General features: G+C 41.8%; 2 protein-coding genes across 5 annotated transcripts; both read left to right on the top strand.

Annotated features, from left to right (window-relative positions):
- Positions 1-8,678: 8,678 nt before the first annotated feature.
- Positions 8,679-10,973, top strand: LOC147445334 (uncharacterized). Its single transcript, XM_086526004.1, has 3 exons — positions 8,679-9,779; positions 9,888-10,022; positions 10,412-10,973. The coding sequence occupies exons 1-3, from the start codon at positions 8,869-8,871 to the stop codon at positions 10,521-10,523; spliced, it is 1,158 nt and encodes a 385-aa protein (XP_086382130.1). The 5' UTR covers positions 8,679-8,868; the 3' UTR covers positions 10,524-10,973.
- A 27,097-nt stretch (positions 10,974-38,070) lies between these two features.
- LOC147445333 (meiotically up-regulated protein) lies at positions 38,071-62,646 on the top strand. 4 transcript variants are annotated; one of them, XM_086524882.1, is made up of 7 exons: positions 38,071-38,231; positions 60,365-60,401; positions 60,593-60,678; positions 60,753-60,848; positions 60,997-61,162; positions 61,292-61,350; positions 62,167-62,372. In XM_086524882.1, exons 1-7 carry the CDS (start codon positions 38,199-38,201, stop codon positions 62,236-62,238), a joined length of 549 nt encoding a protein of 182 aa, XP_086381008.1. In that variant the 5' UTR covers positions 38,071-38,198; the 3' UTR covers positions 62,239-62,372. The 4 variants fall into 4 exon arrangements, with proteins under 4 accessions (XP_086381008.1, XP_086381006.1, XP_086381005.1 ...); XM_086524879.1 differs by having other exon boundaries at positions 38,077-38,231; positions 61,292-61,454; positions 62,167-62,646; XM_086524880.1 differs by lacking the exon at positions 61,292-61,350 and having other exon boundaries at positions 62,167-62,646.
- The last annotated feature ends 9,443 nt before the right edge of the window (positions 62,647-72,089 follow it).

Below are 72,089 nucleotides of genomic sequence, written 5' to 3'. Positions count from 1 at the left end.
TGATCTTCTTTGTCTGTACCATCACTTTCATAAGAGGAAGAGGATGAAGAAGATGAAGAAGAGGGTGTCCTCTTTCTCACCTTTTTCTTCTCTTGCTTATTGTCATCCCTCTTTGAATTATGGTGTGGAGAGGTGTGCGATGGTCTTCTCCGTTTAGGAGGTGATGGAGAGCATTTAGCCCGCCATCTTCGTGGAGCCATCTCCGCTGAGGTGGTAGGAGACTCACTTCTTTCTTGTTCCTTTGGTGGGGGCTCTTGAATTCTCCTTTGGGAAGAAGATGCATCATCAAGAAGCAAAATTTTGAGCCCTTCGTATGGATCCTCTTCTTATTCCCGAATCGGAGAGAGGCCTCTTTTGGGAATCTCACAAGGAGGCTTCCTAGGTACTCTCTCGTCATGGTGGGGAGTTTGGAAAATCCCATGAGCACGAAGCTGCCATTGCACTTCACTTTGAAGGGATGGATTGCCTATGTCTTGTTGAAGCCTAGAAACAAGGTAGTTAACAAGCATAGGGGCATCATTAGTAGCCTGATCATTAGCAAAATCAAAGCTATCAACATTAATTTCACTCTCTTTACCATTGTCAACCATTCTAACAACTTTTAGGTGTAAACCTTTTAGGTGTTCTTTGGCACTTCAAGCCCTAGTTGCTACTCCTCTTTACCCCTTTAGAAAAAGCACTAAAGCTAATGTACCCGTGGCTCGAATACCATTAATTGCAAGGAATGGAAGAGAGGGTCATTCAACACCAAAACAATGCCGGCTCCTGTCAAGCTTCTAAATAGCTCAATAGTGGTTAAACCATAGGCAAGCCCCATAGGACTCCACTATTAAGACCATAGCTCTCGACGGTGATGCCCCATTATCTGCACGAAGGCAGGCGCATTGCAAGGCTGAAAAATCCCTATTCTACTTACTCAATTTCAATTAATAATACCAACCATTTATAGCTAGCTTGAGGACCTCCCTTCTTGAGCAACAAAAGAGAAACCTTGTGCTCCGATACCAATGTAACATTTAATGGCCTAGTAACTTGTGTATAGCCGAAATTTGCATGAACATAGTGAGCATTTCATTAGAATAGATTCCTAATGAGCATAACAAGAGTGCTTGGGTGGAGAGAGCAACAAAAAGCATAACACCTAGTTAGATAGCATGAACAATACTTCAAAAGAGAGAGAAATTAAACTATTGACGATAGTTGACGACCATATTTACATGGAGCCGGTCCCCCCTCCAAAAGGCTTTGTATTATAGGTTTCTCCCATCAAGATAGACATTTTACAATACAATTCTTTGTGTTCCTTCAATACTAGCTAGTGCAATGAAGGTGGAAGCTTCAAGCACTAAGCAAAACATTATAAAACACAACATCAATTCCCTCATGGTTTCAGACCCAAGACCTCACACACCTTCGAAGATGGTGAGAGCTAGCGGGGTATGAGAGTAGATTGAGAGGAAGAAGGAGTAGTCTTACGAGAAAGATGTACATCTCCTCACATAATCACTCATATTAGCATATCATAGCTTAGTAATTAGCATGGTAAAGGAGACGAGCATGCATTGAAGCTTGGCTCTTGGTTGGATTTGCATCACAAAGCCAAGAGTTGTTGGTGTAGGCCTCCCTTCTCCCAAGCTTGGAGTAGGTGATAAGCTTTCCATTAAAGCTTGAGAAGGAGAGAGAGAGAGTCTTCTTGCTTCACACATGAACTAGTGTGAGTGTGTATGCAATAATGCCTTGTAAAATTCAGCCCCCTCTCTCTCTTGGTCGACCCCTCTTGCTATTCGCTCTTGCTAGCACCTCATTGGACCTCTCCCAGCTTAGACAATGAAAGTTAAGTAGCATAAGTGATAGTCTTCTGACATGTGTCCCCCTTTCCCCTTTTGTGATAGCTTTAGGTAATTAATTAATGCAACTAAACTCTCATTGGACCCCTTTGTCTCCTAGCCAATAGGAATCAGGCAAGCCATTGGGCCGTTGAATGCTCATTGGACCCCTTGGGAGACTGTCCAATAGTCTTCTAGAGAGTTTAATTCTTATTGGTTCTTTTATTAAGTGTTTTTAAATGAATTAAACTAGATTTACTCTAGCCTAATTTTCATTGGTCCACCTCCATAGCCATATAATAGAAATTGAGTACACCTTGTGGGCATCTGGGCTAGGGAGCTGACGTGTGTCCCTCATTCCCTTTGTGTAAAGGAGGCTTGTGTGTGTGTGTGTGTGTGTGTGTGTGTGTGTTTCTCTCTCATCCCCTACTTGCAAGGCTCGCCCCCTACTTTGTAGGATTTGTGAAGACTTCTTTTCACACACACAAAGCATCCAATTTCCCTAAGCTTAGCCATTGGACATAATCTTTGATTTTTGGAACCTTAGCATTTTGGAAGTCTTAATGGGCTGAACCTTAGGGTCTTTAAAGCCCATTGTTGCACCTTGCTCTTTTGCTGATGGCCCTCCCTTTGGATCCCTATTTTCCCTCCTTTCGATTCCTACTATGGCCGGTCTGCCAGTTTAACCAATATTCTAGCTTTTTCTCCTCGGGCACTTCCCCATAATAAATTATCAGTTTAACATGAGAAAATCATTTAGGAGAATTAGATAGTAGTTATTATGACATTAGACCACAAATAATCAAATAAAAGTGGATTTAGCATGGTTATACACACTCAATTTTATACGATTTTCTTGGCATAATCTCATTTACATTGACTAGGAATGGGTATCATATTGCTAGCTCATTGACTAGGAATGGGCTAGCAATGTGATACATACACATCATTACAATGTATTGCACTCACAACTTAGATCAAAACCGTGATTTTTAGGTATGTACTCACAAGAGGGTAGGTTCATGCACACTTGTTTGTTACCAATTTCCTCTTCTTTTCAATGCACAAAGTCAAAATTTCCCTTAATCATGTATTACTCACATTGCACACACATGACTCTTGATAAAGGTTTAGCATAACCATGATAGTACAATCAAGCCCAAGAATAAAAATTGACTCATTATTTCATTCCCAATTCAAACAAGAATTTGCACGCAATGTAGGTCACACACGCCCACACACCTAATTATGTCATTAATTAAGCACAAAATTGGATCCAAATTAGCAAACATAAAGCAATTGAGAAAGTAAGTTCACTCACTCTTTGATAGCAATCCAAGAATGCCAACATGTGTTCATTTGACACATCATTGAACACACATGTTCGCACCTCCAATTTAGCTCCAAAATTGATCAATTTTGGCCAAAAATCAAACACTCAATCACAAGATTGGGCATCAATTAGCACAAGATAATTGGAAGAGAGTGAAGATTCAATGCCTAATTAGGAAATTAGGCATACAATATACGTAAAATTTATGGTGAACTTAGCAAAAGTAGTCAAGTAGAAATGTAGATGATAGCAAGGAATTAGTAGAAATTCACATGGAATTAGCAAATATTAGCATAAAATTAGTAAAAATGAGTGGAGTATGTGAGGGTAATGTAACTCAAAATTAGTGAGAGTAATCATTGCACACACATACAATTGAAGCCATAATTGAGCTAAACACACTCAAATACAACAACATCATTAATGATAATAAGTAGAAATTAATGATGAATTTACACTTACCATTGCCCCAAAGAATTTACTCTTTATAGAAAAGGACATGTGGCCACCTACAAGCATAGACTCTTAGAAAACCCCTTATTCATGACTAGTACATGGTATTTATGACCCTCCCTTTTTACTCTTATAAGAGTAAATAGTGAAAAAGACTATGATACTCTTGTCTTACATATAAAAATTGGTATGGCTCTTTGAAAATAGAATATATCTAAACCTATGGTGTAGTAGAACTCTCTTGTGTGTTTTCTTAGCATTAGTTTATGCCATTATACCTTGATGGGATTATCCTTATTCCTAACCCCTCAAATAACCCAATAACCCTGAGTACACAATAAGAGAGAACAAAAACTAAAGTAGTCCTCATTAGGTAATCCTCACTAGCAATGTGTGATACACATAAAGTTAAGTTGATTTATGTGAATAGGGAGTAGCTTTTAATTGACATCAAATGGGAATTAAAAATATTGTGCTAAAAATGTTGGTGCTCGATGTATTCATCAAACTCTCTATCCTCTCCTTCCATTACATTTGTATTCCTTGTCCATTCCCTTCCCCACCCCCTTCCCCCCTTTTAGGAAGACTCATATACGAGCCCCCTTACTTATAAGTTTAGAAGGAAAATTTATTGGGGGCCTACCCCTAACTTATATGGTTATCCAAATTTTAAAAAAAAACCTCTATCCTCTGCACTTACATGGTATGATAAGTTTTTCATGACCAATCCCTCAATACCATTGTATTCTTGACTCCATTAGCTTAAGCTATCATCCCCTAAAATGGTGCCAAATTTTGAGGGTTGCAGTATAGGCAAAACCTATAACCCAAGAACAAAAAAATTACCAATCAAAGGAGTAATAACTCAACTAAGGCTTGGAGGTGTCACACAAGGAAGTGTGAGAGATTTTTTGGCTGCTTTTAAAAAGAGGATGCTACACTCAAGTGAATATATAATAGCCGTCACTTGACTATCACTAATCTCACTCTAATCATCAATCAAGAATCACTAACACACATTATGCCCAATAGAGTTTGACTTGCCAATTAGGCTTGAGTGGTCTCACAAGTTACAAAGTTACACTTATCTCACACTGTAGATGCATGAAAAGCACATACTAATTACATTGATGTTGGTCTCTCAAACCATTACATGTCAATAAGATACTTCATTAAAACACACACACACGCACACACACACACACACACACACACACACACACACACACAAGGGAAATAGTGTTCAAAACAAGTTTAGACTCATAAACTACTCACACACAAACACACCAATAGGCACCCACTCTATTTACAAGACCAAGAGTTGACATGCACTTCACTAAAACTTAATCCTTTACCTAATCACTAGTCAAGATGATTAGTGGCTCAAGGGACTAAATCACTTTTAACTAATGTTCTAGTGATTAGTGTGAGGGATTAGTGTACTAGTGCTAACTAATAACTCTCTTGTGGCTTTGATTCCACTTGATAAGTTTAACAAAGTACCGCCCATGATTAGGAGAGCATTAGCATACACAATAAAATAGTGAAAATGAAACTAAGCTTGATTATTAAACTAGATGAAGAGAGTAGAAGAGGGCTCTCTTTATAGCCTTAGCTTCAGCTAAGTATCTCATGGATAGTACAAGTGTGAAGTATACCTCTAGTACACTTCTGATCATGTGAATGAACCTCCAAAAAATCTCCTAGGAAGAGGCGTTGATATAAGCTATTATAATTAAGGGTCCCCTAAGTTTTATCTCTAGTCTTAGCTACGCCTTTGCTTTCAATCTATAAGCTTGTTGTAGCCTAGAATTTTATTTTCATGAGCCAGTTATTAATGCACAATTTCAAATTTAACCCTCTGCGTTATGTTGATCTTAGTATTAATCCAATATCTATTTTGTATTAGTTTTACATTTGGCAATTAAGGTGGCAAGTATCTTACTTTAAATAATTCATTCTTTAAATCTTATTTTTCTTTTAAGTACTATTAAAGCTCAAAATATATTCTTAATCTAGATGTTCCAAACTTGGACTATCCTAGAAAAATTTTCTATTGACTTAGTACTCTTTAGCAAGGCGTATAAGCACACATGTGAGGATGACAGACATGCTTGTAGACATGATACTCAGAGTTATACTTATCATTCTATATTTGAATTTATACCTACAATGTGCTCATATCCAAAAAATATTTCCCCCTTTTTTCTACTTTGTTTTTGTGTGAGTATGTCAATGTTAATCCTCCTTGTACAAATAAACATAAATCAATTTTACGCTAGCTATATCTTACTCTCCTAGCTTTGTTCAACCTCCATAAATAGCACAAGATATTTTAAATAAAATTTCAATATTTTTGCTTCCTAATGATTAAAGAAGCATACGAAAAGCCTTGTGAAGAAGGTGATCACTTATAAGACACTACTAATTGTTTCTATCAATTGACATACATCACACTCATATAAAAAAACAATTTGTCCGATTGAATGGGTCTTGATAGGCTATTATCAAACATTCACAAGATTACTTGATCACATCAGTAGCAGTGTTTTGCAACAAGCCTCAAAATCATAATCAATACTAAAATCGTTGTCAACATTGGTACATTGGTAAGGAACGAAATACAAAATTATTGCCCCTCTAGTAACCCAAATGTTCTTTATCTAGCTTCTATGTTCGCTAGAAGCAAGAGTAATGTTTGTTAAATCCTTTTTTGATTTATTCATCACACATATTTAAAAGGTGAAAGTTTGTTTGTACGTTAGCCTAACTATGATATAGCGGTGGTGTATAAGAGAGATACGACTACCTTGTAAGAACCACATTAACTTATAGACTAGTGGGGAACTCTCTTGAATTTGTATGCCTAGCACATAGGCTCAAGACACTTGTTATTTTTAAATCCTTATTCTAGACAATATTGATTAATAGACTTTTACATTGAGAAGTCTATCAACAAAGGGGAATATTGATGGACATGCTTAGGAAAAGAGGGAATTTACTGTTGTATAATGTAGAGATTAGGTATTTTTGAAATGTTTTATGAATGCCATGGCAATGAAATATGATAGGGGGTTTATTATATGAGCACTTAATCTATCGCATGCGTTCAATGCCCTTTTTTTTTCTCCATTTTTGGGATTTTACCACCAGTTCTGTAAAAAACTAGCCACTTTTGTGGCTTTTTGAGCCTTTTGTGAAAAATTTCTCAATATATCAAGGAATTATGACCAACACTCAATATGAGTTGATAAAAAATAGTACAGAGCTAATTGAAGGTCTAAAGGTGTCTTTAATCCATTGCCATTTTCTACAACTAATTTGTGCGCATGGACAAAATTTTTCTATTTTCTTTTGAAAGTAAATCAAATCATTGTTAAGCAGATCCAAACTTCTTTGAAAAATCCTTCAATAGGTATGTGGTAGCTGTACCAAGCTTTTTTAACCCATATACAGAGACTGCCAACATTTTTGACTTCTCCAAGTTAAGTGTTGAAGTGCAGTTTTACGTAAAATTTACTAATTTTAAAAAAGTAAATTTTTTATTTTTTAGCTTTTCATGTAAATTGTATCTTTAGAAACCTTTTTCATATCTTGAATCGAACCCATAATAAAGAAGTTTCATGAAATTTTGATGTCATATACAAAAGTTATGTTTCATTTACTAGAATCCTGATGTGAGCCATCTTTGTGGCTTCAGCCAGTTTTGTGGCTCATTACAAGTCTAGTGTTAAAGAAATATAAAGTATTCTTTGCTTTTCAATTATGTAGAGTATTTTCATGATTATAAAATTTGAACCACCAATAAATCTATGATTATGTTTAGGAGTGGAAAAGGAATTCTTTCAAAATCAAACCCTTGAATAAAAATTAATATTTTGAAGACTTATATGATGAACTAAGATTTTTTACGTGGCCTAGATAAAAAGTAAAAGTTTGAGGGGAGTTTACACATTTGAGGTGCTATCTGCACCTCAAATGTAGTACATTGAAAATTAAATTCCCATTAGCCCTAGAAGAATCTACAGTACATTGATTGGATGTTTGTCTTGTTGAAAACAAAGTGTGTTGTTGACACAAATTCGAAATACAAAAAGAGACCCAATAAATAAATTTTTTATTTCTCAATAGTTCTCCCATAGTCTCCAATACATTGATTCAATGTTTGTCTTGTTGAAAAACAAGTGTTGCCCTTGGAGAATTCTTTGAATGTAGGAACATAAATAAGTATACTATATACATACCAAGAATATCAAAACTACACTCAAAGGATGTTTTATATAATCAAGCCTTGATTTTGTTGAAATTAATCCACTACCATTGGAACATGAGGATACAAAAGGTAGCCCACAATGAAGATAATGAACATTGCGCAATAAGCGAATACTTGCTCATTTTAAAATATATTGTGCTTTTCTTAAACAAGTCATGGGGAAGGCCATTTGATTGCACTTTTGTTTGAGAAGATCTTACTTTGTCCATACTCTAAAAAAAGTGCTCATAAAGATGGAGAGTGGCTTGACATAGGGGGCACACCAATTGCTTTAGGTTTTGGACTAGCACTGGGAGACCTAATGTTCAATTTTTAGGTTTACGATGATGCAAACCACTCAAAGTGTTGTAGTTCCTTAAATATTATCTTCATAAGAGATCGAGTGTATCCAAACCCATTCTTATAAGTGATTCACATTTAGTGAGGTATCTTTGGGTTGCTGTGCTAATATCATTGCTAAATCTTTGGTTGAGCCATTGAGTAGACATAAATAGGGAGTGATTTGATGCAAGTCGCTATTTGAGGTTTGCTCTACTTGCAAGAGACTTTGAAACTTTTCTTCCATTGGACTCTCCTTATTAAAGCTATCAAATAGCTATAGGCATGGTTTGAGCATCCACACATAGCTTCCAAACCAAGTCATCTTCCATTCAAGACTTCCATTATCAACCATTTGAACATGAGCAACATACCATCTAACTATGGGGACTAATCACCACAAAATCTTCATCATAAGAGCAATCAAAATCCCAATTTGTTTGTTTTGTCGCATTTGAGTATCTTCCATGGAAGGAGACTAGAGTAGGATTACACTGTTCAACTCAAGTGTGTGATATTCGCACAAAGAGTGTGTGCCTATGATATCCTCTGTTTAGGAATGGTGGGGTTCTTTCTTTTTTTTGGTTTGGGGGCCGGGATCACATCGAACAGATGATATAGAGAGTGGCCGATGAATGAGAAGTGGTAAGATGGGGTATAAATGAATGAAAGACTCATATTTGTTTGAAGGGACAATGGAAGGTGGATTTTACTTTAGTACCAGAAGGAGCTTTGGTTTCATCGACAATCCACCATGGGCAGCGAGGAAGGCTGCAGGAGAGGCTGCTGCAAAGGAGTACTACGAAGTGGGGAGGGCAGCTTTGCAGGGAGAAAGCAATGAGGCGTACTTTGTGGTGGATCACTGCCGTGGGCCTGAAAACAAAGCGTGGACGTTGCGGGACGGGGGGAGGAAGGGTGTGTATGCCGGTGGGGATGGAGGTCAGCAGGGCGAAATAGAGCTCGCTGCTATAAGGGAGAGAGATGGGTATGAGTATGGGGAGTGGGTGAGAGCCGTGCAGGGGAGCGCTAGTGCTAGTAGCACCAGCACCAGCACCAGCAGTACGTCTAGCAGCAATGGTACTAGTAGCGAGCTGGCCTGCTCTGCAGATGACTCCCTTCCCACCATCTCCGGCAGCTCATGGCTTGACTTGGAGTCCCCCGATAGCCTATCCGATCTGCAAGACATCGATGACTCCTGGCTCGACTCTCTTCCTCCTCTCCATTATACTACTGCCTGGGCTTCCTCTTCTTCAGCTTCTTCTTCTGTTAGTCTTGCGGCCGGTGGTTCGGGAACACCAGCGCTGCTCGGCGTCCTGTCCTCTGCTCCTCGGGCCTTGCAGCACCTCGCTGATCCCCGCTCAATATCGGCCCTATCTCTTCTGAGAAACCCTAATTATCCATTTGACGGCTTCCAAGATTCCCTATACCCTGCGCCCCCTTTTGACTCCTCCCCTATTTCCCTTGACGTCTCCCCTGCCCATGGCCGAGAGTCCAGCTCTCCCCCATCACCGCAACCCCCTGCTAACGCCCCCTCCACTGCAGCTACAGCGCGTGCCTCTCCTCTGTCGTCTGACCGGTAAGTACGTTATGTATATGTATGCACATACTGTTCTTTTTATAAACTATATCTCTCATAGTCGTTCTCACATAATATCGTAATTCGTTTTCCCCATCCCTGGTGCAGTAAGCGTCTCAAACGCCTGGATCTCAGCGAGCCCAAGTACGTGGTCCTCACCAGCAACTACGAGACCGTGCTCAAGGACGGCTTCAAGTGGCGCAAATACGGTCAGAAGAGTGTTAAAAACAACATCTATCCTAGGTCAATCCTCTTTCATTCTTCTGCGCTCTCTCTCTCTCTCTCTCTCTCTCTCTCTCTCTATATATATATTATATATATATATATATATATATATATATATATATATATATATATATATATATATATATATATATATATATATATATATATATATATATATATATGCCATTTTGGATGATGGTGGGAATTAAACCTTATTCTTCAAGACACCCACCCAATCAAATAGATACCCACTTAATTAAATAGCAGATAAGCATGCACTTACATATGCCAATGGGATTGTACCCTGATAGTGCCCTTCAATGGTTAAGGTGGGCTTCTAGCTCAATAGCTCATGTATTGCACACCTTCTCTTTTGAGCTCAAACCTTTGTTCTGGTTGTTCTCCAGGAGTTATTACAAATGCTCTTATGAGGGCTGCTATGTCCACAAACATGTGGAGCGAGTGGCGCTTGATCCATGCCTCATCTTGACAACGTATAGAGGTAGACACACTCATTAAATCAGTGTGTCTAATTTAGGCGATTCATGACACTACTCCAAGGTTTAGGTGTTAATAATTGTTTTCCATTCTCCTGCATACATTTTCTTTCTCCATTCCCCATTACCATGATCAACTATGTTTATGGCTACTAACATACAACATTTCTTGCTTATGATGAACCAAACCTTCACTAGCCAAGCAACTATCAATCTCTAATCCATCGATCCATTGCTTGGTGCGTTGTCCCATGTAACCCTCATTTTTGAGAAAGAAACTAATTGTACAAATGAACCAAACTTTTACTAGCCAAGCAAGTACTAGAAGCCATCTCTTATTGTTGACAAAGAAAATTGTACAAATGTCGATTGAAATATTTCAATGACAAAAGTATTATTTTGTAGCAGCTTGGCAGACAATAGTCTACTGTAAATTACCACAACTCATATTTTATTTGCTCCTTCTACATAATAGCTTTTCCAAATCAAGAGATTAGTACCAATCTCTTTTGGCTAGTGATGAGATTGAGAGAGAGAGAGAGAGAGAGAGAGAGAGAGAGAGATAGAGAGAGACGATGACGTATTTGTTTGTTTGTGAGTGTTGTCATTGTGTGCATAATTGTGTCTATGCATGTGTACAAGTGTGTGGATAATTTTATCTATGTACGGGTGCAATTGCATGTGTGTGTGTGCGTGTGTGGGGTTGTGTGCCTTCGATATAATTATATTACTTATCCAAAAAGACTATTTCTACATGTTCAAAAGACCAAGACTCCCAACCTCAAGACAATGTGTACAAAACTTCTTTTGTATTTCAAAGTTTTGCACTTCAAAGTAAGAATGGCCGGAAGGTATATTGTTCCAGTTTTTTGTGTATTAAGAGCAAAAATAACAAAAGTAGGTGTCATTAATGGTCTTCATTTTCAAATTTCAATGTTAAACATTAGTTACCCTAAGCATGTTTAAGAAAGGATATAGATCTAAAACTATGAGCTACATCCATGTAAACAAAATAATCAAGCCATTGGTTTTGAATATTCTAACATGTATCACTAAGCCTATCATTAATTGTTATCCATGTTAAACTTAAGAACACTTAAACTAACTACTATACTAAGGAATAGAGCTCTTTTGTGATCTTAAGTGTTAGCTATAAATCCTACTTTATTTATGATATCCATCAAGAGGTAGTGATTCCCTCGTGATGCATGTTGGGGTTCCAACATTTTTATACATTTCTTCTTTTTGGTTGTATAGACCCACAAAAATATATTTCAACAATAAGAAAACTAAACATATCCACCTATCAAAACCCACAACACTCATATTCTTGTCCAAGAAATACATAGTTCTTTTGTCCATATCTTTTTTATAATGCTTTAGGTCAAAGAATACACATGTATGTATGACATTATGTTTGCACGTGTTTTTGTGTGTGGAGACCAATACTGCATGGGTGATGAATATTAAATATATGTGTTCGTGTGTGTGTGTGTGCACGCTCACCCATGTGTGTATAGAGGCAAAGGGCACTACATTGGGAATCCTGAGGCATCAATGAGAAGCAAACACCTACAAACCACACAAATATGATCCATGAGTGACATGCAAAGTGTGCACACACATCGTGGTGATGCAAATTGCAATGGAGAGTCTCCAGTACTGTGGTTCAGAGGAAAGTGTATAGGTCTAAGTCATGGCTGAAAATGTGAGGGAAGCAAGTTGGGATGTGAACAAAAGTCGAGCACTCTAGTATTGTGTGCTTCTCAAACTCTTGAACTTGTAGTGAGCATAATGAACTTGGAGAGAGAGAGAGAGAGAGAGAGAGAGAGAGAGAGAGAGAGAGAGAGAGAGAGAGTAGACAGAGTGAAGTAGAGATATATTGAGAGAAATCAAAAGAGAAAAAGAGAGATGGAGAGAGGAGAGAGAACACGACCCTAAATCTAACAAGAAAACCCTAATTTTTGTCACGAACCCAAATCCATGGCATCTTGAAATTTCCCTTAACCATCGTCATGTTGCAAACCCTAAGGGTTTGCAGCATGACCATAATCATGCCACAAACCCTAAGGGTTTGTGTAGGCATCCATCATGAATTTAGCGCTCCTTGCAACCCATCATGTAAATGTTGAGCATGAATGCAAGCAAGCCCGCCTCCTATATGCCTTTGACACTACTAGCTCTAACGTACTATTTTGCCTTTGCTCACCCCCCTCACCATCCTTCCATTTATCTCCCGTGCCTTGCATCCAATTGCATTGCCTCAACCCTTGCACTAACCTTTAACTTACATTTGTTAGAGTTTTGTTGTAGGCCAGTTTCCACCCACACCCTCACACATAAACATGCATACCTACATCACACTTCATCTCATTTCATTTGCACACCTCGCACACATGCACTCACAAATACACGCACTAGACACCTTCACTTTCATTTTGCACACATTTGTTACAAAGTATCATGTTAAAGTCGCTTTTCCAGAGTCTCCTAGATAACATTAGTTTTGATTGAAAAGGGGTATCACACTTGTATAGGAGCATGGTTACGTGCATACTGAACTAGTGTCTTAGATGTCATGAGATGGGGCATCTTCTGATGGATGCCCTAGAGGGTGACAGAAGAGATAGACTAGTCATACGAGGAGTCATCTCTCATAGCCATCCATAGCAGACCCATTTGAGTTCTACACTATAGCAGAGCCTTGAGGAAAACATGATAGGGATCAAAGGGCTTAACATCACTAGCAATAGTGGGCTCAGCAATAGCATAGTGTTGATTAAACATATAGATCATAGAGATAGAAACAAACATGTAGATAGGTTCAAGCATAACGTATTCAGCTTGTTTACAAATTGATAATGAGCTAGAGGTTGATAGAGGTAGAGTAGCCCCCAAACAGACCTCATAAAGAGAGGTTACTAGATCAAGATCAAGAGGAGGTCCCATAAGAATTGGATGGCGGGATAGAGAATGAGAATCAATAGTCAGCGGCAGTTCAAAACCAATGTGAGTTTCCCCAAGATAGAACAACTCAACAAACATTGGATCTTTTTGAAATTCAATCACACGTGCCCCTTACAGTAGACACTATTGAGGGGGGGTAGGAGAGTGAGTTTTTTCAGTTTGTGGGGGATTTTGACTACACAATAGGTTTTGCATCACCAACAAATGTACCATTATTTGAGATCTTGCCTGTACAATTCTTTGTAGTCAGTCCATGGAGATCTCTTAATGTTTCCTTGAGAAGTGGGCCACTATGTGTTGATATGTATTTCTTGTAGCTATAAAGAACATGCCACATTTTCCTCTACCTAGAGAAGCTCCCATGATCAAATTTAGAGTGTAAGTTTTATCAAAGGACTTCTTTTGGGCCAGAGAGGCTATTTGTGATATCATATAGGAGTAAACAATGGTTGAGGCTAACTACTTTATGGACATCAAAGAGTTTTTTGAGAGTCACTTTAGAAATACCTTGGGGAAGTTAGTTTGGTCAGAAAGATGTGCATCATGGTATTTCCCCTTGGCTTTTGTGGTGGACGATGAGTGGGTCCCTCCTTCCTCTCTTACAGTATGGTTGTGCCATCGATCTGCATCCTATTTTGGGGTACATCTCAAGAAATCTTAGAGTGGATGTCGATGACTTTAGAGGCATGGCCTACAGGTTCCACAATCCCTTGGCTTTTTGTGAGTTGCTACAAAAGATTTTTGTAGTAGATGATTTTTATTAGTCAAATATGTAGCACTAGACTCTGTGGTTTTCACTACATTGCATGAGGTGGATAGAGCTTTGGGTAGAATTGTGTAGACTTAATCACAATCTATATAGCAACATTTCACCATGTGATTAATCTTTGTCCCTATATTTTTTTTGTGGTATGTTGTGGGATATATATTCTCCCCCATGATCTCATTGTATATCTTCCTGGGTTTTCCCCATATATCTTGAATATGGACATATGGTTGATTTTATGTGATTCAAAGGATCAAACTCCCACTTTTATTGTACACACACACACACACACACACACACACACACACACAGACACACACACACACACACACACAAAGGATTGAGAGAAAATTGTGGGTTGATTGAGAGGGACTTTTACTTCAAAAAATGCCCGGAATAGCTTATCAATTCTCTTGAATAGGGTGTGACACATGAGTCACCAGATGCAAGGTGAATAACACCCTTTAATGCTCTCATTAGATGCATTGTAGAGCTAAAAACTCATTGAAGGCTGTAACAAATTCCCTCACACAAAAAAGGCCTTTGTCTCTTCTAAGGGTGGCTCCCACACACACACACATACACACCAATTTAGTAATGCAATTAGTTCCTCTCATTTTATCTAAATGAAGACTCAAATGGTTATTAAATGATGCAAAATTGGGCTCTGTGAAATCGACTTGATGATATCTTTTTGTACACACCAGTTGAAACTAAACATAATAAGTAAATGGAAACTAATTAAAAGGAAAAATTGTGCCAGAAACTAGCTGATTATTATTTATTCTTTTAAATGCACTAGCAATGCTCAAATCAAGCACACATAGACTCAAAAGAATGACCTTGAAAAATGCAATAAACATATGTCAATTAAAGCTTGTAATGACAAGTGAAGTGTAAGCAATTATTGATGTGAGGAAAAGGAAATTGAACTATATACGTGACATGCAATTATACACACATGTAAATGTTCAGTCTCTAATACCTTGTCAACTAGCCAAAAAGGGTATTGGCCCAAAGAATTAATTCAAGTACACGCCCAATGCTTGGTAATCAAGAAATGACTAGAAGCTTCTTAGACTATACATCTACTAGTAATTAGGAAATGCTAGTCATTCTTACATCTTTGATACCAATTGATGTAGAGCTTATCGTGGATAATCTAATGTAGCACTCAATGCTAATACATATATGATGTGATTAACAAGACTAAATAGATGCTACCACTAATAGAGAGAGAGAGAGAGGGGGGGAGGGGGGAGGGGGGAGAGAGATTTGATGCAAAGTAGAATAGTACTACATTATTACACTAATATGTCTTCTTAAGCTTTTTGATGCTCATTACTTGATAGTTTTTGGCTCTTCATATGACATTGCTATTAGTGTTGATATGCACATCGCAAATAGCAAATGTGATACCACGATGTTAATAGTGACACTTTGCTGGGGGTGGTTGCTTGATTAACTGTACCCACTTTTAGTAGTTTCCCCCACCAAAAATGCTTGGAACTAATATTTTTTTGTTGCTCCTACATCATTTTAACTTGGTTGCACTTACTTTTAAGAGGCAAGGATTGGTGGCCACACAATACACATACTTGGAAACACAATCAAAACACTTGATCCTTAATTTTTTAACAACAAAATGGAAATTTTAGTGCTTAAGGACTACTTTAGTTAAGCCCGGCATGCCCTGTCATATCATTGTGACCTTGATGAACAATCACCTATAGCTTCATCTTGGCTTCTTTGTTTGGCATGCCATTTTGCACATGTCAACCAAAGTAATTTGAGTTATTGTTATTTTTTGAGCATGGACCTAATTATGATTCTGTTTTCTTTTGTAGATTCATTGTTTCTAAAAATCAAAATTTTTAACACCAGATATCTCATGATGTAGAACTTATTTTGAAATATCCAATGGTCATTTGATATATTTGTTACAAGAAATGTGACCATGGCAAAAAATATCGATCTTTAATGGTTCATTTTTTAAAGATCTCTAAGCTTAAAAAATAACAAAGGCTACTCCAAAGACCTTGCTAGAGCTTTTTTTAACATCTAATAAATATTATCCATTGTCACTTATTTTGGTTTTCATATATTTTATAACCCGTATTTGCAAGATCCCCATATAAAAAATTTGAGCCAATATTAGCAACAGAAGACTACATTTCTACTACTTTAATTGGTCACTTGTCCAATTCACTTGAGGTCACAAGTGTGCCTCCTTAGTTTTGGCAATGCCCCAAACTTAGGAATTTTCACAATTTTCCATCATCATCCATGATTTTCTCCTACTCTTCTAGTACTAACTAGCTAATCCACCTCATATAAGGAGGCTGCCAGATCATTAACTATCCATGTTATCACCCCATATCACTTGTCACATCATCAAAGTGAACTCTTTGACTATGATACTTTGCATTCCACATCACCTTAATTGCCAAGTTATCCATCACTTAAGTGCCACCTTGCATGCCACTTCACCCTAGCTACCATGTCATCCACCACCTCATGTGCCACTTTGTACATGGTTCTTGCACAGCATGCCACATCACCCGCCACCCCATAAAACACCAAGCATGCCATATCACCACCTTGCCAACTCATCATCCACCTTTTCTACCACCTAATCAATCCATGTCACCAATTTGATATAACATCATCCAAAATGGCAAATGAGAGGATCCACTTCACCACCTCATCTTTCCACCTATTTAATCCACATCATTGTAAGTGGCTCATGTAGACATGTAGTAGTGTTAGTGTGTATACGCTCTTCACCAGGGGCACTTTTCTCCCACTGGGTTTTTCCCCTTGGACATCCGGTGTGAAAGGACACCTTATCTCTTAGGGTTTCATATAAGCTTTGTTGCTCTGAGTTTGTAAACACTATTATTCCAATACAGAGAGAGAGACTACAGAGATCTCGTACACAAGCTCTGTGTCTTCTCCTTCTCCATCTTCTTCCTACTCTGAGTTGCAGTCTTCCTTCTGTTTCCTGTTTCATCATCTTCAACAATTGGTATTAGAGCAAGGTGATTTCCAGAGCCTCTACTTGCGTTTTCGCGTCCGCACGCGCAATCGCAATTTTCAGGCAATTTTCGGAAAATTTGCTCGTGGGAGCATCCTCGACGTTCCGGGAGTATTCTGAGTAGGCGACCTGGGGTTTTACCCCCCTTTCGAAGCCGTTCGAGCCCTCATAATTTTGTTCTGAGCAGCGTAGCAGAAGTTACTTTTCAGAGGCGTTTAGATCAAGAGGGTGTGCTTTTTGACATATTTTCTTCAGGTAAACAGTTCTTTTGGGAAGCAGCTTGTCTTAGCTTTGTGCTGAGATTTTGTGTAGAGTTTTGCTTGCATTGGAGAGGAGATTTGTGAATCTCTTGGAGGTTCTTTTGCTCTCTTATGTGCATCTACAGTATGGCTCAATCTACGGAGAAAGAGATTTTTGGCGCGTTTACATCCGAAGACAAACTGGATGGTACCAACTATTCTCTTTGGTCTTTTATGGCCAAAAATGTTTTGGTTGGTAAAGGATTGTGGGATTATGTATCTGGAGATGAAGTTCGTCCAGGTAGCATTGCACCTGCCATGCCTGGTCGTGGTGCAGCTGTTGGTGCAGGACCCTCACAAGTAACTCCAGAGCAAAAGAGATGGGATACTAAAGATGCACAGGCTATGGCTGTGATTGCCTTAACCATAAAGAGCACAATCACACCACATATCAGATCTTGCAGAACTTCTGAGGATGCTTGGAACACTCTGCAAGCTATGTTTGGAGGAAGAAACACTGCCAGAATAGAGTTTTTGAAGAAACAACTTGACAAAATACAGATGGACGAAGGTGACGATATTGTCGAGCATCTTACAAAAATCAGGGATCTTAAAGAGAAATTGCTTAGCATTGATGAAGTGATTCCAGAGAAGGACTTGGTTTCCAAAACACTCAATTCACTACCACCATCTTATTTGACTTTTCAGACTTCTTTGACTCTGTCTTTGCGAGCTAATCCTGACCCTCTTCATTTTGAAGAGTTAGTGGCTTTGCTATTGCAGGAGGATCAATCACGTAAGAACAAGTCTTTACAGGTGGATGGTATGGATCATGCTCTTGTTGTACAGAACAAAAACAGGGGTAAAGAGAGTGCTCATCACTCCAAGTCTGGTGCAGGACAGTCTTCAGAGAAGTCTAAAGGTGATTCCGACAAGTCCAAGAAGAAAGGTAAATGTCACTACTGCAAGAAACCTGGTCACTACATTAGTGAGTGTAAAAAGCGAATTGCTAAAGAAAAGAAGAAAGAGTCAAGTTTGGTTGTTTCAGCTTCTGGTGATTCTTCTACAGCTAAAGAAGAGTCTGCAAACTTTGTGCAGGATTCTTATGCTTTTGTAGTATGTTCAGATTTTTCTGCTTACAGTGTTGACAAGACACAAATGATTTGGTACTTTGATAGTGGTGCATCTAGGCATATTACTTCAAGGAAGGATTTGTTTTGTTCATTGGATGCAGCTCCAACAGGAAAGAAGGTGACATGTGCAAATAATGCTTCTTATCCAATCAAAGGCGTTGGTAAGATTTTGATTACCATTTCAGATGGTTCAGATTTATGCTTGCCAGATGTCTTATATGTTCCAGGGATCAAGAAGAATTTGTTGTCTGTATCCTCTCTTGCAAAAAATGGTCTTCGGGTCATTTTTGAGGATGACAGATGTGTTGTACGAGATCGAGAGAATGGTTATTCTCTTATCACTACAGGTACACTGGACAATGGACTATTTGTGCTAGATCGTTATGAAAAGCAGATTCAGGTATGTATCGCAGAAACAAAGACTCAGGCCATGCAGGATGCTGAGTTGTGGCATGCTAGATTTGGGCATGTTGGTTATGGCAGTTTGATGACTTTACAACGTCATAATATGGTGCATGATTTGTCTTTATTGGAGATGCCACCAAGACATGTATGTGAAGGTTGCGTTCTTGGAAAGATGCACAGATTTGCATTTTCACAGGATGGTTCAGTTAGAGCGACACGAAAGTTGCAGCTTGTACACAGTGATGTATGTGGTCCTATGAGGACGCCATCTATAGGAAACAGCCTTTATTTTGTGACCTTCATTGATGACTTTTCCAGGTTTTGTTGGGTGTATCCACTCAAAGCAAAGTCAGATGTGTTTGCACTTTTTCAACATCATGTCGCCATGGTTGAAAATGAAACAGGTTGCAAAGTACAGACTCTTCGTACCGATCGAGGAGGTGAATACATGTCAGGTGCATTTAAGGATTTTTTGGGAAAGAAAGGCATTAAACACCAATGCACTATGCCATACACACCACAACAGAATGGTGTTGCAGAAAGGAAGAACAGGTCTTTAATGGAGACGGCTAGATGTATGCTCAAGGCTAAGAGTTTGCCTCATAAGCTATGGATGGAGGCAGTTGCTTGTGCAGCACATGTTTTGAACAGGGTCCTACTCGTGCCTTGAAGACCATTACTGCATATGAAGCTTGATATGACAAAAAACCTTCAGTCAGTTATCTTCGTGTTTTTGGTTGTCTTGCTTATGCTCACATCCCTCAGCAGTTACGTGGGAAGCTTGATGATAAGGCAATCAAATGTATATTTGTGGGGTACAGTAGTGGAAGTAAAGGTTATAGACTTTACAATCCTGCTACAAACAAGATTTTTGAAAGTCGTGATGTAATTTTTGCAGAAACTACTGCTCAACCTATGGTTGCTTTTGATGTACCTCATATGCAGACACATGATGTATTTGAAGGTTTGCTTCCTTCTTTTGTGGAGAATCAAGAATCACAACAGGTTGATAATCTTGATCAATCTTTTGATCAGCATGTGACACCTCATGATGTAGAGGAAATTGTGCGTGAAGAGCAAGAAGTTCTCAGGGAAGAAAGAACCTTGCCTAAATGGGTTCAAAAAACTTTGCAGAATAGCAAGTTGGATGCACCGTTGCCACGAAAAACACGTGCTGGTACTACTTTTGGTAGAGAGCAAGTAGATTTGGCTTGCTTTAGCACTCTTTGTGATGCAGATGAGCCTGATTCATTTGAACAAGCTTTAGAGTGTGTTCAGTGGAAAGATGCTATGCAGCAAGAAATTGATTCTATTCATAAGAATCATACATGGGATCTAGTGGACTTGCCTACAGGTAAAAAGCCTATTGGTACAAAGTGGGTTTTTAAGGTAAAAAGGAAACAAGATGGTACTGTTGACAGGTACAAAGCAAGGCTTGTGGCAAAAGGCTATGCGCAACAGAAAGGCATAGATTATGATGAAACCTTTGCTCCTACTTCTCGTGCGTCCACAGTTAGATCACTAGTTGCAATTGCTACTCATCATGGTTGGAAAGTGCATCAATTGGATATCAAAACTGCTTTTTTGAATGGTGATTTGCAGGAAGAAGTTTATGTAAGTCAACCAAGTGGTTTTTTTGTTAAAGGTCAAGAGAAAAAGGTATGTAGATTGCGTAAAGCTTTGTATAGTCTCAAACAGGCTCCAAGAGCATGGTATGAGAAGATACATACTTATTTGATTGGCCAGGGATTTCAGAATAGTCCAACAGAAAGTACTTTGTATATCAAAAAGAGAGATGGAGTTCAGGGATTGGCCAGGGATTTCAGAATAGTCCAACAGAAAGTACTTTGTATATCAAAAAGAGAGATGGAGTTCTCATTATGCTAACACTTTATGTGGATGATATGCTTCTTACAGGCAATAATGCAAATGAAATTGAAGCGTTTAAAGATGCTTTGAGAAAAACCTTTGAGATGTCTGATCTTGGTTTGCTACATTATTACTTGGGTATTCAGTTTGTGCAATCAGAGGATGGCATATACATGTTGCAGGCAAAATATTTGCATAAAATTTTGGACAAGTTTGGTATGCAAAATTGTAAGCCAATCTCTACACCCGTAGAAACTGGATCAAAGTTGAGCATGCATGATGCTGGAGAAACTTTTGATGTACATACTTATGCAGCAGCGGTTGGTTGCTTGATATATTTGGCAGGCAACACTCGTCCAGACATTCAATTTGGGGTTTCACAAGCAAGCAGATTTATGCACAGCCCAGGTATGCATCATTGGCAGGCTGTGAAGCGTATACTTCGTTACCTTTCAGGTACCCCTAATCTTGCCATGTTCTTTCCAAGGGGGGATATGTATGGAAAGCACAGTTCTATGCAGCTTCTTGGTTACAGCGATTCAGATTGGGCTGGTGATTTTGACACATGACATTCCACAAGTGGCAATTGTTTTTTCTTGGGAAATGCATGTATATCTTGGCTAAGCAAGAAGCAACCCACAGTGGCTACATCAACTTGTGAAGCTGAGTACAGGGCAGCTTTCACGGCAACAGTTGATTATGTATGGATACGCAGGTTATTGGCAGATCTTTGTGAGTGTCAACAGGCACCCACTACCATTTTCACTGACAGTCAGAGTGCTATGGTAGTTGCAAGGAATCCAGTATTTCATGCAAGAACAAAGCACATAGAGGTTCACTACCACTATGTCAGGGAAAGGCTACATGCAGGGGAGATCACACTAACTTACTGTCCTACACAGGATAACATTGCAGATCTATTTACGAAGGCGTTATCACGAGAAAAGTTTGAAGCTTTCCGAAAAGCTTTGGGCTTACTCTCATACACATGATGATCTACTACCTTGTACGGATTCACACTCACTATAGGGGGGATTTGTAGACATGTAGTAGTGTTAGTGTGCATACGCGCTTCACCAGGGGCACTTTTCTCCCACTGGGTTTTTCCCCTTGGACATCCGGTGTGAAAGGACACCTTATCTCTTAGGGTTTCATATAAGCTTTGTTGCTCTGAGTTTGTAAACACTATTATTCCAATACAGAGAGAGAGACTACAGAGATCTCGTACACAAGCTCTGTGTCTTCTCCTTCTCCATCTTCTTCCTACTCTGAGTTGCTGTCTTCCTTCTGTTTCCTGTTTCATCATCTTCAACAGCTCACCATGACATATGTCTATAGCATAGATTTTTGGCACTAACATACTCTATGCTAATAGTCAAGGAAGCCATCAGGGTAGGGCATAGAGATATATTAAGTTTATTAGACCCAACGGTGCTATTCTAACTAAGGCACCACTATAGCGCAAACATGGAATGGGCATGGAATCAACTTAAATAGTCTATGAATACCTACACTCAATCCTTGATCCTACCAACAAATTAATGATTTCTACAATTTGAGCCATGGGTGTAGCAGCTTAAGTGCTAGTTTTCAAAGGCTAAGAGGAGTAGCAACGTCTAAGGTTTTGAATTGCCAAAGAATACACTACGTAAACACACAAATTTTGTTAACATGGCTGACAATAATGAAGAGAACATTGATAACTTTAATTTTGCACATGAAGATGCTAATGATGATGCCCCCATGTTTATCAATTATCTTGTTACTAGGTTGCACCAAGCTATGGGCAACCCTGCTTTGCAAGCCAAAGTTACTCAACAACTTCATGCTTATGGGATTAGGCTTTCCTCTACAAGAGGAGAGAGAGAGCTTAGGAGGCCTCTTGATGAGACCCCCAAAAGAAGACTCTCTCCCATACAAGAGGACGAATCCAAACAGCGAGAAAGTAATGAATCCCTAAGTTCCTCCAAAGATGTGGCTCCACAAAGACGGCGGTCTAGTCGGTCACCAACTCCTCCCAAGAGGAAACAGTCAACCCATAGTCCTTCTCCTCGTCACTCTAAAAGGTAAGAGAGGAAAAAAAGGAAGAAAAGGGCAAGAAAGAGGTCACCCTCTTCTCCTTCTTCTTCACCTTCCTCCTCTTCTGACTAAAGCTATGGCTATTCTCCTAAAGAATACAAGAGGTGAGGACATTGCAAATCTTACCCTGCATGGCAAAGGTCTCAAAAGCTCAAGAAGTTCAAAGAGGGAGGAAAGAGTATCTCTTTTCTGACCTATGATGGCACCTTTGGTGCTATCGACAAAGTATTGGCCTTCATCCAGCAATTTGATGCGGCCTTTGGAGACGAGGGCTTCACAGACTCCTCTAAGTTACACCATGTAGCTATGAACTTCTAGAAATGTGCTTGTCAATGGTGGGATAGCCTTCATGGTGACAAAAAATCCCTAAAGACATGGAAAACTCTACCAGTTTCCATCATGAAGCAATTCCTTGCAAGCGATGCAAAGGACAAAGTGCTTACCGAATGGCAAAGTTTGAAGCTTCTCTCTAAGTGGACAAGTTTTGGGATTTACATTTCAAGATGGGACACCGCTTTCAAGGGACATCAAGCCTCCCTTACTCCCTTTGATTGGGAAGTGAGGCTTCATGTCCAAAGCTATGTCAACAAAGAAGGCTTTTTCATCTCTCCTCTCCAACATGAGGATGCTATCCTAGGGGCACCATGGTTCAACCGCATGGCTGCCAACATGAAGTTCCCTTAAAGGAGAATCTACTTCACCTACACAGGGGAAAGAGCATGTATATAGATGCTAGTGAGTTTGGTCGTACTATACCACTTGTAAATCCTTCTGCTCTTGATAAATCAATGAAAAGCTTAGTTTTTGCGTACATGATTTTTGTCAAAGAGTCCCTAAAAGATCCTAATGTTTCATCAAATGTAAATGGTAGGAATCAAGAAGAGTTAGAATTGTTTAATTTTCTAAAAAGATTCCAAGATGTGTTCATCGATGATATCCCTATGGACTTACCTCCAAAACAAGGGGATGATGACCATCGAATTGAACTCCTACTAGGAAGCTCACCGCCTAACAAGCCTGCTTATCGAGTTTCCCAAGCTCAACAAGAGGAGATCATGAGGCAAGTACAAGAATTGGTAGACAAAAGGATGGTGAGGCCTAGCTCCTCTCCTTTTTGTTCTCAAGTCCTTTTAGTGCAAAAGAAAGATGGTACATGCCGTATGTGTGTGGACCATCAAGCACTAAACCATATCACTATCAAAAACAGATTTCACATGCCTCGGGTAGAAGATGTGTTTGATAAGATACAAGGTTCTACCTACTTCAATAGGATTGACCTTAAAAGTGGCTATCATCAAATAAGGATAGTGGATGAAGATATTTTAAAGACCGCATTTCGTACAACCTTTGGTCTTTATGAATATCTAGTCATGCCATTTGTCTTTACTAATGCACCAGCCACGTTCAATCATTTAATGGAAAAAATCATTAGACCCTTTTCACTGGAGTGTTCTTTGATAATATCATCATCTACTCCAAGTCCTTGGAGGAACACAAGCAACATCTCCAAGTGATTTTTCAAGCATTGAGGGAAAACAAGCTTTTTCTCACTCAAAAGAAAAGCAAATTTTTCCTTCAAGAGATTCAATACTTAGGTCATATTATCTCTCAAGATGGTATCCATATGGATCCATCAAAGTTAGAGGTAATAAAAGCATGGCCTAATCCAAGGAATCTACATGAGCTAAGAAGCTCTATTGGTATGTGTGCATAGTATAGACGCTTCATAGCAAAATTCTCTCAAATAGCAGGACCATTACATGACTTAACAAAGAAGAACGTTAAGTACTCATGGACTGCTAAGGAGAAAAATGATTTTGACAAGCTCAAAGAGAAGCTAACCTCCCAACCAATCCTTATGCTTTTGGATCTCTCAAAGCCATTTGAGGTCCAATGTGATGCTTGTGGTGATTTCCTTGGAGCAGTCCTGCTTCAAGAAAGGCATGTCATAGCAGATGAGAGCCGAAAGCTCAATACGGATGAACAGGTCTTGGGCATCTATGAGAACGAAGTCGTTCGCAAGGAAGTTCTGGGCTGTTTTTACGAGATGCGAAGGAAAGGCTTGTCTCTAATTGCAATCACCTACGCTTCCACCTTGAAGGCAGCAATCATGTAGGTGAGGTTGAGGAGGCATGCTAACATTTCAAGTCCATATGGCATGACCATAACTTAGAACCTACCCTAGAGCACTATAAATGTATGGTGGATGCCCCAGGTGTGGAAAAGTATGCATCAAGAATACAAGACATGAGAAGGTTCTCAGGAGTATGGAAAAGCCAACCAAGGCTTGAGAATCATGTACATTCCATCTTGGTTGGAGATAACAACCATCCACGATTAGATGATGTCTATGCTAATCTTAAATCCTTAAATGCAGCCAAGAGAGGGGCTGAGCAATACCACAGTTGCTAAAGACAAAGGAGATTATGGCTATGGGCATTCAGAGAAACTAGCCATAACATTTGGGCTCATAAGCACTCCTTAAGGCACAACCATCCGAGTCGGATGGTTGTGCCATACAGGAGCAAAGTTCATTTCCAAGGTGGAAATGCGAGAAATCTAATATTAGATTCTTGTAGGGTCCACCAATTTAGGGATGGATTGTGTTGCTGCAATGGTTCCTGATTGATTTGTGGGTAATAGGTGCAAAGTCTCCACCCAAATTTGCTTCAAATGACGGGATAATATTTATGCAAATGGTGTATCACCACCGAGATGAAGACATTTTTTATGAGTAATCGAGGTGATTTTTTCTTCAAAAAAGGTCTCTTGTACTATGTGGAAGGCGAGGACAGTCTCAGCAGGCAAGAATTGTCCCTTAGAAGGCCGAACAACGGGATGAGATACACCAGCAGTAATTACCACCGACAGTAACTGCAATAACTCCTGGGAGCTATAAATAGGACCCGCTACATTGTAATTAGGCTTCTCAATTCTTAGTTGTTGTCATTTGGCTTACTAAGCACTTTCGGTCTATGAGCTCTTTGCCTCTAGCTTCACTTTGTAATCATCGCTTCTGTAATCATTCAAACCTGAACCCATTATACACTATACTGGTTGTCTTTGAGTTATTAATCTGAATCTGCAAATACTCTTTCTAGTCTTTCAACATGTCTCTCGTCCTAGTATAATATTCCAGTTCAGTTCTTTATTTCAGTCCATTCAGTTCTCTTTTCTAGTTTCACTAACTGAATTGATGACATAACCAGTAGCTTTAAATTCTAACACTGGAATCAGTTGTAAAGAGATCAGCTCCAATTCCATTTTGGCGATCACAATGGTTAGAGCTATTAGCTCTTCAACTAGAAAACTCTTATCTCCCAGTTAGAATTTTCAGCTATACTGATGGCACCCAAAGCCAGTCGTGGTTGTAAACCGACAACCCCGATAGGCACCAATTCTAACTGCGTCAACCCTATTCTTGAGGAATCAGAAAGAGAGTCTGATCCTAAGAAGGACCCGATGACTGAGACTGAGGCTCATGAGGAGCACAATCATGCTGATGAAGCCAAGGACTCTCAGCACTCCAATCAGTCTAGGAGGAGAAGGGCTGAGCGTGAAGAACGCAAGACCAGGAGTTCTCGGTCCACACATAAGGATGTTGGGGCCAAGGGCAGCAAGGGTAGTCGTCACAGTTCCAGCAAAAAAGCCAGAGAAGAGACAAAAATGGAGCTGAAGAAGAAATTGATTGGGATGCTGATACAGATCACTACAAGAAGTCTTCAAGACGGAGCCATGCTCCCAAGGTCAGAAGAAGTAGAGATGATGCTAACGGCATGATTATACCTCTTCATTGAAAATTTCTTTCCCAATGTTCAAAGGAGGGAAGAAAGATGACCCCGATGTTCACATCCAAGCTTTTCAACAGTATGCTGAGTTGAAGAATATTGATGAAGATGACTGGGGAGGATATTTTCCTCAAACACTGAAAGATGCAGCAAGAAAATGGTACTACCATTACCCAGCTTGCCAACTTAGATCATACAACAAATTGCTCAAGGCTTTCACACTGGAATATTCAGACAACAGAGGTGATGAGGACATCCTCTGTGAGCTAGATAAGATAAAGCAAGGGAAATTATCAATTAGAAGTTATGTTGAGAAAATCAATGAGTTAACTAGGTAAATGCAGGAGCCACCATCAGAAAAGAGGTTACAAGCTTGTTTTTAAATGGGTTCCGCAGTAAGAAGCTTAGAGAACAGGAGGTGCCTGCACCAACAAAGAAATTTAATGATTTGGTACAGCGAGCTCTAAAGCTTGAACAACAAACTAAGAAGGAGAGAAGTCACAAGAAAAGGAGGTCCAGCGGTAGCAGTTCTTCCACTGAGAATTCTGATTCCGGTGAGACCTCCAGTAGCTCTAGAAGTAGTTAAGATGAAAAGAGCAAAGACAAAGCCAAGAAGGGGTCTTGGTCCAGAAAGATTGATGAAATGGCCCGACAGATTGCTAGAATCAGCCAGACCAGGCAACTAGTTAGGAGAATGGAAACTTGGTGTTCAAGGTGCAAATCTAAAGATCATGTTTCCAATGAGTGTCCACAGTGCACCTATTGCAAACATATGGTCATTTATGGAACAATTGTGGCATTCGTATTCATCACTTCAAGAAGGGAAAGAATTTGTATGTAGTGGCATTTACCAATGTTGAACCAGCCAGAGTGGAGACAACCAGTGTACCCCAAGAGGAGAAATCAGGTACTAGTGGTACTGGTACTGGGCGCGGCAGATACCAGGGAGGTACTGGCCGGGGTCGGGGTTTTGGTAACTTTCAAAATTGAAGCCTTAATTGTTATACTTGTGGCAAGTATGGGCATTTTGCGGCTCAATGTCCAGAAGCACCTAGCACTGCAGCTACTGAGGCGAAAGCCCCAGAGCCAGTTCCACTACGAGCAGTTACACACAGTAAAGGGGTAGTCATTGAGGAAATCCCAGATTAGCCTACAAAACTAGTCAGTTCTGAAAGTAGCAAATGGTCTCAGCAGAGAGAGGTATGGATGACAAAGGGCAAAGAGAAGGTAGTTGATGAATGGCAGGAGCAGAGAGAATTGGCGGCTAAGATCACAGAAGATCTATCCAAGGAGCTACCAGAGCAGCCAGAAAGTTCTGATTCCCGGGTCATTCAAAAGATACCAGCCCAGTCTTCTGAGCAGACAAAACTAGATCAGTCACGGTCTGGGATTCTTGAAACTACGTTGGCTACAGTTCAGGGACTGGTGGAGGAACTAGGGAACGTTAAATCAGATATAAGTGCAACAGGAAACAATTGAAGGAGGCACAATGGGTACCAGAATAGAGGAGTGGCACTGTGCAGATAGTCACAATTCTTCAAGTTCTGACAATAACTCTGATCAAGAGAGAGAAGAAATCATGTTAAGATATTTGAAAGAATTCAGAAACTGACAGTTGAACTAGATGACAACAGAAAAACTTTGCCTGAAGCAGCAAAATTCATACAGTGAAGGAAGGCTGAAACGGAAGCCAGAGTAGTTGACTTAGTAGCTGTCAGAGGTGATCCAGGTAGACTATAAGGTTAGAAAACTGTGGGAGCCACTATCCAATGTCATACTAGATGGAGGGGTAGGAGTAAACATCCTGGGGACACACCTTCAGCAAAGAATGGGTATTACAAACCTGAAACCAGCACCCTGCAAAGTTCGAATGGCCGATCATCGAGTTGTGAAGGCAACTAGGATGATAGAGAGTATGCAGATAAGGGTGGGAAAAGAAAAGTTCAAGACCAGATTCTTGGTACTAGATGTGCAAGGCGCATATGGGATGCTACTGGGGCATCCATGGTTGTGTACAGCACAAGCTGTTCATGACTATGCCAATCAAACTTTGACAATACAGGGCACCAATAGAAGGATTCAGATCCAGACCAACAATACCAGAAGTTGGAGAAGGGCACTGCGACTAGAAGAGCTTTGCCAAAATTATGGGGTAAAGAAAATTGAGAGGATGCTTCCAACAATGAATATTCTTCCATTGGCCGAGATAGACCTAGATGCATTATTATTTGACAAAGATCAGGCTCAAAAGCAAAGGAGGCAATTTCCAGATCAGTTCACTGAACTGAATTTTGAGAAATGACCAGTTCAGCTAATTATATAACCGGAAGCCAGAGAAACCAGTAAACTCTAAAGAAGAATTTTCAACTTCTAGTACACCAGCCGGGGCCTCTGAACAAGCACACTCTGAGGAAGTTACTGAAGTTCATAATAACAATTCAAAATTAAGGGGTCCTTCCTGGGATTATGCTGAGTCATCAACCAAGAGGAAGGGAGGTGAGCCTAACTGGTTGCTTCCAGATGATCAAGAAATAGAAGAATGGAACCTGGGTTCTGAGGAAAATCCTAGATTGATCAAAGTCAACAAGCATTTAGACACAGGAATGAAAGAAAAATCCCGACACATGTTCTAGAAGGTGCATGAGTCACACATTCTCTATATGGACTGCCTGCTAAAGAAGCTGAATTACCCAGATTTTTCCCAGCTCTGTATCCTTAGCATCCAAAACCAGTGGATCGACTCACATACTTTAATATCACTAATGAACTTCAGGACTGGTATGAGCGAGCCACTGTAGAATGAAAAACCTGGCAAACACTGATCAATGATGCTCTGAAACTGAATGACGTTATGGAACTGCAAGGGGAAATGCAGAGGGTCAAACTCTGTATGGGACAATGGAAGATCCAGCTTCGGGGTCTCACAAAGATCACAAATCAGTTGCTACAATTGACTGTGGAGTCCTCTAAGATCCCTGAAAAGGATATCATGGCTAAACCAGGACTGGGGCCACAGTACAGGGAGATGGCTGAGATTCTCTTTGAAGCAAGGATTAAAACAAACTAGCCTCTTCCGTAGGGATGGATTCATATAACCTCCCATTGTCATAAATTGGTCAGAACCCGTTTGACAAAGGAAAGATGCACTCTGTATGATCCCGACACCAATTCCTACAATCCTCTCACGCTTTATGAATTTGAGGTGTCCACTGAAAGGAGGGATCAACTTGAGCAGGAGACCATTTACAGACTTATCTAGAAGGACAATGCTGGCATATAACTTCTGAGGCACCAACGTTGAAGAAGGGCAAGAGGAAGCGGGTTCAGTAGAAGGATATTGGGTAGTTCCATCTCAGAATCAGATGAGGATTTTTCCAGTGAGGCACTGGAATTTCTTTGGCTGGGCACCCTTGGAATTACAATTATAGGGGTGTCAAGCACTCAACAAGCATGAAGTATGGTATAAAGCTAGCAATACCGAAAGAATACTATCATGAGGAACATTGGCCACACCATGAGGAACATCGACTAAATCAGCAACAAAAAGGTTTTAGGGTTCAGGGTTTAGGCCAATCAGAAGGCCGCATGGTTTCCTCAACACCAAATCAGAATCAGGCGGTGCATTTTTTTTTCCAGAAATTTTGGAGTCATACCAAAATTCAAGAAAGGAGGGAAAGATGTATAAGGCGAGGATAGTCGCAGCAGGCAGGAACTGTCCCTTACAAGGTCGAACAGCAGGATCAGATACACCAGTAGTAATTAGCGCCGACAGTTACTGCAATAACTTCTGGGAGCTATAAATACTGGGAGCTATAAATAGGACCCACTACATTGTAATCAGGCTTCTCGATTCTTTGTTTCTCGATTCTTAGCTGTTGTCTTTTGGCTTACTAAGCACTTTCAGTCTATGAGCTCTTTGCCTCTAGCTTCACTCTGTAATCATCGCTTCTGTAATCATTCAAACCTGAACCCATTATACACTGTACTGGTTGTCTTTGAGCTATTAATCTGAATCTGCAAATACTCTTTCCAGTCTTTCATCGTCCAAGTATAATATTCGAGTTGAGTAATCCGATTCAGTTCAGACAGTTCTCTTTTCCAGTTTCACTAACTGAAGTGATGACATAACCAGTAGCTTTAAATTGTAACACTGGAATCAATTGTCTGAAGAGATCAGCTCCAATTCCATCTATTGCGATGAAGTTTTGGGCTGGTTTAAGAGAATGTCTCTCTATAAACACTTCCGTCAATTCAATCAGCTCTTTGAAAGTATATATCATTACACAACGCATTCACACAAATGAGAATCCATGATAAGATTGTAAGATATACCAATAGGAGCAAACAAGCATCATGCCGACAAACTCATGCACAAAGCTTTAACCAACATCATCATGTTCGTTACGACAATCAACAAATGAATGTCGAACCAAAAGGGTATGTACTTACGAGTAGTGAAACAAACGCACTAAAAATTGCACGCTGCCATGGGAATGGCACGTTCCTTCGTATTATAAAAATTGGGGAGGACTGTGCAAACTCCCCAATGCAAGAAGATTTGCATGCTTTCTTTTTTTTCCAAACATAAAAAGGGAACGATATTTAAAAGTGAACATATTTCAAATGATCCATATCATCACTTTATATAAATTCTAACCCTTCTTATGGTTCTTTTGGGAGGTACACGACTAAAAATTGACTCATCACGATCGTAATGTACTAGAGACGATACCACTTGAGAAACGAGAAAACTTGCTTTGGTGAAAGGTATCAAGCTCTCTCTCTCTCTCTCTCTCTCTCTCCACTTTCTTCTCTAGGAATATATACTCTTGTTGAACCTTCAAATGACACCACACTTACACAAATGACAATAATGCAAATAATAGAGCGAGATTGAATCAAATAAATAATACAATTTAGAAGCTAAAGACGTATTTAGACATATCAAAATTGGGACATGTAGATCATGGTGTTGTAAACACAGGACCATGTAAACTTAAAGTAATAGGATTTGTGAAAAACAAAACACAAGCGCTCTCTCTCTCTCTCTCTCTCTCTCTCTCTCTCTCTCTCTCTCTCTCTCTCTCTCTCTCTCTCTCTCTCTCTCTCTCTCTCTCTCTCTCTCTGTGCGAGCAACTGGACGAGAGCGAGGGCGAGCAGCCTGAGGAGAGCGAGCATTATGTGGCGAGCAGGCTGACGAGGACGAGATGTCTGAGGGGAGGAGACTGAGCAAGCTGAGTCAAACCCTCTCCGCTGCCTTGCTGGACGAAGGACGAGCTCGTCGCGCTGCCAACTTGCTGGTCGAAGGACGAGGGACGAGCTCTCTCTCTGCTGGATGAGGACGAGGGACGAGGGCGAGCTGCTGGTCGAAGGCGGGGCGAGCTGCTGGACCTGGTCGAGGGCGAACCTGGTCGAGCTGCTGGTCCTGTGTCAAGAGGGCGAGCAGCTTGCCAAGGGTGAGGATGAGGGCGAGCTGTGCCAAGGGCGAGAGCTAGCTGCCTACCAAGGGAGAGGGCTAGAAGATCCAAGGGCAACCAGACGAGACCAGTGCCAGGGCGAGGATGAGAGCAGTCAAGTCAGCCAGGACGAGGGCTAGGACTTGGTGACGAGGGCAAGGCCAACCAGGGCGGAGGCCAGACCTCAGCTGGTGAGGGCCTTGACTCAGTGCTCTCTTTGTTCTTCTCTGGCCCTAACCTTTGAAGGACGAGGGCGAGCTGTGCCAAGGGCGAGAGCTAGCTGCCTACCAAGGGAGAGGGCTAGAAGATCCAAGGGCGACCAGGCGAGACCAGTGCCAGGGCGAGGATGAGAGCAGTCAAGTCAGCCAAGACGAGGGCTAGGACTTGGTGACGAGGGCAAGGCCAACCAGGGCGGAGGCCAGACCTCAGCTGGTGAGGGCCTTGACTCAGTGCTCTCTTTGTTCTTCTCTGGCCCTAACCTTTGAAGGACGAGGGCGAGAGCTAGCTGCCTACCAAGGGAGAGGGCTAGAAGATCCAAGGGCTACCAGACGAGACCAGTGCCAGGGCGAGGATGAGAGCAGTCAAGTCAGCCAGGACGAGGGCTAGGACTTGGTGACGAGGGCAAGGCCAACCAGGGCGGAGGCCAGACCTCAGCTGGTGAGGGCCTTGACTCAGTTCTCTCTTTGTTCTTCTCTCTCGGATGGACCAAACAGTCGAGGATGGTGAAGCAAGTGGCTTCACCACGCCACAAAAAATGAAAGCGACATTCAAGCGGAGGAACAGAGATAGCATACTCTCGCCAAGCTCATTGCGGGCAGGGAAAACCGTCAGAATCCAAGATGATTTAATGATGGAGAGGGTTCAAGTGATGATTAAATCTGAGCTCAGCTTTATGAGAGACGACATCAGGAAAGAGATGTACGCAAACGCAGAGAGTTATAAGAATTCTATGTATGCAGATATGAGGAAAGAATTCGATAAAGCGATGCTAGATAAGCATGATGAGATGTATCTATCTGTGAAAGGGGAGATGTAGGCTCTAATGTGGGCAGAAGTGAATGTAATGGAATGTATTATGCAGAAAAAGTTGGATGAGGCAATTGCAAGCTTTGAATCTTGGAAAACCAATGTGGAAAAGTGCATGAAGGAAAAAGATGCAGTGATTGAAGAACTTAAAGGGGAACTTGCAGCGTGCAAAATTATGCCCAAAACGGTAGGGGGAAATCAGCCCTCGATGTTAAAGGAGCTCGAAGATATTAAGGAGCAGGTGAAAACTCTGCACGAAGAGGAAGAACTAAACTCGAAAGAGGCTTCCTCACGGGCGGAGCGCCTTTCTAAAACACAGGATAAAGTTGACGAAGCAGAAAAATGGATTGAAGGTGCAAAGAAAGGAAAGGCCCGGATGCCAGAAGCCGCACAGACTTCTACCATCATCAATATGACCATTGAGGAGGAACAGAAGAGGAGGACTAGAGTCCTCCATGTGCGTATTACTGGTATCAAAGACACCGAAAATGTAGAAGACGAAGTGAAGGAACTCTTGCAGCGCATGGGCATCCCGGAACTTATGCACACAGGTGTTTTGAGAGTAGGAAAGAAGGGAGTGGATGAGAAGGGAAATGTCAAAGAGAAAGCACTTATTTTGCGTTTCCCGACTTTGGAAACAAGGAAGGAATTCCTGAAGAAGAGACCAGCACTTAAGAAAACTGGAATATTTATGGGGGATGACCTTACCTTAGCACAAATAGCACATATGCAAGAGTTGATGCCAGAGATCAAGGCAGCAAGGGAGAAGGGAAAAATTGCCTTTTACAGAGGAGGGAAAGTAGTGGTTTTGTAAAAACGCACAGCATGACGGTGCGAGACATATGGGACCACACTCCGGATGGCGGCATGGAATTGTAATGGATCATATAGGCTGGATGTGGGTGCCTTTGAAGATAGCTTCAGAGATAGAGACATTGTCTTTTACTCGGAGACACATCAAAAATCTGGACAGTTGATGCCAAGTGTGATTGGCTATTTATGGGAGACAGCTTGTCGGCCAGACGCTAGATCCCAGCATGGAAGTCGAGGTTCAAGAGGGGTAGCAATCTTATTCAAGGAAGAGTTGCAGCCGCTATTACAGATTGTCCGGAGAGATGACCAGGTGAGATACATGTGGGTGAGACTGAGAGCTGAGACAGGCAGATTCTTATACATTGCTATATGTTACTTTCCCCCTAGCACATCAGTCTATACCTCACCTAGAGGGCAATCCCCTTTCTCTATACTTGATGATGACATATGGGAGTTCTCTAGAGATGGAGATATCATTCTCTTGGGAGACTTTAATGCCAGGACGGCCAACTCCCAAACGATATTTTATGATACCTCGGAGGAGATGCTTAGAGAGATGGATATATTGGAGATGGGACTTGACAGAGACTCATAGGATAAAGAGCACACAAAGTATGGGAGATATCTCATGGAGATGACAACTACGCATGGTCTGGCCATACTTAATGGTCTCGAGATTTTTCCTTCGTCTGGGGGATTCACATGCTTTCCACACAGACATGGGGCCAGTATAGTGGACTATGTCATGACTTCACCGAGCTTCATCTCTCATATTCAACATCTCAGTGTGGGCCCTAGGCCTGTTGGAGTAGCAGTGGACCATGCTCTCCTGAATTTTTCAGTCTCTTTCCAGTATAGTGTCTCTCAGACAGCATGGAGGATTGCACACACACGGTATACTTTTACACCAGAGATGGATTCAGTTTATGTGGAAGAGATTTACAGACGGATGGGGGCAGCCGAGCCTGTATATACAGTGGAGGAGATCACCACTTTATTGACGGAGAACTTGCATGGGGCAGCAGCAGAGGCATACCCACACACTACACCAGATCAGAGAAGACGTTTTGGGAACATGCCTCAGAATAGTTGGTATGATGAGGAGTGCAAAGAGATGAGAGTTCAGATTCAGAGCGAGCTTATACTTTGAGTCATTACATATAGAGAGTCTCGGATTGCCCTTCGGCATTTAGTGCGACGGAAGAAGCGGGCCTTTTTAGCCCAGATGGAACGTGATTTGTATCAACTCTTTTTGAGCGGAGATTCAGGTGAGGCCTGGCGTCTCTTCCATGAGCACTCACCTCCTCCAGTGATTACCTCTCCCGAGATTTGGGGTCAATATGCAGCATCATTATATACAGTACCTGGGCAACCACCATTACCAGACCCTCTAGAGCCATGTCCAGCCACTAGTACCTTCTTTACCACTGAGATGGTGAAGAACGCCATTGACATGATGAGGACTAGGAGAGCATATGATCATGATGGTTTGGTGGCAGAGTAGTTGATACATGCTAGAGATTTATTGTCAGAGGTTCTTGCGCGGTTGTTTAACCGTGTCATGTGTGAGGGACTACCCGAGTCCTGGGGATTATCTATTATTGTACCTCTTTTCAAGGCAGGGGACCCCACGGTACCAGGGAACTACCGTACTATTATGATAGGGCACACATTGGCACAGTTGTATGCATCCATTCTTGAACAGCAAATGAGTAAATGGGCAGAAAATGAGGGCATACGAGCAGCAGGATAGGCTAGGTTCAGGAGGGGTTTCTCCACTTTGGACCATATTCTTACACTCAGAGCCATTATTGAGGAGGGTCGGGCACATGGGAGACGGATGTATTGTTGCTTTGTGGACTTCCGCAAGGCATTTGACCGTGTCACGAGGGCCAGATTGATGCACAGGCTACTGAAGTTGGGAGTACCCACAAAGATCATATGGGGGATCATGGCTTTATACGGCTCAGTGACGAATGGCCAGGTACGCACTCCTGAGGGGATTTCTGACATTGTTCATTCCACTATTGGAGTGAAACAGGGGTGTCCTTTGTCCCCTACACTTTTTGGTATGTATGTACACTTTTTGGTATGTATGTAGATGAGGTCTCTGACTACATTGACAGAGAGGGTGACAGAGGCGCTCAGTTGGCAAGGACATGGATCCCTTTATTATTATATGCTGATGATATTGTGTTAATGTCAGAGTCGCCAGAGGGCATGCAAAGACATTTGGATGCATTGCACAACTTTGCAGAGGATAGTGGACTGTCTGTGAACCTTGGTAAAACCAAGGTTATGGTGTTTAACACCACACCACAGTGGGTCAAGAGATCGGCACCTACACTCGTATATGGCCAGGACATTGTGGAGTACACAGATGAATATACATATTTGGGGGTGGTATTCACGGGACCGAGGTTTACCCTGAGGAGAGCAGTAGAGACTAGACTATCCAGAGCCTATGCGGCATTAGGAGGGCTAGAGAGGATGTGTTCGCAGGTTCATTTTCAAGAACCACGAACAAAACTATTGCTCTTTGATACTTTGGTTGCTTCAGCTATGCTTTATGGGGTCCAAGTTTGGGGACCATCTGTGAATCATGACAGTTGGAGGAACATGGAGAGACCCTTCGTATTTATGATATCCCGGATGATTAGAGCCAAGGCTTCTGTACCACATGCGATTATTCGAGCGGAGGTAGCCGGCCCTCCTATAGAGATTGAGGCTCTTACCAGATCAGTGTCCTTTATGCACAGTATATGGGATACACATAGAGGAAGATATACTAGACTGGCTCTTGAGTCCTCTAGACAGTTAGCGATGCAGGGAGATGCATCATGTTGGTATGCACAGATGACCTCATGGTTTCAGAGACATGGTTTCAACATGGATAGATTGCCTCCCTTTCAGTATTCCCTGGACGCACCCTCCCTGCCAGTCACACGGACGGAGATCACTAGACTCATTCGTCAGGATCTTATACAGTTGGACACCAGGAGGACATGGGTAGAGCCGATACAGGAGTTGGGCACGAAGATGGCTTTCTACAAAGAGCACCTTCTCCAACTTTCAGGGGATGGGTTTGTGACTCGTCCGAACTACATGGACACTCATTTATCTCATGGTCTGCGATGTGCTATTGGTCAGATTCACACATCCTCACACCAGCTGGAGATTGAGACGGGTAGATTCAGAGGGATACCACCAGAGTCTAGGATATGTCAACTATGCGGTAGAGAGCCAGAGATAGAGCTACATTACATATGCCACTGCACTGTGTATTATGAGATACGAGGGCGCTTCCATTGCTTATTCAGGGAGGGTTTTGGACCCCTAGATAGAGTCATGAGATATCAGGACCAGAGATGCCTTGGCTTATATCTACTTGAGCTACACCGACATAGAGACAGTCTGTTGGGGAGACATGGAGTACGACAGTCGCAGAGACAGATCACAGATTTCTTTGGATCGAGGGAGCCAAGAGACCAACCACCAACACAGGGTTGTACCCGCATTCATACCAGAGGCACCCTCATTGACAGGGCGATTGAGCTCGAGAGATCGAGACGACCACGACCGAGACACAGGAGCACACTACATCGACAAAGACTCCAGCAGAGGATCAGAGGCATTCTAGCACGACACCCAGATTGTCATTGAGGACCTATTCTACATTTTCACATTTCACACTTCATTTCAGTTTTCATTTTTATTTTTACTTTCAGTACTTTTTGTACTTGTACTTCAGACATTGTATTAGATTCACCACTTTGTATCTGATGGTCTCATAGGTCATTTTGGCCTTTTGAAGACGTTAATATATCATTTCATTTCATTTCATTTATCTCATAACAAGTCTTGAGTTCAACTCTTGTCGGATAGATCTTGGAGGTCTCTTGGGATAGTTTCCCATGACGTTAAAAGTTCTCTTCTTCTCCCCCCCTCCCCCAAGCTTTTCAGTTCTAGGTTCTTGTTTTCTCTTACCTTCGGTCGGCAATTCGATACAAATGCGGTTAACGAAGCCTTTAAAAGTCTAATTAGCTCTTAACCAACGTCGGTAAAAAGAGGAGAAGAGGAGGCAGCGAGGTTGATCTTCGCGGGTGACAAGGAGCGAGTATGAACTGTGAGGCTTTTCATCTCAACGAACTGGTATGCATCCGACCTCTGACATAGACACAGACACGAGAGAGAGAGAGAGAGAGAGAGAGAGAGAGAGAGAGAGAGAGAGCTTCTGAAGGTCAAACTTGAGACAACATAATTCCCAGGTCTTTGTGTGGGATAACACAACTTGAGTTTCATGCTGTATATTGTGGCAACCCTTCTCTTTAGCATGCTACAGCTGTACAGGTATGCTGGTGGACAAACAGATCAATTTACTGGAGTGTGTGCTCTGGATATCCAGATACGAAAGAAAAGTGCTACTACGAAAACCCCTAAGCTGCGAGTAAGGGCAGTGTAAATATGGGTGAGGAGGGGGTACTGATAAAATGGATGGAGCACTAGCTTTAGGAGTATGAATACCATACGACTACATCATGAATGTGTGCCTCTAAATGGTAGGAAACTGGTGGTGTAGGATATTATGGATGGGTGGGTACTGATAAAATGGATGGAGCTCTAGCTTTAGGAGTATGAATACTATACGACTACATCATGAATGCGTGCCTCTAAATGGTAGGAAATTGGTGGTGTAGGATATGATGGATGGGTGATTAGGGTATGAAGATCCTGTGAAGGACAGCTGCAGGGCTTGAGAAGGCCTGCTCCACGTGTTCTTGTCTGGCTCTTTGATGTCCTGCTCAGAATCTAGATCTCCCTTGTCACGTGACACATCCAACCCTATGTGTCCGTGGACAAGCTATAGCATGACCAGGGTTCAGTCGGTCAAGTCAGTCTAGAATAGGTCAAGTCAGTCTAGAATAGGAAGTGATCTGGCACTTTTTTGAGTCTGCTCACAGACCGTGCATGTCCAGATACTTAGATTAGATGCATATCCTCTAGTTGCACACAGCATGACCATCGGATTCCAGTCAGATCCCATCAGTAGCATTTTTACAGTGCATAGGCCTATTTTTCTTATTTTTGACATTTTCACTTATTATTTTTAAGTGACTTTTGTTGGAAAGTAGGTAGGGCAATTTTGCTAAGTTTGTATAAGTAAAAACCTAGCGCTAGCACTTTGTGGCAGAAGAGGCAGCAGGAGCACCTTGCTCAACAGGCAACTTCTCAGCAAGACCAACACCCGCAGTAGCCGTAGCGTTTTCTCTCCACAGAAGACCTAGCGTTTTTGCATCAGATCAGCCTTGGCGTTTGTGCACAGCAGATCAGCCCTGGCATCATCACGACACAGTAGATCAGCCTAGCGTTTTGCATTTGCAGAACTATCGGCAACAGCAGGACCTTTTCAGCCCTAGCGTTTTTTTGTTTGTAGCACAACCTCATTGTTTTTGCAGATCATCGCGACCAAATCAGCCATAGGACCAGCGTTTTCAGTTTTCAGCCTTTAGCACTCGTAGAACAAGTCCCGAACCTCGCAGACCTCACCTTCCCGCAGGAGTTTCTTGCACACAGTGGGATCCATCGAAGTTTGCAGTTTCAGACCGGAAAACGCAGATTTCAGCATCTGCGTTTTCAGCGCGTCGTCGTCGCATCGTCGCCATCGACATAGAGTCAGACTTCAGCAGATAAAGATTTGCAGATTTCAGCCCTTAGAGTTTTTAGATTTCAGCCCGTCTCGTCGTCCTCATCGTCGGCAAGTTCAACCATTGTAGAGATTTGTGCAATCAATAGTAGACCACTCTCGCCAACGAGAGGGGGGCCTTTGGAGGAGGGTTTTACGTCTCTGGTGTCGCATTCTCTTCTCTATCTCTCAGTCTCATGCACTTCCATTCACTGTGTCCATTCACTTTGTTTATGTCCATTGCACTCTCTCACTAAAGGAACGGAAGGCTCTCCCTTCCGTAAGTAAAAGGAACCCTTGAGCACAGTTCGGAGCACTCATCTTGAGCAAAGTTCAAACATTCATTCCGCTGCACCTAACATTGGTATCAGAGCTTTGACAGTGTTCTGTATCACTCAAGGAAAGAACCACAGAACCCGTAGCGTTTCCCGAACCCTAAGTCGCCCCCCATTTGCATGGCATTATCAGCAGATGAAGCACCAACAGATTTCAGCCTGCAAAGACCAGCCCACATGAGCGTTTTTGGTGCCAGACAATTTCAGCCATTAGCGTTTTTTGGGACAGGAGCAGAGCGACATCAGATTTCAGCCAGTAGCGTTTTTGGACAGTAGTTAACTTGCATCAGTTTTCAGCCGTAGTGTCGATCTCGTCATCCCCATCATCGACCTCGACATAGCCTAGGATTGCATCAGTCCACAGTCATCCACTTTGTACCAGTTTGTGCAATCAATAGTAGACCACTCTCGCCAACGAGAGTGGGGCCTTTGGAGGAGGGTTTTACGTCGTCTCTGTCGTACGAACCAAAGTTCACTTGGGCATGTCGATGCCGAATCGTGTTTTTGAAGAGTGACAGGAATCCCAGGAAAGGAGGGCTTGTCTAGCATCCCCTTGGGCCTCTTTTCACTCATTGCGAGCGGACAATGCACTTAACGGCTGGCCAATCGACGTGAGGTGGGAAAAAGCAACCTTGGTGTGAGCTCAAGGCCACCAAGGGGTGCGCCCGCAGAAAAGAGCAAAACTCGGGTGAAGAGAAGATCTTTCTCAAACACAGATTGCAAGCGAAAGAAGACCCTCAAGAACCTCAAGAACCTCAAGATCTCAAGAACCCAAGAACCCAAGAACCCAAGACCCTCAAGAACCCAAGTTCCTTGAGAACTTAAGAATCAAAGATCATAGTGCATGGTCATCACCCGAAGCGGAATGGATGCTTCGCATACAGGTGATGAGCATGAGAGAGGCGACGAAGAATTTTTCCCACCAGGAGGTTTTTCCGACCCTTCCCCTTCTTTATCTACGCCACAAGTTGTACCAAATCCTATGGAGGCGATGGTCAAGTCGATGTTGGACATGATGGCACGACAAGAAGCGACTCACATGGACAGGGAACACGAGTGCGATGAACGAAAAGAAAGAAAAGCAATACAACAAGAAGCGATTTGCATTCATAGTAACAGGGAATGGCCGTTTTCAGGTCTCCGTTCCCCGTTCCCATTCCAAGTTCTCGTTCCGAATCCCCGTTCCGTGTTTCAAATGTGAGTGCCCGTAACAAGGAATGGCATTTTGTTCCGCGATCCCGTTCCGGTTTACCGTTCTTGGTAACTATGCTTGCATTACCTTGGAACGCGAGCGCGATGAACGAAAAGAAAGAAAAGCACAAAGAAAAGAGGAAGCCGAAGCCAAACGAGCGGGCCTTGGAGGCTGATCGTGAGGTTCAAAGAGATCTACGCACTCAAGAATTGGTTCGACAAGTTCTTACCTCGAAATCTGAACCAGCCAAAGATGTTGGTAGTTCCTCAAGTGGCGCAAGCCGGGATGCGGAATCCAACAACACAGTCACAGAGAAGTTGATTTTCAATAAGTATTATGGTAAGATGGATGCTACAGTTATCCATTCTTGGTTGCATCAATTTAATGCTTATTTTGCGACAACTAAGAAGATAGGAAATAGCAAGGTTTTGACGGCAGCTATGTACCTTGCCGGTGATGCCATCAATTGGTATCATGCATGGCAAGAGGCACAGTTAGCCACGCACCTAGAGGAAGCCGACGAATTCACGCCCCTTTTCCTTCAATTGGGCTGATTTCCAAGACAAGCTCGAGGAGGGATTTATGCCACCTCAGTACCTCGCAAGATTGAAGGACGATTGGCGCGCTCTCAAGCAAAATGGTATGCCAGTTATGTCTTTCTCTAATCGTATTTTGTAGCTAGGCACCCATCGCAAGTCGGATGAGGAGCGCAAGGAGGCATTCCTTTATGGATTGGACGAGTATATAAGTACGATGTTGAGGTGCTCGATCCAATCGATCTTAACAAGGCGGTAGCGATTGCTCTTGCACAAGAGATGAAGCACAACAAGGGAAAGCCTAAGGAGAACAAGACTTCCACAAGTACCTCTTAGACTTCTCAGAACGGTAAGAATGGTAACTCTTCTAACCAATCTTCCAATAGTCTCTCAGAAAAGAACTCTTCCAATGAACCTAAGGGAAAGGCTAACACAATTGCTAAACCTAATCTTACTCCAGATGAAAAGGTAGCACAAGGAATTTTAGGAGGATACATCACGTCGGAAGAGCAAAGCACTTATTCTAAGGAAGGTCGTTGTTTTCATTGTCACATTAAGGGTCACATAAAAAGAACATGTCCTAAGTTTGACTCTAATGAATCTAAAGAATCCACAGAACCCACTTCCTCTGTCAATGCAATCAATGACAACACGAGCGTGCCCCAAGTTTCTCCTGACCCTCCCATTGATGAGTCTCTCATTAAATGTTATGGTCATATGATGGGGCAGCGTTTTGTCATATTGTTTGACCCAGGCAGTATGCATGATGTGATTACTCCCTCTCTTGTTGAGAGAGCCCGCTTAGAGGTTAGTCAAAAATCTCCTCTCGAGGTTTTTGGCTTTGCTTCCGGTATGGACTCTCTCATCATGAAAGAGTGCCTTGATGTGTTGTTTACAGTTCAACAAGCTGCTTTCAGTAGAAAATTTTTTGTCTCTCCTCTCTCAGGATGTGATATGATTTTGGGTATTCGATGGTTTCGTGAGCATAACCCTCTCATTGATTGGGCGGAAAATAGGTTCACTTTCAATGCCAAAAGTGACTCTTCCATTGTCATTCGTGGAGAGCAAGTTGTTCATTCTCCCTCTCTCATTGCTAATGTGTAGGCGAAGATTGAACGGATTCACGAGAAGGAGACTCTGTAAGTCTCCTCTTCTTTAAAGCATGACACACCGAATTTGCATGATGATACGCATGATGATTTGAGTGATAATGAAACCGGCCTGTTCAATCCAAATAGGGCGGTAGACTTTACTTTAAACCTTGATTTAGCTTTCACCCATTTAATTTGTCGTCCACTTTACCTGTACTTTCAAGACACAACAAAGGGGAGAGGGATACAGGCTGCTAGATTGCACATGTATGAGTAGACCGACACCAGATTGGCTCCTAACTTAGGCGCCCCTTTCGGTATTTCTTTATTGTTCAAAAGAGGGAATAAACGTTGTGGATCCCTACAAGCTACCCCGCACACACTTGGCTGAATTTCAACTGTTCCGGCCCGATTTCGGCAGCATAACTGCACTAGGACCCGTCACAGTCAGTATTCCCACGCATTGACTGAGTTTCCCGACGCATACGGGCACTTTGCAAAACCTGGCGAGAATCTGCAGCACGCTGAATTCTCTGTTTTCAGCCCCGAAAATGCGCCAGATCACTTGTACAGCAGTCCCCTCGCGTCCCCGAACCTCCTGGGGGTATTAGGGTCCGTTTAGGGCCAAAACCCTAAACCTGCAAAAATACACAGCAGGCTGTTTCGGGCTCCGTTTCGCGTGCCGGTCGCATCGGTAGCAAGTCCTCGAGCTCCCGCACCTATAGGGCTACCTGCCTTTGAATCGGACGAGATTTCTGGCGTGAAACCTCTCCGAATTCACCTGTACCTGCGGGGGGTTTAGCCATTAGCTAATCCAGTACCTGTGCAAGAGGCTCTTGCCTCGGCAATCGCGCATGAACCCACACTACTGTACATTGGTCAAATGAAAAGCCCACTAGAGGGGTATAACATACTGCCATAGGGGAGAGAGAGGGTAGTGCGTAGCGTGCAGGGCATCACTCCTGGCACCGCACTGTACATAGGAGGGAAAGCAAGCACTCCATAGCTCTTAACCTGCGATAGAAGCTGAAAATGAGCCTCTTCGAGCTTAAAAATCAGCGCTACTTCTTGCTGCATGAGGAAAGTGGCACCTTCTCCAGAAGGTGCCACTTGGCACATTTATAAGCATTTTCCCGTTTCGGGGTTGCCGCCTAAAAATCTCCCAATCGGTTACCCAGTTGACTTCACGGCAGAGTAAGAAAATGTTCCCCTTGTCATTCCGGAGGTAATGACGCAAACACATTTTCAGGTCCCAAAATAGTAGTTCCCTAAATTTTAGGAGATGCTGCCATTGTATCTTTCTAGGTCATCTGACCCTCTTTGTACACTGTAGCCACACCCAGAATTGAAATGTAGCCTCTGTAGCAAAGGATTCCACTTTGGCTAGTCAATGACCCCACTTTGGCTAACCATAGTCTTTGTCCAACCTTAGTGCTCTCTTGCCCTCAGGCCTGGACTCTGGACAGTTCCACACTAGCTATGCAATGCAAGGCAGTTAGATCTCCCGAGGGGTGTTCCAAAAAGTGAAAGTAAATAGATAATAAGAAAGAAATCAACAAAAAGGATAGATAGTAGTCACACGCTGGTGACATACCCCCCTCTTGAAATCTCAAACGTCCTCGTTTGCATCTATGTCGTACATGCTCATAGTCAACACTGATGTATTCAACACCTGTCGACACATATACGACACATACATGCTCATTGTCAACCCTGGTGTATTCAACACCTCGTCGACACATGTATTGCCTGCATGTGAACCCTGTCCCAATGACATAGTGGTAGCTTCGCACTCTGCCATTGCTTTGAATCACTAACTTTCCAATGACAAAATGGTAGCGACACATTTTGCCAGTGTCTTATAGTACATGTTGGATCCCGTAACACTTTCGAGCATACCCAAACCGACAGATTAGGAATGCAGTTACACATGTACTCTTTAATAGAAGCAATTATTGTATCCTTGACAAACTGACAAGAAATACTCACTTCTATAGCACTAACCAAACTTTTGGACATTCCATAAGAGCAATTGCCAAACTGACAATCTGTACAGCTCTTAACATTCATGAAACAGGTATTTCATTTGAGCTCACTTAAAATACCATGTACATCATTTGTTTCAGAAGCCATTGTCACACTGACAATCCATGTAGCTTTGAAACTCAAGAGGTCAAGGTAGGTTGCAAATCGAAGGCTTCAAGGTAAAGTGATAACACAGTTGGTGACACTACAAGTTCACCTTCTTCCATCCACTTAGCATCCATTGGTGGATAGTTTCTGAACTTTACCAAGTAACGCCTAGCAACCTTGCCTTTCACTTTCCTTTCTTTGTGTGCCAAAATCTGTTCCGAGACCAAGATCTCGTCAAGCTCCTCGACTTCCAGCTGATCTTCAACTGGCATATCTTTTGGCACATCACCCACGTAGGGTCTGAGAAGACTCACATGAAACGCATTGTGAATCTTCCAATTGTCAGGCAATTTCAGCCTATATGCAACATCACTGATTATGTCGCACACTTAAAAAGGCCCATAGTAACGCATGCTGAGCTTTGGAAACAGTCTTTCCTTGCCCTTCATCTTCTTTAACGTTGCCTTTTCAAAGCGCAAAAGCACCCAATCACCAAGTGAATATACCACTTCACGACGGTGACGATCGGCTGCTTTCTTTTGCTTTGCCTGAGTCTTTTCTAAGGCCACTTTGACCTTCTTGTATATTTCATCCATGTCCTGAACATACTTATCTGCTTCAAATATCTTGTCCTTTGTATGCAGTATGGGAGGAACTTTCTTGCCACCTTCAACTATCTCAAAAGGTGCCTTGCCAGTTGATGAATGCACTGTATTATTGTATGCATACTCCACCAATGGCAAATACTGCTCCCACTTTCCTTTATGCTCTGACACATAACACTTTAGCAGATCTAGGACAGTAGAATTTGCCTCTTCTGACTGCCCATCTGTTTGAGGATGAAATGACGAAGAGAATTTGAGCGTGGTGTCCATTTTCTCAAACAAGCCTCTCCAGAACAAACTTGTCATGCGTGGATCACGGTCGCTAACAATTGACTGTGGCATGCCATGATACTTGAAAATATTGCTCATAAACAAGCGTGCCATCTGATCTGGCTTTATCTTCTTCCTGACAGGAATAAAATGAGCCTGTTTGCTGAATCTGCAAATAATGGTCCAAATACCATCGTTTCTTGTCTGCGTTCTCGGAAGATCAAAGATAAAATCCATAGCAATACTTTCCCATGGTTTATCTGGAATAGGTAGTGGTTGCAATAACCCTGGTGCCTTTTGCCTGTCAAACTTGACCTTCTGGCAAATTAGGCATTCTCGCACAAAGGCATCCACATCTCTTCTCAATGTAGGCTAGTAGAAGAATGTCTCAACCGCTTTAACTGTAGCATCGATACCACGATGCCCTGCATACGGTGGGACATGACTCTCTTCCATAACTTTGCGTCGCAATGGCTTTGTGACACACAATCTGCCATGCATCATCATGAACCCGTCTTTAAGAAGATAGTGTTCATGACGTTGTCCATCCATTAGTTGCTCGAAAACCCTTGCAAAATCTTCATCATTTGCATACTGTTCTCTCATATCATCAAGTTCATGATGATAAGGAATTGAAATAGCTGAAATTCGTGGCTTCCTTGACAAGGCATCAGCCACAACGTTCTTCTTGCCTTCCACATGCACAATCTGAAAATGGAACATGGACAAGATATTTGCCCATCGCATATGCTTCTCAGATAACTTTGTCTGTGTCAAGAAGTATCGCAAGGTCTGATGGTCCGTTTGGACAACGAAATCTGCACCTAGCAGGTAGTGTTTCCAACTTAAGAGCGCATGAATCTCAGCCAGTAACTCTTTCTCATAGACCTGCATGGTCATCTCTGGCCCTTGCAAAATTCTGCTCTCATAGGCTACTACCCTGCCATCTTGCATTAGCACTGCACCAATGCTACTACCACAGGCATCACACTGGACCACAAATGACTTCCTAAGATCTGGCAACACAATGACTGGATCTGAAGTCATCTTCTCCTTTAAGAGATTAAAAGCTGAAATCTCTTTCTGTGTCCATCTAAAGGTGACTGCCTTCTTTTGAAGAGCATGTAAAGGTGAAGCAATCTCAGCGAAATTTCGGATAAATCTTCTGTAATAGGAGCATAGTCCCAAGAAACTTCGGACATTGTGCACCGTCTTCAAACCTGTACTTTCAAGACACAACAAAGGGGAGAGGGATACATGCTGCTAGATTGCACCTGTATGAGTAGACCGACACCAGATTGGCCTCTAACTTAGGCACCCCTTTCGGTATTTCTTTATTGTTCAAAAGAGGGAATAAACGTTGTGGACAAGCTGCCCCGCACACACTTGGCTGAATTTCAACTGTTTCTGCCCGATTTCGGCAGCATAACTGTACTAGGACCCTTCACAGTCAGTATTCCCACGCATTGACTGACTTTCCCGACGCATACGGGCACTTTGCAAAACCTGGCGAGAATCTGCAGCACGCTGAATTCTCTGTTTTCAGCCCCGAAAATGCGCCAGATCACCTGTACAGCGGTCCCCTCGCGTCCCCGAACCTCCTGGGGATATTAGGGTCCGTTTAGGGCCAAAACCCTAAACCTGCAAAAATACACAGCAGGCTGTTTCGGGCTCCGTTTCGCGTGCCGGTCGCATCGGTAGCAAGTCCTCGAGCTCCCGCACCTATAGGGCTACTTGCCCTTTGAATCGGACGAGATTTCTGGCGTGAAACCTCTCCGAATTCACCTGTACCTGCGGGGGGTTTAGCCATTAGCTAATCCAGTACCTGTGCAAGAGGCTCTTGCCTCGGCAATCACGCATGAACCCACACTACTGTACATTGGTCAAATGAAAAGCCCACTAGAGGGGCATAACATACTGCCATAGGGGAGAGAGAGGGCAGTGCGTAGCGTGTAGGGCATCACGCCTGGCACCGCACTGTACATATGAGGGAAAGCAAGCACTCCATAGCTCTTAACCTGCGATAGAAGCTGAAAATGAGCCTCTTCCAGCTTAAAAATCAGCGCTACTTCTTGTTGCATGAGGAAAGTGCACCAGAAGGTGCCACTTGGCACATTTATAAGCATTTTCCCGTTTCGGGGTTGCCGCCTAAAAATCCCCCAACCGGTTGCCCAGTTGACTTCATGGCAATGTAAGAAAATGTTCCCCTTGTCATTCCGGAGGTAATGACGCAAACACATTTTCAGGTCCCAAAATAGCAGTTCCCTAAATTTTAGGAGATGCTGCCATTGTATCTTTCTAGGTCATCTGACCCTCTTTGTACACTGCAGCCACACCCAGAATTGAAATGTAGCCTCTGTAGCAAAGGATTCCACTTTGGCTAACCATAGTCTTTGTCCAACCTTAGTGCTCTCTTGCCCTCAGGCCTGGACTCCCTCTGGACAGTTCCACACTAGCTATGCAATGCAGGGCAGTTAGATTTCCCGAGGGGTGTTTCCAAAAAGTGAAAGTAAATAGAGAATAAGAAAGAAATCAACAAAAAGGATAGATAGTAGTCACACGCTGGTGACAGATAATGATGAGCATGATGATTTGGATAACAATGACAAGCATGATGATTTGCATGATCAAGATGTGATTTCTCACAAGCATGCTGAGTTACATGAAGATGATGTGATTGTTCACAAGAAGGATGAGTTAGTGGATACTTTTCCTAGTGAAGCTAATCTCATTGCAGATTCGACCAATCAGGAAGAACCGATCTTGGCTCTTGAGCCTAGGTCCAAAACACCCTTACAGGAAGTACTATGTGTTCGCATGATTGGTCAACACGCATTGAACGAGTGTTTCATTCGTGATCGTTTCCTGTATTTTCATCAGCGTCTTTTCCTAGGCATGACATATTGTACGTTGAGCACGTTTCACTCATGAATGAGCACGGATATATGTAGATTTCTCATGAAAGGCTGAAAAGTATGCATTCAAGGAAGTCACATTCCATGTCTCTTCCTTGGCATGACACATTTGTAGAAAGAGCACATGAAAGTATGAGCACCAAGCGTGGGCATTTCCATTGTGTTTTGCCACAGTTGATTGATTTAGATCAGCACGACAAGATTCGATCTCATTGTTTGCGTGTGTGTGGTGAATGGGTTAGCACTCCGTCTCTTTGTTCATCTACATTGCATGCAGTCTTTTAGGAAGACGAGAGTTTTTCCACTCACTTTACATGGAATAGGTATGTTGAAGGAGCCACATAAGACTGTCACTTTCGGTGCGGCCCAAAGAAGCAAGCGTTGCAGACCTTTATGAAGTTCAAGTATCGCATGGGCAAAGAGTCCTTTACAGGATTCCGGATGTTATTGGCGATCTCCCTTGACGTCATACAGTTCGGTACCAGTACCTCACTTTGAAAAGGAGGGGATGTCACATGACACATTCAACCCTATGTGTCCGTGGACAAGCTACAGCATGACCAGGGTTCAATTCAGTCAAGTCAGTCTAGAATAGAAAGTGATCTGGCACTTTTGTGAGTCTGTTCGCAGACCGTGCATGTCCAGATACTTAGATTAGATGCATATCCTCTGGTTGCACACAGCATGACCATCAGATTCCAGTCAGATCCCATCAGTAGCATTTTTACAGTGCATAGGCCTATTTTCCCTATTTTTGACATTTTTTCACTTATTATTTTTAAGTGACTTTTGTTGGAAAGTAGGTAGGGAAATTTTGATAAGTTTGTATAAGTAGAAACCTAGCGCTAGCACTTTCTGGCAGAAGAGGCAGCAGGAGCACCTTGCTTAACCGGCAACTTCTCAGCAAGACCAACACCCGCAGTAGCCCTAGCGTTTTCTTTCTACAAAAGACCTAGCGATATTGGATCAGATCAGCCTTGGCGTTTGTGCACAGTAGATCAGTCCCGGCATCATCATGACACAGCAGATCAGCCTAGCGTTTTGCATTTGCAGAACCACTGGCGACAGCAAGACCTTTTCAGCCCTAGCGTTTTTTTGTTTGCAGCTCAACCTCATTGTTTTTGCAGATCATCGCGACCAAATCAGCCATAGGACCAGCGTTTTCAGTTTCAGCCTTTAGCACTCGCAGAACAAGTCCCGAACCTTGCAGACCTCACCTTCCCGCAGCAGTTCCTCGCCGCACGGTGGGATCCATCGAAGTTTGCAGTTTCAGCCCGGAAAACGCAGATTTCAGCATCTATGTTTTCAGCGTGTCGTCGTCGCATCGTCGCCATCGACATCGTCATCGTCATCGACATAGTCAGAATTCAGCAGATAAAGGTTTGCAGATTTCAGCCCTTGGAGTTTTCAGATTTCAGCCCGTCTCGTCGTCGTCCTCATCGTCGTCGACATCGTCGGCAAGTCCAACCACTGTAGAGATTTGTGCAATCAATAGTAGACCACTCTCACCAACGAGAGTGGGGCCTTCGGAGGAGGGTTTTACAACGTCTCTGGTGTCGTATTCTCTTCTCTATCTCTCAGTTTCATGCACTTCCATTCACTGTGTCCATTCACTTTGTTTATGTCCATTGCACTCTCTCACTAAAGGAATGGAAGGCTCTCCCTTCCGTAAGTAAAAGGAACCCTTGAGCACTGTTCGGAGCACTCATCTTGAGCAAAGTTCAAACATTCATTCCGCTGCATCTAACATCCCTTTAGTACACCGTCTAGGCCCAATATGATATATCTGGTACTCTGTCTGTCTGTAGCTCGAGCAACCAAGCACATACGGACTTGGCCGATGATTGAAGTGTATAAGAAGTGGTAGAATATAGTGAACCAGAAATCCAAGATGCTGATGATAGTCAAAGCAAAGCTAGTGCGGATATCCTCTACTAAGAAGAAAGGATCCAACTCTTCTATCACTTGAGAAGAGTTACAGAGAGATATCCAGTGCCATGTGTACCAGCAGTAGGCCAATTTGGGGCATCTTCGAGTTTCGAAGCGACACGGGTTTAAATCTTTCTCGGGTATTTTGGGCAAAATGCATGCTTTTTTTGACATGTGGCGAAGGTGCTCCTCTTGATGCATTCGGTTCTCTAGTTACTGACAGGGGTGCCAATGGGGGACACCGTAGGGATGGAGTCAACTTTGCTGACTAGGGCTTGGACGACAGAGAGGAGATTCTAAGACCGTGGAAGAAGAGAGCCATGCGTCGGAGACACAAAGGGTTTCATTATTATCGAAGATGAGGAAGACGATGGTGATTCTCTTGTGTGTTGTGTCGGATTTTCAAGTTGGGGTGTCCAAGTCTGTCAGTGGTATTAGAGAACGGCCGATTTCTCTTCTACCAGGAAATCAGATCCTCTTACCGCAACATGGATTCAAACGATGAATCCCACAAGAATCAGATGAACCCTCCTGAAACTTCTGAAACGAGAGGCATTACGGAAAATTCGAATGGATTAGCGGATCCCTAATACGTGCCACCTCGGCCTACGCAGTATCAGCTAATGGAGATGCAACGTCAACAACAGGTTGATGAGTACGCAAAGCAGATGCTCAAGTTTGCAAAGGATCCACAATATGAAATTTTTTTACCCGGGACTCGATTGGTGAAGTGCATACGCATTGGCAACAAGCCATTGGTACACCAATAAAACCAGCCCTCAAGAAACCTCATGTCCGATGGATGTTTACTGAAGATGAACTCGAGGACGTTGTTGAAAACAAGTCAACCAACTGTTGGAGTCAAAGAAAAATCAACCGAAGAAACACAACAAGGGAATTGACTTCCCAGGTTACTTGGGCCGAAAATCCTCATTTGTGAATTTAAGAAAATAGAAGCAGCATGTACGTTTCAAAGGATGGTCCAGTTCATTCTTATCTTCTTCTGATAGCTCGGAAAGCTTATCCTCTTTTGACTTGAGTGATGAGGACAGAAAGGGCAAGAAACGACGAAGGGACCATACGTTTTACTAAAAACGGAAGCACTTTTATATTACCAATCAATATGATTTTCTCAAAGATGAGCGCAAGGAATTCAAAGAGGGTGGACAAGCAGTCAAGTTTGAGTACTTTTCAGGGTTTCGAGATGCTCCGAAGTCTTTAGCCTTTATCCAACAGTTTGATACAACATTTTCTGGAGGCCGCTATACAGAGCACTCCAAGATTAGACGGTCAACATTCTTTTGAAAGGCAATGCACGGACATGGTGGTCCACTCTTTTGTTAAGAAAAGAAGAACCGATAAAGTGGCTAAGTTTAAGAGATGCTTTATTTCTTCGTGGCTCACTCAAGAATACGAACGGGAGGAGATTAACGACTGGAACCATCTTTGGATGGTCCAAGGAAGAACCCTTGGATACTTACCTGCTTCATCCCTTAAGAAGATCAATTTCAAGTTGCAAATTGAACGGTTTTACTGTGGACTTCCCAAAGAGATTCGAGACTACTGTCTTGAGCAGAAGTCCGAGTCCATATAACAATTAATGCGACATGCTAAGCGGGGATTTGCTATGCATTCGGGTAACCTGACTTACCCACCAGATGAACTTTCAACAAGTCATAACAGAAGCATACGACAAAGAGATACACGATCTTGACTGATAGAAGAACAGAGAGACAAATATTTCAAGCAGGAAAGTGTTTGAATGCGGAGAACAAGGATATATCTCTGCATGGTGCCCCAAAAAGGCACAAGAATGAGAATGACTGACATATTGAAAATAGAATGGGGCGAGGAGATACTCGTTCCAGAACAAATATTAGATAGAAAAAATTATGGATGAACTAGCGTTATTTTGCTTTATGAATTTATGAATGAAATAGGACTTTTTGACATAGTTACAGGGGACGGAGGGGACGGACCCTAGGGACGGGGGACGCCCGATTTCGGGACAGGGACGAGCGGGGACGGGTGGGGACGGACGACAAAAGGGCTGCCAGGCCGGAACGCAGGCAAAACGTCCCCGGAACGGGACGGTAGGGGACGGCAGGAGACTTTTTTAAAAATTTGAAAAATTGATCATTTCTAGTGGCTAGTTCCTCTCCAATAGCCATATGTTTGAACTTTGAAGCACCCCAATGGCTATAAAAGCCACCCTTTGGTCCTCATTTCTCGATGTTTTATAAGCACATTTGCGTCTATATCACTCATGTTATTTGGTCTAATTAGTGTAAATTTGTGATCAAAGTGATGCTCTATGTGTGTTGCATGTGTGTAGGCCAAAAAATGCCAAAAAAAATCTTTTTTTTTTTTTTGCCGTTTCGACCCGCGTCTCCGTTTCTTGACTTTTGCCGTCCCGTCCCCGTCCCCGTCCTCGTTCCCGTTTCCGACCCCGACCCGCCGTCCCATGTAACTATGCTTTTTGAAGATGATTTTGATTTAAGTAGGAAACTGATGTTTTATGGAAGATCCTGCTATTTGTGAACAGATAACAGGATCGAGAATGCGATGATTTTGGAGCAATGACAGCTCTCAAATGAATCTGATAAGGAAAAGAACCATGAATTTTGAATCATGATGAATGATTGAATGGAACTGTCGTAAGCGCATCAAGAGTTCGTACGGGATGAGATGGCCACATAGCTAGAACTGAATGATTGAACCACTCTGTTTAGTATGAACTCAGTGTGTGATTGATGGATTGGGATCCCCGAAAATGATTACCCGCACATGACAGTGCTTGAGTGCAGATGGAATGATTGACCAAATGACTTCAACATCTAGGTCTCGAGAAATCTATGGACATGATTGCAATATGAGATTAGTTAATCCGACATCATTGAGATCCGGGATGGATCTAGATACGATTGCTAAATACGTTGCCAAGAATCATGGTCCTAGTTCTGAATGGAAGTGATATGATCTGAATGTGATGTAATGTGATTGTCGTCTTTGTACAAGTGCTGGATTTGTGTAGCCTAGTGCGTTAGCACTTAAGAGTCAGTGTCTACTGGTTTATGGCTCATGTTTGTTTTGCAGGCGTAATCGAGGGCGATTACAATTCTTTCAAGAGGGGGATATGCCACAAAATGATAACGTGGCAGTACTGGCCTGACACACAGTTGATGACGTGACAGAAATTGTATGGACAGATTGTATGGCAGATGATGTGGCAGACTGTACGGCAGAACCCGCAATCTGCGTTGACAGGTGCCACGTGGCAGTAGTACGGATTTCCGCACAACGCGTTGACATACTAACGTGGCTGTTGTACAGTATTCGGTAAATTGCGCTGCTTGCTTTTTGGGGCATATTTTTGACTAGTTGCTTTTGGGGCAGCCCTTGTAAGAATAAATAGGCCCAAGGTCCTCAAGCTTCAACAAGGTTGTATCCGGACGTACGTACGGATCCGTACGGCACTGTACGCCCGTATAGTATGGATCCGTATTGTACACTTTTTTTAATTTTAAAAAAGATACAGCAAGGCTTATCCAACCCTTGTTTTCGCCCTTGTTTTGGGTTATTTGGGCGCCTTATTTAGGAGAGTTTTCTCTACAACAGATACAATAGTTTTCCTTGCAGAGCCTTGCATAGGGAGAGTACAGACCGTGTTGTATGTTTTTGGCTTTAGAAAAAAAAAATCTACAAATTTTACGTACCTAACAACTCAATCCATTCGGTACTACGTACATGACGAACCGAATACGTACCGTACCTTACGTACCTTTCCACCTTGCTCTTCAGAGCATTTGGACGTAGAGTTTGATAGCAGAGGACCCCTCGGGTGTTGTACTTTGCTCAAGAATTAATATAATAAAGAAATACCGAAAGGGGTGCCAGGTGTTGGGGCCAACACCTCTGGGCACGTCCGTGTCGACTTAACTTTTAAAGTTGTGAAGTATTTTAAGCGATTCTTGTGTGTCGTGTTGGATTTTTGACTTGGGGTGTCCCAAGTCTATGATAACATACATCAACACAAAGTTCAACGTACTGAGTTTCTGTCATGACTATGGAGATCAAGGGTAGACTCAGCCATAATGAAGCCTTGCACTAAAAGACGCATTAAATCGAAAAAATTAGCACAAAAATGGGGTAGTTGATAGGGCATACGTACCACAAAAGATAGAAAGAATTAGCACTTGGTCGTAACTCGGACAAAAACTTCACAATGTGAAGTCTTACGAGATTGAAAAATATACTTAGATGGATCTAGGATAAGCCCAGATAGTATTGACTAAATACCACGACATCCCCACTAACGTCGTCAGTGCTTAATAGTAGGTGTAGAACTAGGTACTAACATATGCTCTTATACACAACACACACCACACACGCGCACACACACACTTGAGCATACATCAACACAAAGTTCAACGTATTGAGTTTCTGTCATGTAAGAGGTGCAGCGGAATGAATGTTAAACTTTGCTCAAGATGAGTGCTCAACTGTGCTCAAGGTTCCTTTTACTTACGGAAGGGAGAGCCTTCCGTTCCTTTAGTGAGAGAGTGCAATGGACAATAGCAAAGTGGTGAACACTGTGAATGAAGGTGCTGAGAATGAGAGATAGAGAGAGAAGAATACGACACCAGAATGTTGTCAAACCCTCCTCCGAAGGCCCCACTCTCTATGGAGAGAGCGGTCTACTATTGATTTCACAAATCTCTACAATGCTTGGACTTGCCGACGATGAACTCTTTTGCCCATACCAACATCTTGTAGGATGCGAGATGCCTTCAAGCTGCACGTGTAGGTGATTGCATGCGAAGCTTGATGCCCTCTCTTCGCATATGCTGAAAAGAACACAGTCCATAGCTTTGCGCTCTCTCTCTCTCTCTCTCTCTCTCTCTCTCTCTCTCTCTCTCTCTCTCTCTCTCTCTCTCCCCCCCCCGGCTACGGTATGCTCCACTCGTTTTCCAAAAGTACCTCACTGCCCCCGTTTTGATTTTTATCCCTCCAATGGGATTCTGCCAAGTGGCGTATGTCTTCTTGCAACATTCTCAAATATGATATTACATAATCAAGGTAAAAACGAGCAAATTGATTGTCCCTCGGATGGACCCTTGGAAATTTTTCAGCTAACTTGAGTTGTTTTGTAGATATGCTGTAATCGTGGACGATTACTTTCTTTCAAGAAGGGGGGATGTCACAAATTGCTATGTGTCAAGCGATTGAAGAACCGAGCCGACTTGTAGATCCCGGCCAACGGGCCTAAACCCTCACCGAGTGGGTCTATTTTTAAAGAAGTTTCCGCCAACTTATGGGATCCCGTCCGATGGGGTCCAAGTGACCTAAAGAGAATAAGTAAAGCAAGCCCCCACACACACACTCAATTGCGTGGGGAATTGATGACGTGGAATAACTGTACGGAATCCCGGGTTTCACGTTCGCATGCTGACGTGGCAGCCGTATGGATTTCCGCTGACAGCGTTGACTCGGTAGTTTTACGGATTTTTGCGTTTTACGTTGATGATGTGGCAATTGTACGGATTTCCGCAAAACGCGCGGCCCTTTGGACCATATGCTTTTGAGTTTATTGCTTTTTATGTAACTGCTTTTGAGGCCAAGGGCCTTTGAATTTGTGTAGAGGGCTCAGTCTCTGGCACACTGAGTACCGGCATTGTACTGAGTGCAAGTAATATAAAGAAATACCGAAAGGGGTGCCAAGGTTTGGGGCCAATACTCTCTGGGGTGGAATTCCGCCACTCCGTGTCACGTGTGCTCTCTTTCTTTCAGTTTAGTTGTTATTGAAGTGCTAAAAGTCTCTTCAGTCTGTTCTTTTCTATTGGCACGTGGTGCCTGTCCTGTGAAAACTGTCCCCCCCCCCCCCCTCTCCCTCTCTCTTTGTGTCAATTCTCTTGCAATCTCTCCTCTCTCTTAGTGCTAGCTTCCCCCTCTGCCCAATAGCGGACCACGACACAGTTCTTTTGGAATTAGGAGATTCCCAAGAGTACAGCATACCCCTCCAGAGGCATGATATAGAAGTTCTCCTGCCTTGGATACCCTTGAAAATGCAATCAAGGTTTGTCTATGACACGTGTAATGGCGACATCATACCTCGGTGCCACTTAAACCGCATCCATCAATGGTCCCATTTCTCTTGTGTTATTCCAAGTCGAGCCACCAATTTGGCCTTGGCTCCTCCATCAAAGAATATAAGGACTTCTTGATCTGGTACTTTGCCCCACGGTCTGTAGAGCTTTGTACTCTCATCCTTCTGCTCTAGGCTGGCTCCCACAAAATCTAGAACTAGTCTTGCTTTTGTCTTTCCTTTCTTTACACACTCTTCTACCGATTTTGAAGTTTGTGGTTTTTCCTCAACTTGCTCCTTAGGTGCTTTCTGTGGACACTTTGCAAGAATGTGCCCTTCTTTCCCACAACCGTAACACTTGCCCTCTTTATAGTGCTTTGCATGCTGCTCTACTAATAATTTTGGACTGGTGGATTTCTTCTTTTGTTGCTTGCCCTTCTTCTTCTTGCCATTGGAAGGATCTTGCACCATCGAGGTAGACATTGGCTTGTCCATAAAATAGGTCAAAGAGTCTGTATGCATACCAAAACCTTCCTTGGCATGCATGGCCCATGAGCCTTTGAATGGATTCTTATTTTTGCTTGAGGCAATACCGTCGAATCTCTTTTTGGAGTCCACAACAAAACCATTTGACGTGCTCCTTAAAGAAAAAGAAGCCACTGGCAAAAAGGTATCCCGAAACCTCTGGCAATAGGCAACCAAAGTGTCTTTATTGTCATCCTAAGATGATGCCAAGCTGTGATGACATCCTCTTCGTACTCTTCCGTTAACCATGATGAAGTGAATATTCTTTTGAATTGAATCCACTTTTTAGGTGCTTCTGCATCATGTCTGTGCGTTACCTTTTAGAAAAGACGCCGCCTTTTGTACCAAACGACCTCCCGTCAAACAAATTGCTGTATAAATGCAAGGGCTCTATGGATATCCTAGTTCGAAAAGGTGTCAAACTTGACCTCTTGTCCTCCATCCTTGAACTCCTTGCTCTTTTTGCCCTTTTTCTTGAGATAGTTATACTGAGCTGGAAGCACTAGGGGTTGCCTTTTCTTCCCATAGATAGTCCCATAGGTGCTAGAATCAATGTCCGAACTGTCAGAGGATGAGGTTTCCTCGTCGGAACTGTTAGAATCTTTCAAGACTTCTTGCGGGATTCGCTTTTCTTTGTTTTCCTCCGCTTCTTTCGCTTTTTTTCCTCCTCACTGGAGTCAGAGGAAGAACAACTCTCTGAGCTGTTTGAAGAGGACCGAGAACCTGGGTCGTCTCAAAGCGAACATGCTTCTTGGACTTACAAGCTTCCTCGATAGTGGATTTCCGACCTAGGTAGCCGGGGCAATCCTTTGCACTGTTCTTCTTGCGAGTACTTGGCTTTGTATTCTTTTCTACTTAAGAGGTTAATGGCGACCTCTCCCCATCATGAGTGAACCTCGTCAAGTGGATGATTGTTCAGATACTTTGCGTATTTCAGATCCTTGGTGTACTTAATCATCCGTTTGGCACAAGTGTGAACCTCTAGTTGATGCCAGTACTCTATCCTCTCAAGATCAATTGGTGGGAACAGGCCATGGTCTTCCCCCGATTCCTCGGAAGGAGGTCGGCTCCCGTTGGAATCTCCATTGGTTTTCGCTACTCCCCGGTTGGGATTGGTCTAGTAGTCAATGGAACAGTTTTCTCTTTATTGGATTCATTGTGAGAATTCATGTGTGCTATAGGAAAAGGGAGCCGATTCTTCGTAGAAGAAGAATCGATGAAGCTTTGATACTAGGCTTGGACACTTCAAGCAAGAAATTTGGAGCAACACGTGAGAAAACCGCAAACAACTGAACTGAACGTGGAGAGAGAGAGAGAGAGAGAGAGAGAGAGAGAGAGAGAGAGAGAGAGTTCCGCTTCAAATGCATTGATGCTCCGTTTGGTATTTCTTTCTTATTGATGCTTCACAAGGTCCTCTCTTTGCAGTGCTTTCAAACTAATCTGCCTGGGAGAGAGGCCTTGGCTTTGCTTATAAAGGTTTACAAGAGGCCCAAAAACTAGGTGCCTCCAAAAGCTGCAAGCGCCATGTGCAAGTTGACATGTCACATAGAGGGCGATCTCATGTAGAAGACGCCAGCTATGTGCCAAAGATGGCCCTTGTTGCATGCACTATTTAGAGAGGGAGGGGCTGCTTTTATAGTGGTAGCCCCACCTAGAATATCATAGCCATTGACTTTGCCAGAATGTGCAATGTGCATACACATAGTTTTAGGGCAGTTTTCTAGCTCTATCTCGCGACCTAGTGATTCATTTGATCAATGTCGTCACGAGAAGAATCTCGCACGTGAAGGGGGTTACTTTAGCGGGAGGCGCAGGGGCTCTTAAACTTCTCCAAAAGTGGTAGTGAACACTAAAATTAGCTCAAAAGCCTTGCTTTACTTGCATAAAGCTTTAAATCCATAAGTTTCTATTGCTTTTCTCAAAAAAAGAGCAGAATTATGTACATATGTGTCCAAAACCTACAAAAATAACTGTCCAAAGATTTCCTAAAACTAAGAATTCCTATTTTAGCCACATTATAAAGTGACTAAATGAAACACGTTCACTTCCACATGCGTAAGAAGGTGGGAAAACATTGTTGGTTGTTTCTCATCCCGACTGTGTAGTGGCATGACACCGTGGTTCTAGACCTTGACCTTGTCCTTTCCTCGGCTACTTGTTGGTGTTGTCGGATTCCCACCAAAGTGTAACAACACCAGTCAAACACATGAACAAAAAATTATGCAAAGAGGGTTCCGATGGACAAAAAACAGATCCAGTTGACTGAACAGGCATGTCCTGCGAATAGGGTGCACAAATGCAGGTACAGAATCAGCTTTCTTTTAAGGGTGAATCTAGGCTGAATCTAGGCTTATCCTGGATTCATCTAGGTGTATGTCCTGCGAATAGGCGCACAAATGCAGGTACAGAATCAGCTCTATAGATACTGTTTTGCTCTGTAAGTAGGTTTAGCATGGCTTGGTGGCACACACAGCCAGTGTGCACGTGAAAAATCTCTTGAAGATTTCCTAGCGGGTTTAAGTGCATGTAAGTTTTCTTGCATTTCCAAACCCTGGCATTGCCATTCTAACGAGCTCCATGGCTCAGTTTTTAGCAGTTTTGAGCATTCCTACTCTCTAGAGAGAGACAATTTGCATCTTAAGTTTCACCACAGAAACTTACATGTGTGATCAAAAAAATATTGTGATAAATTCATTTTTAACTTGCCAGTATGTCTAAATGTCTCATGCTAATATATGTGTTGCTTGGTTAGACTAAGACCTGTCTGGTATGTCATGCGAGACATGAAGTTTTCAACCTTCATTTTTTCATGGCAAGCAATTTTATCTTTCATCATCATGTTTCTTGTTGTTGTTTGGTCTTTGGGTCATCTTTTACTGTCCTTCTGTTTGTGCAAAAGTTATCATTATGATTTTCATGTGATGATCTATTTTAAGACACGACGTACACGATGTAAAAATCTGTTTTCACTTGCTTATTTGCACAGGAAGTGGAGCAATTTCAAATTCGTGAGGTCTTGAGATGTAATTACCAGCCAGAAATCTCCAATATTACTGTTGTAACATATTCTTTTTCAATTACATCTCACTGAGTGGTTTACATCTCTTTGGAGAATGAGACCAGTGAGCACAGCATTTGTTCACGCTCAGGTTTTCTAAGTCTCATGAGGTGAGACGGCCTACATTTTATTGAAATTCAGCTTTTTCTGTGTCAGGTATCTTGCATACAATCATGTTCCATCGTGCCTTAGGGTTGGTGCGACCCAAGGATGTGGATTTGGAGCTTTTTGACATCACCTATGTAAGTGAACTGCTAGTACTAATTCTTGTGCTCTCAGACAAGAAGATGAGGAAGTTTTACTTTTTACTTTGCAGGTGCAATGTGGAGACAGGGAATTGGAAAGGGTAATCGAAGAAAAGATTGATATGTTTGTTGCTTGGGTGGAGAAACATCCAAACAAAAAGGGTCAGGTATAAATTTTTTTGGGTGTCACTTGCAGGTCTTAATGATAAAATCCTGTCCAATTATCATGATTGTCATGCTGTAGTCTATTGGATCAAGTACATGATATACTGTATATGAATTTTCTTGCTGACCAAGTTGTTGTATGCTATATAGGTATGCCTTTCCTTTTATGAAACAAGAAACAAACCAGCAGCTTGGTTTAGTAGCAAAGTGGAGCGGTTCCATTGGGAACAATGGTTCATTTCTCTCACTATACGCTCGCCAAAAGCTTCTCAAAATAAGTCTAGATATGGGCGAGCTTTAACTGTAGATTCTGGAGGTATTATCTGAATTGCATTGCGCATATATTTTTTTTTTTCCATGGGTTCGCATGCATTTTCTGTGTGATATGATTGCTTTTGTACGTACTTGGGCTTGATGAAGGGCATGCGGATCTTCTTTTTTCCAGAAACTCTGATAGAAGAGAGAAACAAGCGTGATGCAGCACTGGAAGCATCCTTGCGTGAGGTGCTTTTTCAGATTTTGCAGCTTGTGAATGACAAAAAGGATCATATACCACCTGTTTCGAACTCCAATATTGTCTCATTTCCCTATGAGATAACAGTCCTAAGGTTTGTAGCAACTTGCTACAATAATTTACGCTTTTAGATGACAAGAGCACCACTCTGAAATGTTTTCTGCTTGACGGAGGTCAGGCTTCTACTAATGCACGAGGCGCACAGAAGTCTTTCTAAAAGATGTCACTGGGAGTCAGCGCTGGGTCTTTTCACGCCCGCACAAGCACTGCAATCAATAGGTTATGACTGCATTTGTAGATTGCATGATTCTTTGTTAGAGACATTTGCAGAAACAAGGATTATAGCAGAGTCCAGTTGGTAAGATAGCATGGTTTGAAGAAAGCAAGCCTCCTTACCTAGAAATCGTCAAAGTTGCACTTGTCTGTCTTATCGTAGCAAACACTGGTGGACAAGGGCTCATTATATGCTGCTGACTACTTGAGATGACGACTTGGCTTGCAGAGTTTTTGGTGGTTCTCCTTATGATGGCATTTATCCTTTAGAATATTTGTCTGTCAAGGTTGTCATTGTAGGCTGTAGCGACATATCTGTAAGGGTATTTGGTTAGGCCATGTTGTTCTTTTTGAAAGATTGAACATGCTTTTTTAATCCTCTCGAAGATTTTTAATGCTTCCACTTGAGGCCGGCCAAATGGCTGTTCTTTGGTGGTGCCCTTACTGAATTGATTTAGTTGTGCTAGCCAAGTGTTTCAATTACTAGATGCCCCAGTCGTCACTTTTGAGGGCTGTTCTGTTTTTGTCTGCAGTCTTTCAGATTCATCGTTTCGAATGGATATGTTCAAGCGAATGCTACATACAGGCCCACCGACGATGCCTAGTTAGCAGAGAGCCCTTATGCAGCAGCAGCTGGTTCTGTTTTATATTTAATGTGAAGCTCTCAACACCATTCTTCCTTTTGGGCAGCCAACGTGCGGAGCCAGCCAGCCTATGGGAGCACCTCTCTTATGGCTTGATGGTCAAAATGGTCTTTGGTTGATGTACAGAGTTTACTTGTGAAGATTATTGTTTCCTTGGAAAATCTCGGAACAACAGTGATTCACAAACAATGTATAATTAGTTACTACACAGATCGTCCCATAGCTTTTGTGAGACGCCGGACGTGTATTTTGATGCACCTTGTGTTCTTTGATGCACCTTGTGTTCCTTACAGATGCACATGTCTTGATTGGTCAAAATGTAAGTGCGAATTGTTGTCTTTGTGGGAATGACATTTAGTTGAGAACAAATCTCCTCCCTAAGAGCTTTCAAAGCTCTACTCCATCGCATAATCTGGATTCACTTCATGAGGTCTTTTGGGATTGTTCCTACGATGTTAAAACTTCTCATGTTACGTGTGAATAAGAAGAGGGAATCAGAATAAACTTTCTATCACCCGAGTGTGGTAGATTGGTTATCCCAGTTCTTGAATCAAGAGTCAAGTCTTGAATGAAGACCCATCACTTAGATCTTGGGATTCTTCCTATCACAGCAAACCCCCCCCCCCCCACCCCCCCCCCCCCCCCCCCCCCTCTCTCTCTCTCTCTCTCTCTCTCTCTCTGGACATGCACGATGCCCGGTTAGACTACTTACCATGGAGGACATTGATGAGGTTTGCCAGTGACCGATGTTGGATCTCTTGTGATTTAGCTAACCTAGCTAGCTACTTTAGTTCACACCTAGTAGCATAGGATCCCATAGTATTCTTATTTTTGTTGACTTTGTATTAGATCCAAAATAGTACAGAGCTAAAGGAAGGTCTAAAGGTGTCTTTCCATTGTCATCCTCTATAACTATTCTGTACGGATGGACAAATTTTCAATGTTTTTTTTTGAAAGCAAATCAAATCATTGCTAAGTAGATCCAAAATTGTTTGAAAAATCCTCAATAGGTATGTGATAGATATACCAAGCTTTTTTAACCCATATACAAACATTGCTGATATTTTTTACTTCTCCAAGTTAAGTAGTAAAGTGCAGTTTTATGAAAAATTTGCTTATTTTAAAGAAGTAAAATTTTCATTTTTGAGATTTTCATGTAAATTGTGTATTTAGAAACTTTTTTCATATCTTGAACTCATAATTAAGAAGTTTCATGAAAATTTGATGTCATATACAAAATATATTTTTCATTTTAAGTTTTATGAAAAAATTGCTTATTTTAAAGAAGTAAATTTTTCATTTTTGAGATTTTCATGTAAATTGTGTATTTAAAAACTTTTTTCATATCTTGAACCCATAATTAAAAAGTTTCATGAAATTTTGATGTCATATACAAAAGATATTTTTCATTTACTATAGTCCTCATGGGAGCTATTTTTATGGCTTCAACCAGTTTTGTGGCTCATATAAGTCTAGTGTTTAACATTAATCTTGTAATTAATGTATTCATGCCTAGATTCTATTATTTTAAGTATAACTATTGCATTGACATAGAAACTTCCTGAAACTACTTGAGCATCTTGATAGGATGTCTCTAAGATTTTGAGAATCATATTTGAGTTGAAAATGCTAAAAATAAAAATCTCACTTTTTAAAAATGAGTCCCTTTTGTGTAAAATTGTAATTTACTAAATTTGGGCTAGTAGCAAATGTTGTCAATCTTTATGTAAGCAACATAGAAGTGTGATAGGATCATAACATACCTATTGAAAGATTTTTCAAAGAAGTTTGAGTTTGTTAAAAAAAAAAGGTCTACCATTGAACCAATTACTAAATTACACGCATTTTACTAAATTAGTCCGTAGAGATGGGCATGCAAAGACAACTTCAATCCTTTATTTATTTTCTCGATATTTTTTAATCAACTCGAACTATGTGTTTGGGCGTATTTCTCTGAGAGTTTTTGGTTAAGTAGCTGTTGAATTATTTTTTTACAAAAGCCTCTTGAAGCCACAAAAGTGATTATTTTTTTGCAAGACAAGTGTTAAATTGAAGGACCCATTTACAATATTAAAGGAAGGCATACAAAGATTTGTAGGCCTTTTTCCTTGTCTCTAAGGTATGCCAACAAAAGAAACTTTCATAGCCTCACATCCTCTCACACGAAAAGGAAGGTTTAATCAACAAAGAAAATGATAAAATTTCAAATGGTTTTTTAGAAATCCAAAAAAGAAGCCCTTAGTTAAAAGTCAAATGTTGTGTCCAAATGGTTAGGGTGAGGGCCTTTGAGCATACCCACTTTGGTTCAACCCTCATAGACATGAGGTGTGGCTAAGTGGGTACAATCCTGTAAAACTAGTTCGTGAAAGAGAGATGCCTTTAAAAGAAAAAGGTCAAAATTCGTACATCTCCTTGCAATCACTTGAAATCGGTTGAAGAGAAAGGGTACCATCCATTCAAGTCCATTCCAATCACCTCTAGCTCACATTGTGGGAGGAAACCTAACAACGCTTAGCTTTATGCTTACGAGTGAGTAGCTCATTGGCTAGATACTTAATTAATGTTGTGTACATGTCATTGCAACTTCACATTTGCACCATCTCGACTAATCCTTGGCATACAAATATATTTGTTAGGAGCACACTTACTTGGATATGCTGTTTTGTCTACCATCTCTTTTTTTCTATGATATTTCTCCAAGTCATTGGTAATGTAGTTGTTTACGTTTCTTTGTGGATTCTAGCTTGTGAAGCTCACCTTTGACCCACTTCCATCCAATGTTAAATGTGTTTTGTGATGTGGCCATTTCAATCAGGAGAATTATGCTCTACCAAGTCTTGCACATGTGATCAATTTAAAGCATCTTCTTGATCTTTTTGTCCTAGTTTTCTATGCGGCCACTTTATCTTGGACAATATCCACCACATAATCAATGTCAAAAGGTCAAACGACAATTTGAAACCATTAGGAAGACAATGGGGAGGAGGGCCTCTTTTTTTTTTGCACTTTAAGGAATTCAAACCTTTAGTAATAAGAAAGCAATGAAAGGATAGCTTTTGAATTCAAACAGGTAAAAATAGGATTCTTGTTCCTCAAGATTAATGCATAAGAGCAAGATCCTATCCTTGTTTTTGCGATACAATCTTCCAGCCAACAATTGATATAGGGCGGATTGCTCAATCAATCATGGTGTAATAGGAATTGGTATTTGAAAATCCACTTGTGCTATAGTCATTAAGGAAACGATCTTCTTCCCATCTTGGAATCATTTCAACAGAGAACAAATATGCATCGGGTAAGTCGTCGTCTACCCCTTTTGGTGCTTCCCCACCAGTGGTGAGTCTTGACAGATGATTTGCCCGCTTGTGAGTAGTACCCTTTTCAACCACAACTTTGAAGTCAAATTCAAGTGGGATGATGAAACATCTTACTATCCTTCCTATATTGCTTGGTTTATTCACCAAATAGAGTAAGGCTTGATGGTCTACGAAAAAGACGAACTTGTTAGCTAACAATTAGTGTCGGAATTTCTTGATTGAATACACCATACCAAGACCTTCTCTTCCCATGATTGTATAGTTCTTTTTCACCAGGTTTAATTGTCAACTAGCATAAGGGATAGGAAAATCCATGGTTTCCTCTCCTGGCTAGGTTAAGATGCAACCAATGGAATAACTTGAAGCATCAACATGTACATGGAACACTTTGTTCTAGTCTGGAGCTTTCAGTATTGATGCTGAGCTCAAAGCTTGCTCTAGCTTTTGGAAGGATTTCTCACATTCATCAGTCAAGTGAGTGATAAGGGTATTTATGGACTTAGCAATTACCGCATACATGTAGATAAATCTACGATAGTAACCAAAATGTCCCATAAATGCCTGCACCTCTTTGACTGATGTTGACCTAGCCTTTTCAGTAATCACTGCCACCTTCTGCATGTCTGTGGCTATACCATTTTTTGACACAATATGTCCAAAATTTTTGCCTTGTCTAACCATAAAAACACATTTTTTAGGGTTTAAGCAAATTCTATATAGACGGCATTTCTCAAAGACACGTTGTAAATGTTTGAAGTGACTTTCTCATTTTGTGGAGTGCACACAAAGATTGTCCATGTATACTTCTAAGAAATCCCGCAGATATTCTTGAAAGGCGTGGCTCATTAGCCTTTGGAATGTTGTCGGTGTATTGGTCAAACCGAAAGGCATTACTCTCGATAAAACACCTATTTAGGAAAATATGGAAAAATTCACACATTTGGGACGATTCTTTGTGTGTCATGGACTTGAGGTAAGGTTGTATTGTACTAGGTTGTTGCACATATGAAAACTGAGATACAATGTTTAGTGGATGCTTATGAGTCTGCAAGATCCAATATGGTATGTTTTCAACAACCATACTATACACTAGAGTGTTTTTGCACATGTTAGTTTACAAATACACACACACACACACACACACACACACACACACACACACACACACACACACTCACACGCACGCACGTGCACACACACACACACACACACACACACACACACACACACACACACACACACACACACACACACACACACACACATGCTCATGCACCCAAAATTTTCTTCCCACACATGCTTCATTTGATAAAACAATTAAAATGTAAGTTGTAAGAAAAACTTGGGTGACTAAAGTGAAAAAAAACACCATTCATATTGAATAAGATTTCTTGAAGATTACAAAGGTGGGATGCCATTATCAATGTTGATAATGACCATAGCTATGGGTGGACTAATTAGAACCATTGCTAGAAGATTACAAAGTTGAAAGGCGAATGCTAAGCGATCATTCCTCTTCATTTGCATTGACATTTGATGGTGCCTCATGTTCATCAAGTTTCAATTGAATCTCTTTGGCCTTGAGGATTATTGCCTTTGGAATCTTGATTTTTTCAAGAATCCGTCCACCCTTGGGCTTCCATGCCCAAATGATGCAGCTAGTGTCTTCCCAACGTTGAGGATCATTGATGTTCTCTCTCCAATACTTGTTCCAACAATCCTTGTAAACCTCCACATCACTTGCATTCTTCTTCTTTGATATTGGTGCCCAGTATTTTATCTTCATGTGAAGATAGGTTGCCGAGTCATTGCTACCACTCCTAACCAAATTGGGTAATTTTCATCACAAGGTTGCACAAGTACAAAGTCTCCCTTTGCCACATCAAGATTTGGGTTGAAATCCTCAGCAGGTTTGTTGCGCATTGGACCACAATAGTGGCCCTCGATTATGTCAAGTGCTTCATCTAGACCATCTTCCAATGGAACTTCAAGAGGACGCTCTTGTTCACGCATACTCCTTGGCCAAAAGTCATCAAATAAAGTGTTTTCACTTTGTCCAGGGTTTTGCATAGCTTGCATGAGATTCTCCCAGTACATAAGAACTGGGTTGATCCACCTAGCATACTCACTTTCATCTCCTTTCTCTTGCAAGTGATCTTTCCACCAACTACATACTTCTTTATTCCTTCCATAACTTTCTCACCGTCTTTAACATACTCAAAGGGTGGTAATACTTTTGGAACACCTTCAGGAAGCTTGGCTCCTCCTTGGTCATTTCTCTTCCATAACTCTATACCATTTTCGGGTAACCAATCCACATTTTTAGGGTGTACTTTGTACTGCATCAAAGGTATTCCATCACTCATATAGAACCTAAATTGCAATGGCTTTGAATGACCCACTAAGCTATCTACTCCATCATGTAAGAACCCCTTTACAAATCCTTTAAAGTCTGCCAGCTTTTGTAGGAGAAAAGGTGCTGGATGCATGCTAACACACTCGGTGAAGATCTTCATCAAATGTGGAAATGTAAAATGGCTTGTTTTCTAAGATTCTCAGAAAAGCGACTGAACAATGCATCAATGTCTTCATGAGTGTGACCAACAATAAGAAATCCAAGTTGCACAGTGTCAAATACTCCTCATGCAACCAACAATGATAGGTATGCAAACACATATCGATTCTTATTTTCTGAACCACAATTGTCAAGTTGTAACAACAATGTTCTTGGCAACCTCTTGAACCCAAATACATTGCCATCCTCTTGTACATGTGCCTTAGTAGAAAAGATTGATTGCATCCTTGGACAATCATTTCCCTTTCTAGAAGCAAAATTCTCAGTGTCCACATTCACATTTGTGATTAGATCAGTCTCTGCCTCTTCATTCTAAGCACTCTGTTCCTTGCAGTACTGGTTTTTCTCCTTAAGCACTTTCATATGGTGATAGAGAGAAGCTGTAGACAAAACACAATAAAAAAGATTTGTTCGTGGTTCTACACTTGAGTTTTCTAAGCTCAAGTCACCAAACATATGTTTATCTCTTCTTTCTAAGTTTCTTAGACATTTTGAGAGAGATGCAATTGTGAAGTTGGGTTCACTCGGCCATAATCCCAATGCAAAGTGATCATAAGCTGTTTGTCCATGTCCATGAGTGAGCATTTCTGTCAAGGATACTGGAAGCCTCTCAACTCCATTGAGAGATTTTGGAACTAGTTTAATTTGTGGTATAACAGTCTTACTGTGGTCCATCTTGTCATGTATAATGCACAAGAACTTGGTTGGATTCATTTATGAAGAGCTCCTCCAAGCATAGTACAGATTTCTATAGCTCATTTGTTGCAACATGTGTGCTCTCCTCATTAAGCACGCTCCACCTGATTTTTGGTAGACTCCAGCTTGACCTTTATGGATGTGCAAATGTCACATTTAGAGAATGTGCTTGATTTTGATAAAGTGACTGTCTTGAAGACTGTGTTCCACAGCCTTGAGAATGTTGGTTGTGACAACGTTTTGTATTCCATTGTGACAAGTGTGTCGTTTACTTCCCGCAAAATGTCCACTTGTTTGTACATCATTGGTAGAACACGTTGAGTTTCCCGAGTGCCATGCATGTTTGTCCTTGACTTATGTGGCATTTGATCTGCATTATTATCTATGAAGCCTTGTATGAGTGCTTTTGCCATCTCAACATGTGTCAAGCTCTTCCTTATTATTCCAGTGTTTCCATGATTGCCATTGCATGCTCCATCCAAGAATTTTTTACGCAACTTGTAAAATGTTGACTTTCCTATTCCATGCATTACATACCATGCTTTACTACATACCTTCTTTCCATCAAAAGTAAACTCAAAGCATTCCTCTTCTTGATCTTTTCTATGAGCCATGCTCATACAATCCAATACAAATGTGCATCGGCTAGTGTAGCTTTGTCCGCAAAAGTCTGCCCTCGCTTGCATGATTTTGGATCTGTTTCCAATTTGGTAGCATCGCATCTCACAACAATCAATTGTTGCAACTTTGTGAATGTTTGCAGCATCACATTGTTTGTTGAAAGCATGAGCATTACCCTTTTTTTTTTCTAGGCCTAACTCTATGTACATAACTCCTTTTCTTACCTGTCCCATCTCTTATATCATAGTCACCGACAATGGCATCCTGCTCTCTATCATTTTGAGTATGAAGAAGAAGACCTAGTTCTGTAATGGTGGTACCTTCTTCAAAACTAGTTTCAGTGTTGTTATCTATGCCATCATCCTCATAGTCATCACTAGAAGCATATAAGCTGTCAAGGGAATCTCCCGTTTCTTCCATGAGGAAATCTTGAATACCCTCAATGGCAGAAGAAGATCCAGTGTCTTTGATCAAGGGCTCACCATTCTCAAATGTGAGCTGCCTAATAGGCCAACTTACCAAATTCAAACTTGAAATATCACTTTGATGTGGATGCAATGACCCTTCCACAATGACACCCAAGCTACTCTCACCTAGTTCAGTACAGTTTATAGCCTCATAAGGGTGGACCAGCAATACCACTCCATTACCAAGTTTTGTAGATCTATTGTCAGCCCAAAGGATGATTCTTTTCTCTTTCCAACTCGCTCTATCTATCAAGCCATCTTCTTGACCAACAAGAAAATCCTCATCTATTGTGTGAGATTTTCCTCTGTCCATAACAATATTATGCAATGGCCATTTGATGATGCTTCCAACTGCTTGAGACATGGTTCTTGCATCCATTGTGACAAATGGAATCAAGAAGGTGTCATCAAAACTTTCTAGTACATGTATCGCCACACATGTTGTGCCAATCAATTCAAAACCACAAGGTTGAGATGCATCAGTGGAATGAATAACTCCACGAGCTTTCCTTGTGGAACCATCAACAAGAAACACTGAATCACCTTGTTTTGGACCTTGCAATTTGTGAGAAAATCAAGAGATATCAGTAAAATTGTATGTCTGAACATATAACTCAAAATTTAATGCATTCCCAAGATACACTCACAATTTTGGCCAAATCTTGCATCCCATTCAATTAAGAAAATCTACACTGAGTCAATCCATAGAGAATGGTAGGAGGCTCGAGCTCAAGTTTGAGCCTGTATGTACATCCAAGTGCTAGAAATCTAAAGCTGACAAGAGTTGCAAGATAGGGACTATGTTACATTGCAGAGGCACCCATGGAATTTGATAGGAGGATGGAGCCTTTATGCACATCCAAGTGCTAGAAATATATAGCTCACAAGAGTTACAAGATGGATCTCGAGTTATATTGAATCAACCCATTGGGGATAGTAGGAGGCTCAAGCTCAAGTTTGAGCCTAAATGTACATCTAAGTGCTAGAAATCTAAAGCTGAAAATAGGTCCAAGATGGTGCCTAAGTTACAATGCCGGAGCATAGATGGAGCCTAAATGTAGGTCTAAGTGCTAGAAATCTTTAGCTTAAAATAGTTGCAAGATGGATCTCAAGCTATTTTGAGTCAACCCACGCACGACGGTAGGAGGCTCAAGCTCAAGTTTGATCCTAGATGTACATCTAAGTGCTATAAATACCTAGATAAAAAGAGTTTCACAAAGACAAAGTTTCATAGAGGCAAGCATGGAATTTTGTAGGTGGCTCGATCTCAAGTTTGAGCCTAAATGTACATCCAAGTGTTAGAAATCTATACTTGTCACACGGGTTGCAAGATGTAGCCCAAGTTACATGAAGGAACCCATGGAATTTGGTAGAAGGCTCAAACTCAAGTTTGAGCATAGATGCACATTCAAGTGTTAGAAATCTACGAGCAACAACAGGTGTGAGAAAAAACCCAAGCTACGTTGAAGTAGCCTTGAATTTGGAAGGAGACTCAAATTGAAGTTTGAGCTATATTATACATTTAAAGAGTTGTAAGGTGGAGCCAAGGTAATGATGAGCTTTACATCAAACCTAAGTTTCCTTGAATGACCTATCAAAAGAGTCGGAGCTTACAAGAAGGTGAGGCTTCAAAGTAGTTGCATGAGTGGCTCAAACTTAAGTTCAAGCCTAGTTAGTCATATAGTTTTCTTTTAGGATAGGACATAAGTGCGAGTATAGGTGGCCTTGGAGATTATGCTATGAAAATTGAGCCTTGATGGACATTCAAAATACAATGAGGTTTTTTTCTTAGTTGTTTATGTGTAAATCGATTCTTGGTGATTATAGTCCTGGTGTTTTACGTGTTGTAGCAGGACAATTTTACATGCAAAAAGGTGCAATGAAATCGGTTAAGGAAGAGGGTTGGTGGAGGTGGGTCCCTCACTCATTGATCCTAAGAGGTTTTAGCCAAGGGAAGTCAAAACTATGTGCAACTTGTGAGTATTATTTTCCCAAAACTCTCAAAAAACTAGTTCTAGACACCCCTAACTTCGTCGAATTTTTTGACCCCTTAAATGTGGTTTTTTTGAAAACTGTTCATACAACCGGTTTTCTAAACAACGTTTGTTCAGAAAAGCGTATAGCCTCTCTCAAGCT

This window comes from Adiantum capillus-veneris, chromosome 12 (assembly GCF_014529385.1).
Source record: "Adiantum capillus-veneris isolate H3 chromosome 12, ASM1452938v2, whole genome shotgun sequence".
Lineage (NCBI taxonomy): Eukaryota > Viridiplantae > Streptophyta > Polypodiopsida > Polypodiales > Pteridaceae > Adiantum > Adiantum capillus-veneris.
The sequence above is the reverse complement of the archived record's forward strand: the minus strand, read 5'-3'. Positions and strand labels throughout refer to the sequence as shown.

What these genes read in the sequence shown, in the direction of transcription:
- LOC147445333 (XM_086524879.1), top strand. Translation starts at nt 38,199, where the DNA reads ATGAACTGTGAGGCTTTTCATCTCAACGAACTG. An exon ending in CTTTTCATCTCAACGAACTG is followed by an intron (nt 38,232 to 60,364) that starts GTATGCATCCGA and finishes TTATTTGCACAG; the next exon opens with GAAGTGGAGCAATTTCAAAT. An exon ending in AGCTTTTTGACATCACCTAT is followed by an intron (nt 60,679 to 60,752) that starts GTAAGTGAACTG and finishes TTTACTTTGCAG; the next exon opens with GTGCAATGTGGAGACAGGGA.
- LOC147445334 (XM_086526004.1), top strand. Translation starts at nt 8,869, where the DNA reads ATGAAAGACTCATATTTGTTTGAAGGGACAATGGAAGGTGGATTTTAC. An exon ending in TCTCCTCTGTCGTCTGACCG is followed by an intron (nt 9,780 to 9,887) that starts GTAAGTACGTTA and finishes TCCCTGGTGCAG; the next exon opens with TAAGCGTCTCAAACGCCTGG. An exon ending in AAAAACAACATCTATCCTAG is followed by an intron (nt 10,023 to 10,411) that starts GTCAATCCTCTT and finishes GTTGTTCTCCAG; the next exon opens with GAGTTATTACAAATGCTCTT.